Here is a 72,089-nt window from a genome sequence, read left to right on the forward strand (position 1 = left end):
CCGCTCCTCATTGGTCAAGATCTGCTGGGCCGCTTCAAGCCCCTGATAGATTACGACCGACGTAAAATCTGGTCACAGGTGCGGCAGCCTCTGCCAGCAGCACCGCTGACCAAAACTGCCAATTGTTATGCGGCAAGCCTGACAGAGCCTTCTTGTGAACCTGTTCTGAGTGTACAAAACTCACACAAGGACTCTCACCCAGCTCAAGGGGGGACCATGCCTGTTGTCTCCGAGATGCCCTCAAGAGGTCACCTTCGCAACACCAGCTCTCCCCTCGGCCAAGTTGAACATCCCACTCAGGGTGTGTAACTCTGCCACCTTACGGAACGCAACTTGGATTGCACCTCTGAGCCACGCATGACACAAATTGAGGCCGTTGTCCTCACTTTTGAAGCAAACCATTCAGCTTCACCGCGGACTTTGAACTTGAAATCGCACTTGAAATTGTCATCGAACAACCCAAACAACACAGTGGTTGCTCTTTGCAATCTGCTTGGCGCGTTGCGCCTATTTCTGAGCTAGTTGTTAACCTCCCTGCCCACCCTTGCAATACAGATGGTGCGCGCTACTGCCCTGCCATTCACTGCCCCCGCTTTCGCGCGTGCAGTACTTCTTTTGGGCCACACGTTGTCAGCCTTTGTGCTCAACAACACTTATCTGATTTCAATGAACTTGCAGTCCATTGTTTTTCTCTTGCTTTTGCTCACCGCCGCCGCGTGCCTTCCTCGTTCGCCTGTCGACGGCTCACCTGTTCATGCCAAGACATTCGCTTTTGGTGGTCACCTTTTGCTTCCTATCATGGGCTTTCTTCTTGCTCCTCCGTGGACCGCACATCTCTGCCGTTCGTGGCTCCACGTAGCCGAAGGGGGGGTCATGACATCATACGCCCATGACATGACACATAGCTGTCAAAGGGAGGTCATCACAACAGGACTGGACCAGCCAATCAGGTCCAACCTCCATGACCTCACTTCCTTGGTTACAATTGAGGGACGAACCTCGCCCATCTTTGTTGACCATCATCAGCAGGTCCAAGATACACCTGTGATTCTTCCTGTGGTTCATCCACAAGATGACTTGGAGCTTTCGGCTCCCACACATCAGGCACCTAGGGGTGCATTTGCCTTTCCAACTGATGCAGGATCCAAACGGTCCCTTTCCAAACAGTGGTTTCAGACACCCTGGCGCCTAATGGCCAACACATTTTTGCTGCTGTTGTGTATGACTGCGCTAATGACATATTTAAAATGGCTAGCGCTAAATCTAACTGCCGCAACGCCATTGAATAGCCAATTCAAGTTGCGCTTCACCCATTCGCACACCCGCACTCATACTTATGACACAATGTGCATAAACAAACATCTTAGAAAGTGTACAGTGACTCAAATGAACTTCAGCAGACTCCCCAAACGACTAAAGCGATTGGTAAGAAATGTGCTTTTAGCTACTGCTTTTATTAGCTTCTTATTTAAAATAAGAACCTTAACTGTTAAGGCTGTTAGTCCAAACACCGTTAACTTGAAAATGGCGAAACACGCGAGTCACGACCGAGATTCCTTGTGCCTAACAACGCGTAGCAAACAAATTACCAATCTACTGTCTCCCGACAAAACAACCAAAAGGACTACGCTAGTCCTCAATCTGCCTAGCATCACGCTAAGCTGAACCAAACTAACCACAAGGCTTTGTTTCTTCTCGGTGTCCCAACCAGAGCACGCTCACACGCAAGGTGTGACCGCGCTGAGACTTGACATGCTGCACTAATCTGTTTGATACATCAACAGCTCAGTTGTAAGAATGCCTTCTCGGCCTGCATGCTCCCTGAATACAGCTTTCTTTTGCCCTAGAAAGACCCAAAGTCATAGTAAGAACCGAAAGTGCCCCCTTTCAGTCACATTGACATGACATTCCTACACAGGCCTCTAGACAACTATTGGACTTCTATTTTTCACTCTCGTGTTCTTCTCCTGTTGCGTCTGTTACTTTCCCCTTCCACTCTATACACGACACGTAGTGTAGACCTAGAGGGAAAGATAACATCATAGCCAACTGCCGAGTCTAGCTTTAGCAAAGGGAGGGGAGAGGTGGGGTTTGCACCAACTTTGTACTCTGGTACCTGCATTGTTGTGCTTCACCTGTCCACCTGCCGATGCCACGTCTAGAAGTGCCGACCGAAACGTTCTGTCGAAGAACGTTTCCATCGCCAAAGGGAGGATCTGTAACGATTATCGGCCGGTTGTAACTTTTTGCAACCTCAGTTCCAAAGGAATTCCACTCCTGTGGCCTGGACATGCCACCGTGGGGGGTGGGGAGGACAAGAACATCCCCCACAAACAGCCACACATGTTCTGACTGACACACGCACACACACACAAATCAGAACAGTAAAAGCCTTCTTAGAAACTTGACTTTCTTATTTTGCAACAGAACAATGAATAATGAAATGTTGTTTGCCATTTGTGAAATGTTGACTCCATGAAATGTCATGAAAATGTTCCATTGCAGTGGCAGATTCTCCACTAAACTTTCATGTGTATGCACGTTTTAACAATGTAAGCTAGGTAACATTTCATTTGAGGTATTCAATTGTACGTGTTGCATTGATTGAATTCTGACCTTAGAATCTCAACAAACATGGGATCCAGATTCAATCTGATTAGTCTCTACCAAAACCTTCTCTAAGCTGGTAACTTTCCACTTTGGTCTCACCGGACCCCTGGTGTGGAGGCCGCCGCCCTCCCAATTTAAAAGCACGCTCCCTGCTTGCTGCTACCTCTCTCTTTTCGCTGCTCTTTGGCTCCGCTCTTTTCGCTGCTTCTCTTTCCGGGTCTCCATCGGCGTGGTTGCCAGACAAAGGGCTAGCCCAGCTAGTTTAACCTCCAGCACACGGCAACGCACAAAACCCATCGCGTGTAGCGACAGGCGCAGCGAAACACGCTGCTTTTAGTCCCTGCAAAGGCTCAACGGATGGTGCTTTTCCCAAGCACCGAGGCCTCAACCAAGAGGGCCTCTTCCCAGCCAGCAGGTTGACCCCGTGACGCTCAGTTGGCCAGCCGGACGACCTGTCTCTCCCTCTCCTGAACTGAACCTTCTCCATTCTATCTTCAAACGGGCTTGGCAAGTCTCCATCCAGGGTCCTGCTTCTCAGACCAACCCCATCTGTAAGTGCAACTGCAGGCCTTCGCCAGATTACAAATTGGTGCAAACTAGGTTGATTGTGGGTCCCATGTTGGGTTGATTTAAGAAATCCATCACCTTGGTTAAGACCGTTTCTCTTTTCTTCTTTTCTTCTCCTTTGATTATTTTTATTATTTTAGTTCTCGTTTCATTTCCTATCATAGTAGTTAGTTTTGCTTCTTTAAATTCTAAGTAGATTATCCCACCTAGGTTAGAGAATAAACGTGCACAAAACTCAACCCCTGGTTTACTGTGTGTGTGTTTCATCAATTTATAGTGACCTCTAAGCTGAACAAAGAACTCACAAAATTGTAGTAAGGGCACAACCTTCATTTTAATGACTGATTCAACGAGGTTCTCATCTGTTATCCTGATAAAATTATCAAAAAGAGATGTGGTGCTCCGCAGGCAAGCTCAACTAAATTAAATATTAAGTTTGAGTCTCCTTCAATTAATGAGCCAATTGATTATCAATTTAATAATTAACAATTATTGATTTAATAATTAATTGGACCGATTTCCCTTACAACCAATTATTCAATACATATTCCATCGTGTTAGTCATGTTTACACGATTTCGATCAAGAGCCTGTTTCACTAATGTATCCCACGGTTCTTCAACAGTTTTGTTCTCAACGGATGTGTGTAAAATGGTTTTCTTTACCTTTCTATCCAATTGTGCAAGCTGTAGTAATATCGAATCATAAGCTTTCGAAAAAGATTCCCCATCTCACAGGTACCAATCTGCGATCAGATCTAGCTGATCACGGCTCAGTCCTCCGTCCCAACAGTTGTCGAGAACGATCTTAATTCTGTTTAACACCATACACTCATGATCGTAGTCGTGTAGCACAAATTCTACGATGCGTTGGACTTCCTCGTTAGTCGTCTCACGATGGGTTATGGTTAAGATGCGGTGAATCGTCGATAGAAAACGTCCGTTACACAGTAGTTTCATGATACCTTCAAAATTTCGAGCAAGATAATACGGTTCCCGATCAAAAAATAAGCAGGGATGTCTTAATTGGCTCGGTAATTTTAAATCACATCCGGAGCAATTCTCTCTGCTATATTTATGGATAGCGCTTATCAACATATAGCTAACAGTCTGCTTAATACAATTATATCTTGCATTTATTACCCACACGTCCGGAGAGTAGTCCCAAACCAATTCACCCTCCCTCTCCTCAGGCCCGGCAGAAGCCGTCGGTAGACTGGTTAGCGAGTCGTTGTCGTCCGCGGAGGTCTCAAGAGAGGAAACGTTACTTTCCGTACCGTCCTCAATCGGGCGATCGTCGGTTTGAGGAGACCCGGGCGGCGGGTTGTTCCCCTCTTCCTCAGCAATAGGGTCTAACGTCTGTAAATATAAACGTAGGTAACGCTCCTTTTTTATTATTATTATTATTATTGATGTTATTAGGCTACATCGATTCGTCAAAAGTAGTTTACCGGGATGGATGCCGTAGACCCGAAGTCAGCAGACGATGTTGAGGGTAAGTTGCAAGCGGTCATGGGGCTGGAACTCCGGTAGGGTCCGTCGATAAAGGTTACGTTTGCCTCATCCTCTTCGACGTCCGAACGCTCAGGACTAGATGTTGTAAGATTTGGCGGCTCGCTGAAAGTCTGCATACTTCTGATGAGTCGTGGAGATGTCCAGAACGTTCTAACTCGATCCCCCGGAGGTGGTGGCACTGGTGAATCTCCTCAAAGATTATAAAACGTTCGCAATGTTAGGTTTTTTTTTCTCGAAGGGGGAGTGTTAGATGACGGCCGAGCGGTTAAATACTTTTATTAGCACGAGACCCCACAAGGGGCGTGGTTTTTACCAAAAAAAAAAAAAGGTTGGTGGCGCTAAAACAACAGATTTTTTTTAAGAAGGTAAGAAAAACATAAAACTATAAAATAGTGTCATCGATCATCTATTGTGAGAACTCAGAAACTATTGTAAAAAAAACAATATAGTACGAATAATATTTTTATCTGAATTATATCGCTGTTTTTAAAGCGTTAGACAGGTAGACGTCTTAAATAATATTATTATCAAATTAAGTAATATAGTAGCTGTTATTTCACAATCAGGGCGGTAAGTTAGCTGGCTTCTTAGCATAGAGGGTTGTGAGATCGAGTCCTGCCTCCGGCCTTGTTGGGTAGACTTTGCGTGTTCTCCCAAATTCCTAAAAAAAAAAAAAAAAAAAAAAAACCCTCGCGTAGTAGGTAAATTAAAGAGTCCCGATGTGTAAATATGCGTATAAAAAATTGTTAACCTACGCGTACCATCGGAAAGTAAGCGCGATTCGTAAGGAAAAAAATAAATCGTTCAATCAAAAGTTAAATGTCCCATAGTCAGACAAGATACACGTTTGTTCACTATATGTTTAGGTAAATTGCTGCAAAGAGCGGTTTTAAGAAAAAAAGATCCTCGCGGTAGATTGCTACGCTCTGATTAAATCTCGTAGTTTTGTGTTTTAACCCCAGGGGTGATTTAGCATAGCTAATCTTACAGACTATCATATTCAATAATATCGTATAGGCTAATTTAACAATGGGTATTTTTAAGTATTTAAAAGAGAAAAAAAAACTCACAAAGACTTGGGATCTCTTAGTTCGAATACGTCGTACAGCGATAAAACTATTTAGAGTGTTAAACGTGCTACATCTTCGCTAGCGATAAGTCTAAAGACGTTTTATTTGTCCTCGAGGGGGAAGTTAAAAAAAAAACAAAAAACAAAAAAAACAAAAAAAAACATAAAGGTTTCACGAAACAAGGCACTATCGGTAACAAAACAGAACCAAAAATAAAAAGTAAGTATCCATATATTATTTGCACAAAATACACCTGGCACCATAAAACGATGCTTGCATCCCCCTAAAAAACTAAAACGGAAACAAAACAAAAATAAAACTACATCACCCTTCTTCACGTACGCACCATGTCCCTAACATAATAAAAACATATTTCATACCCGAATACTTTCTAAAAAACTACAATCCTAAGCCTTACAGGGGTATCCGTTGAAAGAAGCCATGGTAATAATTAGAAGATATTTCATTCATACATAATCAAATAAAAAGGCTAACATCAAGACAGAAGACTCTTACAAACAACAGCTTAAAGATTTCAAAACAGTATATTTATTAGTTTTTTTTTAATATTACAAGAACGTTAGAGGGTAAAACCCTTTTTCACACAGCGCATTCGTATATACAAAACCTCATAAACTTAAACAACAACAAAAATACATAGAGACATCCGATAAAAATCGTATAGACACAAATTATAAAACGTTGCACTAGCGGTAACAAAACTAGAAACAGAAAAATAACCGTTTATACAAGTACACACAAAAATAAAAAGTAAGTATCCCTATATTATTTGCACAAAATACACCTGGCACCTTAAAACGATGCCTTCACCCACCTAAAAAACTAAAACGGAAACAAAACAAAGCAAAAATAAAACTACATCACCCTTCTTCACGTACGCACCATATCCCTAACATAATAAAAACATATTTCATACCCGAATACTTTCTAAAAAACTACTAACCTAAGGGTTACAGGGGTATCCATTGAAAGAATCCGAGCTAATAATTAGAAGATATTTCATTCATACATATTCAGATAAAAAGGCTAAAATCAAGATAGAAGACTCTTACAAACAACAGCTTAAAGATTTCAAAAAGTATGATCCCCACAATACATTGCCCCTCCTCCTCCTAAATCAGTTACTGCTTTAAAAAAAAAAAAGTTTGCGATTACAAGTCCTTTTCATAAATCAGTTTAAGAAAAACAAAAAAAACAGTATATTTATTAGTTTTTTTTTTTTTTTAAATATTACAAAAACGATAGAGGGTAAAACCCATTTTCACACAGCGCATTCGTATATACAAACCTCATAAACTTAAACAACAACAAAAATACATAGAGACATCCGATAAAAATCGTATAGACACAAATTATAGCACTTGCGGTAACAAAACTAGAAACAGAAAAATAACCGTTTATACAAGTACGCATCTGCAGAGGAGCTAAAACAACTTGCGCACTCTGCTCATGAGAGTGCCACCAACACCTTCTCTAAGCCTAATCCTTTTTTTTTTTTTTTTAAATCAGAACATTTATTAGTTTTGTAACGCATCAAAAACGTAAGAGATGGTAAAATTCTTATGTACAACGCAATCTTATATACAACAGCTCAAAAACATAAAATACATAGCCACACGTACAACAAAAACGTGAGAGAGGGTAACCTTATGATGTCAAAGACCGCCAACAGCTTGTTTTCTCAGGTTGGGTGGGGCTGGTGTTTTGTAGAGTAGAATTTCTCAGAGAGGGGAGAATGGAGGAAAACTCCAATTCGGTCATGTATTTGGTGAGGTAAGAGTATTTTAACACAGCTAAAAGCTCCAAAAATTTAATTTTTCATGTTGGTGCCCCTTTAGTATTTTATTTACAAGCTCGTAAATATTCTCAGTGGTACATTTGTAGAAAATGTATATGCCCAAAGCAGGTTTACAACTAGAACATGAGCAACGCCTCGCCGTGAGGTTCCTCTTTTGTTTTGTAGGAATTATTTGTATTTTCGTGATTTAGTGTCATTAGTATTATTATTTTGCACAGTGAATCACATTTAGGATAACATATAAGTGTGTCTTTAAATATGGTAAATGTGGAAAATTCCATTTTGAATTGCTACAGCCCTAAAATAAAAGTGTACACACCCTTCTTCATGTACAAATGCATCTATGGCGTCATAAATTCAAACCGTGGATCCTTTCTAAAAAAAACTATTAGCCAAGGGCTTACAGGAATACCCTTTGTAAGAGACTAAGGTGTTAATCTACTAATAATAAGATATTTTTGGTTAAATTGTTGCAAAGAACAGCTTTAAGATTAAGGGTTAAGTAGAGTATAACTCTTTTAACGTATCAAGAAACTCAAAGTTTCATACTTTCAATTCTCTTAGTTTTAAAAAAGAAGGTATAGAATCGCTTGTAACATTTAGGATAACATATAAGTGTGTCTTTAAATCTGGTAAATGTGGAAAATTCCATTTTGAATTGCTACAGCCCTAAAATAAAACTGTACACACCCTTCCTCATATACATAATGCATCTATGGCGTCATAAATTCAAACCGTGGATCCTTTCTAAAAAACTATTAGCCAAGGGCTTACAGGAATACCCTTTGTAAGAGACTAAGGTGTTAATCTACTAATAAGAAGAAGATGTCTTTGGTTAAATTGTTGCAAAGAACAGCTTTAAGATTAAAGATTAAGGGTTAAGTAGAGTATAAATCTTTTAACGTATCAAGAAACTCAAAGTTTCATACTTTCAATTCTCTTAGTTTTAGAAAGAAGGTATAGAATCGCTTGTGTGATAATACAAAGTATACTTCAGACTAAAGCATCAGATATAACAGTCTGTTTTACTAAGGGGAAAAAAAAAAAAAAAACACACACACGCTGTCAGACGTCTGACCAATAATGTCCACATGCAGTTCCTGCCTGAGTTTGTGATTACAGAATCTCTCCAGAAATCAGTATTTTTTAAACTAGTACAATTATTATCTTTTTTAAACACAAAAAAAAGGTAAACAAATTTTCCCGTCCCTCCCGAAACAGCGTACTCTTATACACATCATAAACATAAAATAATAAAAACATACACGTCTAAGCATACCTGTAAACATCACGTATATACAAAATGTACAAATTCTAGCATCCGTCGTCTTGTAATAGATACCATGTAAAAATAAAACGTGTCATTTGTGACCGAAACGTAAATGAGTTGAGTTTAGTTTATTATAAGGACAGTGTTCAGTAACATTAAAAAGATGGCTGCGGCAGATTTAGTACGATGCTAGTTTCGATCTGCAGTCCCCAAAATTTAAAATTAACCCCACTTAATATTTAAAGGCTACTCTAATGCCTTGCATTGTTCCATCATCCAAAATGTATAATTTACTAATTGAATACCTTTGAATAAAATTTTTAGGTTTTACAATCATTATCAACATTTTAATACCCTAATTTACTTTTGTAGACAAAATTAGACTAACTTTATTGTGTTCATCCTGCCAAAATTTCTTTATTGCATTGCTATCAAATACATCGCACAAAACATCAACCGATTAATTTCACACCTCACTCTATTTAAAATTAAAAATACAGACAAACTTATCACATTCTAATACCTACCTTCCACGTCTGTCAGTCCAAAAGATGACGCCGTTCACCATGGGAGAGGGAGTCACTCCTCTCCGCCACCCCCCGTCAAGAGGTACATTGTATACTTTTTTTAACTCTTTGACTGCCAGGCGTTATAAAAACAAAACAAAAAAATCCACAGTGCCAGCCGCTTTTGAGCATTTTAACTCATCTTTCAAGGCAAAAAGAATATTGTTTGCCTTTACTACATATACAATGTGGCTACTCAATGAAAGATCGCATTCCATTCATTGGAATTTTACGAATCATCATGAAACGTCTTTGGCAGTCAATGGTTTCTGCCAGGAACAAAAGGGGGCCACGTGCTGGACAAGTTTCTTGCTTTGAGTCAGTGGATCGGAAGAAGAGGAGAGAAGCGAGAGAGGACGAGAGAGAGATCCTCTCGTCTTTTTAAAGTCTGTGGGCGGGGCTCCAGGACGGTGCAAACCCTTCTGTTCGCTCACGCAGCAAATTATTAAAGGGATTAATAATTTGGCATTAAATTTGGTCAGTCTGGCAAATCAGTTTTCCCACACAACCCGTTTAGCACACATCGTAATTAATGCATCATAAACTAATTTGTGAGGTCGTTCTTGAGCCTAATCTGACTGAACTGAAAGATATTGATTACCTTTCATTTCTTATGGAGTACAAATGACATAGGACGTTCATACACACAAAGACAAAACATGAATCATTCTTAGTTCAGTTATCTGTCAAGAATTATCATGGTATAAATGTGTAAAATGCGGTTACTTATATGAATTGTCACTAAGGATAGTTCCAAGTTTCACCACTTGACAGTGCTGTTGCTCCATCTAGACGTTCCAGGAGGGCCCCCCTGGAAGGGCGAGACACCAGAATATCCTTTGTGATTGATAAGAGGTCATGAACATTCCTTTGATCAGTCGTTTGTGTATTCCAAATCATTGGAGCCATTTGCTCGGGCTCCGGGATGGTGGGCTTGAATACACTCCTTCGGCTGACGCATAAATTCCTTTGTCACCTGGTCAGCGGCTACAAAAGAACTTTGTTGGTGGTTGGGTGACCACCTGCAGAGCTAACCAAGCTTAGATCCTGTCTGGGCAGTGGAATATTTATGCAACTGCAGAGAATTTTCTTTAGAAGAAGCAAACATTAAAAAAAATTAGAGGGTGGACTGGGCCATAGGCCATAGTTGTTACAATATATATATATATATATATATATATATATATATATATATATATATATATATATATATATATATATATATATATATATATATATATATATATACATACATACATACATATAATAGAGGTGACAGTCGATTAAAATGTTTAATCGTAATTACTCGCATGACTTCAATAATTAACTGACGATTAATTGCACATTAATCGCAAATTTTCAAATCTAAATTTACAATAAAATGTACACTTTTTTCCCCCCTAATTTAAATCTGGTTTTATTTTTTAGTCATTGATAGAGTAATTTCTAGGGCTGTCAAATTTAAGCATTAATAGATTAATTAATCACAGAAAAATGCCGCATTAATCGCATTAATATTTTTTTCTGCCCGCACTTGAGCCTTGAACGTAACCGCGGATGGTTACATTGAAGGCTGCACCTAATGTCAATGCAGGGCATTTCCTACGCCTGTTGTTCCAAAATGAGCGGGGTAACTCCAGTTGGTGTGCTCGGTGGTAAATTTCACTTTCAAAAGCACCCCGATAGGACTTTAGATAAATCAAAAGTAATTTGCATTTAATTAATAATTGCTGAATTGCACCCAATTGATATGATGCTGTTACGTTTTGAGCAATACGCGCATGCATGCGATTGCATACATGCATTTAATCAATGTTTGCAAATGACATTCAGACAATAAAATGCGTTAATGTCAAAATATTACGGTATTTTGTATTTTATATTATGCAAGTAATATAAAAAATAAAATAAAAAAAATTAGCTGATTAATCGTGATGAATCAAAATTAAAAAGTGTGATTAATCAGATTAAAATTTTTAATCGTTTGACAGCACTAGTAATTTCATAACAATTCAATAAAAAAAAGTTTAAAAAATCATTGATAGAGTAATTTCATAACAATTCAATAAAAAAAAGGTTTAAAAACTAAAAAGTTTTAAAAAATAAAATATGTACTGTACTGTAAAACAATACCAAGTGTGACTGATTTGTTTTGGCCATTTTTCTGTCACTACAACATGGCATAGTTGCATTTGTAAGACAATGGTGACAGCTCAGTGCATTTTTCTTTTCATATTAGGAGCTGCCTATTTTTTTTACATAAAGTAACGTGAAATTATGTACATTTTTAAAACTGTAAAATACAACACAGTCCCCATCTATACATATCTAGTTTTTTATTTATTTATTTATTTCTAATGCCTCTACGGACAAATAATAGTAGTAGTATTCTAATAGCAAGACGAACTATGCTGTACATACATAGAAAATAAAATTCAAATTTGAATATTTCATATGACATAGTTAGAGGGTTGAATAAGATTATAAGTCATGAAAACAGTTTTTTTTTTTTTTTTGCATGACCAGTTTTTACACAATGGCAGTTTTCTGAATAGAACTAAATTCTTGTGATTTTGTCCAAAAATAGCTTTTCCTTTGAAGTCTCATAACTAAGTTATTTATGAATATTTTTTCAATTTCAACCACTCAAAATGTTCAGTGGCACCAGACCTATCTATACATATATAGTTATTTATTTATTTATTTATTTATTTTTAATGCCCCTATGGACAAATAATAGCAGTATTATTGTAATAGCAAGACTAACTGTGCGATACATATGCAGAAAGTAAAATTCTAATTTGAATATTTCATATGACATAGTTAGAGGGTTGAATAAGATTATAAGCTATGAAAACAGAATTTTTTTTTTTTGCATGCCCGGTTTTTACACAGTGGCAATTTTTTTAATAGAACTAAATTCTTGTGATTTTGTCCAAAAATGGCTTTTCCTTTGAAGTTTCAAAACTAAGTCATTTATGAATATTTTTTCAATTTCAACCACTCAAAATGTTCAGTGGCACGAGACCTATCTATACATATATTGTTATTTATTTATTTACTTTTAATGCCCCTATGGACAAATAATAGCAGTATTATTGAAATAGCAAGACTAAATGTGCGGTACATGTGCAGAAAGTAAAATTCTAATTTGAATATTTCATATGACATAGTTAGAGGCTTGAATAAGATTATAAGTTATGAAAACAGATTTTTTTTTTTTGCATGCCCGGTTTTTACACAATGGCAGTTTTCTGAATAGAACTATATTCTTGTGATATTGTCCAAAAATGGCTTTTCCTTTGAAGTCTCATAACTAAGTCATTTATTAATATTTTTTCAATTTCAACTACTCAAAAAGTTCATTGGCACCAGACCTATCTATACATATATAGTTATTTATTTATTTGTTTATTTTTAATGCCCCTATGGACAAATAATAGCAGTATTATTGTAATAGCAAGACTAACTGTGCGGTACATATGCAGAAAATAAAATTATAATTTGAATATTTCATATGACATAGTTAGAGGCTTGAATAATAATTATAAGTCATGAAAACAGATTTATTTATTTATTTATTTTTGCATGACCAGTTTTTACACAATGGCAGTTTTCTGAATAGAACTAGACATTAAAAAAAAAAAAAAAAAAAAAAAAAAGTCTATTTGACTGGTCTGGAGGATCAGCACCTCCAAATCCGAGACCATGGTCCTCAGTCGGAAAAGGGTGGTGTGTCCTCTCCGGGTCGGGGATGAGATCCTGCCCCAAGTGGAGGAGTTTAAGTATCTTGGGGTCTTGTTCACGAGTGAGGGCAGGATGGAGCGGGAGATCGACAGGCGGATCGGTGCAGCGTCTGCAGCGATGCGGACTCTGTATCGGTCCGTCGTGGTGAAGAAAGAGCTGAGCCAAAAGGCAAAGCTCTCGATTTACCGGTCGATCTACGTTCCGACCCTCACCTATGGTCACGAGCTGTGGGTCGTGACCGAAAGAACGAGATCCCAGATACAAGCGGCCGAAATGGGTTTCCTCCGCAGGGTGTCTGGGCTCTCACTTAGAGATAGGGTGAGAAGCTCGGTCATCCGGGAGGGGCTCAGAGTCGAGCTGCTGCTCCTCCGCGTTGAGAGGAGCCAGTTGAGGTGGCTCGGGCATCTGGTTCGGATGCCTCCTGGACGCCTCCCTGGAGAGGTGTTCCGGGCATGTCCCACCGGCGGGAGGCCCCGGGGAAGACCCAGGACACGCTGGAGAGACTATGTCTCTCGGCTGGCCTGGGAACGCCTTGGGATCCCGCCGGAGGAGCTGGTGGAAGTGGCTGGGGAGAGGGAGGTCTGGGTTTCCCTCCTAAAGCTGCTGTCCCCGCGACCCGACCTCGGATAAGCAGAAGAAGATGGATGGATGGATGGCAGTATTTCAATATTGCATTTTATTTAATTTATTTTTTTTACTATCAGTCACTCAAAATGTTCAGTGGCATCAGACCTATGCAAACCTATGTAGTTTTTATTTATTTTTTATCCTCTATATAAAATAATCGTAAAAAATACAAATAGTTGTGTGCTACAAGCCTGCAATAACATACGCACACACGCACAAGTTCACGCGATTGTCACTTCATCCACACACAGACGCAGGCCTGGTCCATCAATTCTGACCATGACAACTCATTTTAGAGCAAGTGCGGTCACTTGACAAAGACAAACATCAGCTCCGTCAGCTCAAGCAAAAATGATAAGTAGCGCTCTAAGCGCCACCTGGTGGATTATAGCATTTATGACTCTCAAGTCATATTTTTTTACTTTTCACCGTTAGTTTAGGTCCGACTGAAGGGATAATTTAGCTAATGACGACAAAACGTATCTGTATCGTTCCAGTTTTAGTAAGAACTGGTATTTCAGTAAAACACATTGTGCCCAGAATTGTCACTTTGACCACACACACACACACAAACACACCCCCCACACGCACATGAGCGTGTGCACGCGATTGTTACTGCTTCCACACACACACGCAGCCCTATTCCATCAATCCTAACCATGACAACAACTTTTGGACCAAGTATGGTCCCGTGGCAAAGACATAAGTCAGCTCAAGCAAAAATGATAATTAGCTCTTTAGCGCCACCTGGTGTATTATGGCTTTTATGACTTTCACCTCACATTTTCGGTCGTTAATAGAGCATTAAAGGCACTTTAAGTTAACGAGATAATCACGAGATAATTTTGACACCCATATTTTTTATGCAAGCAATTGTACCTTTACTCAAGTACAGAATGTCAGTATTTTTCCCATCTCCGTTTATAATGTTAAATTGGTAAAAAAAAAACAAAAAAAAAAAACATCTATTTTTAGAGTGTGCAGCATTACTGTGCAGGGAATTAAACATTCAGCGTGATATGTTTATCAGGCAGCGCATGTTGTGTGCTGAAGGGTTGGATCCCAAGGCGCAGGCACAAATAAGGTTTAAACTATTTATTCACATAACTTAACTAAACTTAAAAACAACGAGAATGCATCGAGAATCACGACACGCCAAGCCCCCATAGGCTGCAGAGAAGCACAGCGGACAGTGAGCAATAATCCGGCAAAACAGACACAATTCTCAGACCCTTAAATAGACAATCAATCTCATTGGTTGTGGCTAGACATGTGAGTACTAGTACTGACATGGAATTCTCTGATTGGCTGTCATATAGCATAAAAGATCCTTGACATCATATAGTCCAGACATCATATAGACTAAAACTCGTTGAAACTGGATGCTGTTACATCAATACCAAAACAGACACGTAACGGGTCGTGAACTCTGGTGCACGGTCATGAACTCTACTCAAACTTAACCCAGGCGTGACCCCAGACATGAGACAAGACCCAAACATTACACCTGCATGACTCGAGTCATGACAGCGCATCGATGTTCTGACATTTCCAGACAGTTATCTTTTTGAACGGTGCCGTTTCACATTACAGTCCACCATCTACATACACAACTTAATCCGTCCTTACATTTGCAACAATACCAGCCGTAGTCATGCGCTCACATTCTAGCAAATATTGTGTGTTGCGCTCCGTTTTTTCTTAAATGTTTGAACAATGTTTTTATATTTCAAGTTGCTGTCAAGTGCGCTTCTCCCATGCAGTATTGCTCCTAAATGTAATAAATGAATGAGCTACCATTCAAGCAGGTTTCCACTACATTATTATTGTGATTGACCCGAGCAGCAACTTTCTCCCACGCAGCATCCCTCTCTTTTGTAGCTGCTACAGTGTTTTGCACTTTTTCCTCAAGACGTGTTCAAATTTGCCGTACGACCGCAGTAAGATTTCCAGTTCGAGTAGTAGTAAAAAAAAAAAAAAAAAAAAAAAAAAAAAAAAAAGGTTTCTCTCTGAGTGCTCCAACTTCCCCCATGACTCATAAACACCAAAAAACAGTGCCTGTTCTATTTAATTCCCCTCATTTCTAACTGTTTAATGCAGGGGTGTCAAACTCATGTTAGCTCAGGGGCCGCATGGAGGAAAATATATTACCAAGTGGGCCGCATCGGTAAAATAACGGTATATAACTTAAAAACGATTGCCGTCAATTATACGCAGATTTTCACGATTTATGGGCCAGCCCTAAATTACGGAGCTCAACTGTCATCATATTGTTCAAAAATAATAATAATACAAATGCAAATGGTACGCGGCAACACTGAGTTCTGGACGTGTTAAATCACGTTTTGCATATACAGTGATACCTCGGCTGACGAACGCTTTAGCTCACGAACTTTTCGCCTCACGAACATTAAATTCGCGAGAATTTAGTCTCTGCTGACGAACTACTTTTCGGCGGACGAACCAAACCACGCGGTCGAACAGCACCACGGTGGCGGCCACGAGAAGCTGACGCACGCTCACGGCGTCCCTGTTCGTCACCCCCTTTCTTTTAGTGCGGACGTGGTTTGTGTTTGATAGACATTTTGAGTGTACTTTTGCTATTATGGGACCGAAAAAGACCCCACCACAGGCTAGTGTTAAGCCGAATGCTTACCAGCGAGGGACGGCGATTCGGCGGCGCGTTTGCATTGTAGTCAATGGAGTTCGCGCCACTAAAAAAAGCGAAAGTGCCATCACGTACCTCAAAAAAGGAGAAAATCGTGCCACGGCTGTTTAGTCCCAGGAAAGAGGTGAAAGTAGTTGGCGGTGCTCACTTTTTGTTGACTCGCTAAAATGCTCCACTTCCTTGTTCACCAAGGGACACACCTCCTCCGCTCCGGTGAGCACGAAAGTGCGAATGAGCGACAACCGTTCCATAAACACTCTACGCGGTGAAACGCTCGCGAATGAAGTAAGTCTACCATTGCTACTATCCTTAAGAACTACCATCACAAAGTAAAATAAAACGACTTTATTATACAGTACAATTCATTTCTTTAATTACAATACAATAGCACATTTATTATACATAAAATAAGGTATATTTTTGTGTAGTTTTAAGGCTTATTTAGTAGAAAATTATGTTTTATAGGGACCTGGGAACGGATTATTCTCATTTTAATGGTTTCTTATGGGAAATAAATGTTCGGAAGAAGAACTTTTCGGCTTACACACACTCTCTGGGAACCAATTAAGTTCGTGAGCCGAGGTATCACTGTATATTGTTCCCAGAATGCATTGCGTGGTACAGTTAGTGACATTATAAGGACGCTAATCGTTGTCATATCTATGTGTGTTTCCAGGAATTGAATTTGTGTCGTATTTAACACGTTTGTCGGTCTATGATAAAAAATAAATAATAATAATAATAATAATAATTAAACAAACCATTATTTTGAGTTGTATGTAAAATAATGACATCCAGGACGATTCCCCCGTACAAGTTGCATTGCTCATCTGAGGACTGCTTGTGAAATTACAAATTTTATATATTTTGATTGTGGCCGGCTGATTAATTAATCCGACATTGGATTTTTTTTTTTTTTTTTAGCTTTATAAAATCATCTCGCGGGCCGTATTAAACCCCTTATGTTTGACACCCCTGGTTTAAAGTGTCTCCGAAGGAGAGTGAGGCATTTTTTTATTTCATTAAAAAATAATAATAATAATTGAATCTCTCTGATGCGTGGGGTTCCGTTCCCTTCCCCACCATTTCACATTCCTAGCCTGTTTATGTTCCACGTTGAAAATAGGTCATCCTGGTGAATTATTATTATTGGCGCAATATTGATCACTTGTAACACAGTGTGCTTGCGATGGATGGCTGGTTTGATAGAATGGATAGAGCCTCACATAAACAGTTACATTTGATAATTTATTCGTTTCTTGAAGTCTTAATGCTTCACAGCATTTTTGAAGATTCTTGCGCTGTAAAGACACTTATCTTCTGTAATGCATAGGTAATCACATGTGTGTCACCTCTCAATACTTGCGCTCCTTGACAGGCCAATCGGCTGTCCACTCAAAATGTGGAAAACCTGCATTTTACCTGGTGTTTTTTGGCCCCCCATTTTCACTCGCTTTCATTCATCAAGAGCCTGTGATTGACGTCTGGGGGACTGCCTGACACTGATGGTTGTGTGAGGGCATCATTTCCACAAGTAAAATATCAAAACAGTCAGATCTACCAAGCATGCGCAAACAAACTCACATAGCCATGCCTCAGATTCTTTTTTATCCCTGAGTTTTCCCTTTGTCAAATTGATATTGGAAGGCTCGTGCAATAAAGAAAGAATTTGAATTCACATTTGGACAAGACTATGGTCCTCTCCACTTACTGTAAGTGGTTTGGTGGTGCCTCAAGACAGAAAATGGATATATACTTACCACAGTAGTAGCGATAAAACTAATAATAATAATAATAATAATAATAACAACAACAACAATGATATTTAATTTAATTTAATTTAAAAACGATGTTTAAATTAATCTCCGGTTCGAGTCCAGGCTCGGACCTTCCTGGGTGGAGTTTGCATGTTCTCCCCGTGCCCGCGTGGGTCTTCTCCGGGTACTCCGGTCTCCTCCCACATTCCAAAGACATGCATGGCAGGTTAATTGGGTGCTCCGAATTGTCCCTCGGTGTGCGTGTGAGTGTGGATGGTTGTTCGTCTCTGTGTGCCCTGCGATTGGTTGGCAACCAGTCCAGGGTGTCCCCCGCCTACTGCCCAGAGCCAGCTGAGATAGGCGCCGGCAGCCCCCGCGACCCTTGTGAGGAATAAGCGGTCAAGAAAATGGATGGATGGATGTTTAAATTAAATGGAATTAAGATTTTAAGAATTGTGATAAATATTAAAAAAACAGGATGACTCATACACACTACGTTATTAGTTTATTTATGTATTGAATTTATTTATTATGTGACTGCTGCGGAGCAAAGCAGTAGTGGTGCTACTGCTTGCGAAGCAAAGCAGGCACATATTACTATCCTAAAAAACGGCCCCTGCGTTTATTATAGCGGAATTTTTCAGAAATAATGCGGCCCGAACCATTGAACATACCGGCACAAGTGAGGTATCAAAAGATGCGGCGCAATCTGACTAGGCGGGGAACCTTTTTTTTTTTTTTTTCTTGGAATTCCGAGTCACCATGGCGACGCAATTCATTACAATCCAATCCAAAAAACTGCCAAAAAGTCCCATAGGATGAATGGAGAAGGAGGGAAAAAGAGCCACAAATTAAACACCTTTTTCCAAGCTACGCTGCGCACACATGCATTTACCGAAGTTAAGTTAAAGTTAGCATGCTAATGTTAATGCTACGTTAGCATGCTACAGCTAGCTTAACATGCTAATGCTAATAAACTAATGCTAGCTTAGAATGCTAATGTTAAGTTAGCAAGCTAATGCCAAGCCAGCATGCTACCACTAATGTTAAGTCAGCATGCTACCGCTAATGTTAAATCAGCATGCTTATGCTAGCTTAGCATGCTAATGCTAAGTTAGCATATTAATGCTAATGCTAATTTAGCATGCTAATGCTAACTTAATATGCCAATGCTAGCTTAACATGCTAATGTTAAGTTAGCATGCTAATGCTAATGTTAATTTATCATGCTATTGTTAATGCTAAGTTAGCTTAGCATGCTAATGCTAGCTTGCTGACTGATTGAGAGATAAAGTACACCAACATTTGGCAAACTGTTCAGTGCATTCAGCTTTCCACCTTGCAAGAGTCAGCAGTCACATCCAAAATTTCCGCGGAAAAGTTTCTAGTTTATTATTTATTTTAACCAGGCCTATCTTAAAGTAGGCCCACGATATGTTTTGTATTAGGTAAAGTCAAGGTGTGTTTAGTGGAGCCTGTTGTAGTCAGTTACAGCAGTATAACAATATAGGCATAAGCAATAAAAAAATGCAGAAGTTGCTTTTAACCTTCAGCCAAGTATTAATTGCCAGTTCTGCTATTTTATGTTTGTTAATGGCACTTTTTTCGGTCACGTTATTTTTATTTTTTTTGGCCTATATAGTAATTGGTATAAAAAGGTATATACACAAATATATGTTCTTACATTTTAGTTTACCTGTGTTCCAAAAGGAAACACTCATTATTTTAACACGTTTAACACGTCCTGTGATTTTAATGTCATCGTACTTATGACTACATTATTGGTTTTCTCTATACAAGTTACAGCAATCTGTAATTTCGACCAAAAAATTGAGTCTGTTTACATCATTTTATGTCATGTTTTGCATTTTACAAAAAATAGCTGTCAAGTAAACAAGCCTTTTTTGTTTTTCTGTTTACATTTTTATGATGTCATAATTTTACAGCATTTCGCTGTCAATTTTACAGTGTACCGGACACCCGGAACAACCCTCAATAATAATAATAATAATAATAATAATAATAATAATAATAATAATAATAATAATGATAATAACGATAATAATAACAATAATAATAACAATAATAATAATAATAATAATAATAATGATAATAATAATAATAACGACAAAAACAACAACAACAACAATAATAATAATAATAATAATAATAATAATAATAATAAAGAGGAACAAAAACACCCGTAGAGTTTCAATTTTAATATGGTGTATTAAACAATATACTCTTCAAGCCAAAATGAACAGTTCTTCAAATCAATACATATTAACCGTGTATTATGATTTTTGCACCGAATATCTTCCTAGCGGATATGACTTAGTAAAGCCTCGTTGTTTTTACCTGCTGGCTGTGCATGTGCTTGTTGTTTTTCTCCTCCTGATTCGTCTCATTTTTAAATTAATTTGCATTATTGTTGTGTTGCCTGTTTTTGTTCAAGGGTGGAAGGGTTGTAGGAGCCTGTTTCGGATACATGCGCACATGCACGCACCCCGACAAGTCCAATACTTATAGGCGGCAACCTCTTGCCAGTGACAGAAAAGACAAATTAACGGGACATCATATTGCTCTTTCAAATGGGGTTTTACTCCATCGCATTTCAGCAGAAAAGAGATTTGCTATGGCACTATGTTGGGGGAATAAAATACTCAGTCACTGTAGGTCACAATCTATCTCCTCATATAGCTCCTCAATTTCCTTCATTTCCGCAATTCTGATATGGATAGAAGCTATTGCATCAAGACGTTAACTGAAAGGACTACATCACTTGAAACCCGCCTACCTTGAGGATAATCGACCCTTGCCACTGACCACAACCTGCGCTGGACGCCCCATCCGCCCGACCGATAATCTAAAGCCTGGTTCACACGGCAGGAGAATTGGCCCGATTTTAGCCCCGAATTTCCCCTCCCGACAATTGTAAGGACGCGCCGAGACGCAAGCGATAATCTTCACAGATAATCCTGCCGTGTATATTGTCATCACACACAGAGCCTCCCGATATCGGCGCTCGGAAGGACCCCCGACTTGAAATCGGGCATATCCAACAAGTTGGATTTTTTTGGCCTGATTTCGCTCCGCGCAGCAGATTGACAGTGACGTGCAGCCAATCAGAAAAGCGAGCCAGCGAGGAAGCCGGTGGGGAATCCAAAATCAAAACAGTCATGGCGCAGCAGAAAGTCCGTGCTCGCGCTATTACACTCTTTTTATTTTTTTTACTTATTTGTATTTTTTTTTAATACACGCACACACATTCTCCACAAATAAACGTGGTCTCCGGGTGGGACGCCAACCCGCGCCGCCAGTACCGAGCCGAGGTCAAGCGATGTCTCGCCAGTGCCCATTTACGCTCCCTTAAACAACACCTTTTCTTTTTATGCCGCTTTTTCGACTGAAAACCAGAATCGACTCATGTTGACGACTCGGAAGCCACGTTTAATCTTGAGAGGTTTTGCGAGACTTCCTGTCACATTCTTGAATGAACTCGGCTCGTGTGGAGTGTGTTGATTGTGCAGTGTGGCCGCACACCACACATGGTAGGTTCAAAACTGGAACTCCCGTGATTTTTTCTCTTCACGTGTGGTGTCTGTCAAAGATTGGAAATCGGCCGACAATTTTAAAATCTTGCCGTGTGAACCAGGCTTAAGCAGTGATACTCACTATTTTTTTACACAAGCGCCATATTAGCAAAGCAAAGTCAAGGCGCGAGCCACTTTAGAGACAATATATCAAATCACCATGCAAACAAGCTGGAACACTGACAGGAGCACCTGGTGTCGCCATTGACAGTTACCTCCTTTTTGAAAGCAACATTAATTAAAATGAAAGGAGACGGTTTTGACTGTGTTCTCATATGGTTCTAACGCCTAGTTCACATGGCAGGAGAATTGGCCCGATGTTAGCCCCGAATTTCCCCTCCCGACAATCGTAAGGACGCGCCGAGACGCAAGCGATAATCTTCACAGATAATCCTGCCGTGTGTGTTGTCACCACACACGGCGCCTCCCGATATCGGTGCTCGGAAGGACCCCCGACTTGAAATCGGGCATATCCAACATGTTGGATTTTTTGGCCCGACTTCGCCAGCGAGCCAGCGAGGAAGCCGGGGAATCCAAAATCAAAACAGTCATGACGCAGCAGAAAGTCTGTGCTCGCGCTATTACACTCTTTTTATTTTTTTTAATTATTTCTTTCTTTTTTCTTTTTTTTTTTTAAATACACGCACGCACATTCTCCAAAAATAAACGTGGTCTCCGCCAACCCGCGCCGCCAGCACTGAGCTGAGGACAAGCGATGTCTCGCCAGTGCCCATTTACACTCCATTATTAAACAACACCTTTTTTTATGCCGCTTTTTCGGCTGAAAACCAGGATCGACTCATGTTGACGACTCGGAAGCCACGTTTAATCTCAAGAGGTTTTGCGAGACTTCCTGTCACATTCTTGAATGAACTCGGCTCTTGTGGGGTGTGTTGATTGTGCAATGTGGCTGCACACAACAACGGTACGTTCAAAACTGGAACTCCCGTGATTTTTTTTTTTGAAGATTGGAAATCGGCCGACAATTTTAAAATCTTGCCATGTGAACCAGGCTTAAATTGCCATTAGGCATGGGCCGTTATTACATTGTGAATGTATGATAACACTGAACAAAAATATTAACATTACAAATCTAAAATGTCCTTTTTTGAAATATTTGGGTAAATAAAAAGTGTTGTTTTTTTAAACAAAATATAGAATACTTGGTATATTAACAACCTGTTAAGTTTAAATAGGTAAATAAATAATAAATAAATAAATGTTTACAATCTTCTGTTTAAATCCTTCTTAGCAAGTCACAGTATTCCATCAACGGTAAGCTCTTTATAGAACAGACCCAAGCTACTTGTGTTGTCACTGTCGTACTTATACTTGTATGTTTTTTTTTTTTTTTTAATGGGATACTTCACTTATTTAGCCTATTATAGCAATAAAAAGTTAATATTTTGTCTATAATTAATTTGATACTTTCATTATTTTTCATGTGCAATTAGTACCTTTAAAAACACATTTTGCAACTTGCTGTCGACTGAAAATGACATCACAAGGGCTCAGATAACCAATCACAGCTCACCTGTTTTCTAGGTTTGGACATGTGACATTTACAAGCTGAGCTGTGATTGGTTACCTGAGCCCTTGTGATGTAATTTTCAGTCGACAGCAAGTTGCAAAATGCGTTTTTAAAGGTACTAATTGTACATGAAAAATAATTCAAATCTAAACTTTATTATAGGCAAAATATCAATGTTTGACTGCCAAAAATGGCTAAATAAGTAAATTATCCCTTTAAGGACAATGAAAACTGAGGGCGGCATGGTGGGTGAGTGGTTAGCATGTCTGCCTCCCAGTACTGAGGATGCAGGTTTGAGTCCAGGCTTCAGCCTTCCTGTGTGGCGTTTGCATCTTCTCCCCGTGCATGCGTGAGTCTTCTCTGGGTACTCCGGCCTCCTCCCACATTCCAAAGACCTGCTTGGCAGGTTAATTGAACGCTCTGTGTTGTGGTTGTTGCCTTGTCTGTTCCCTCACTCTCCCTCTGTCAGCCAGGGCAGCGCAGGAAGCAAAGCTGGGGAGCAGGGCTCGTTTACAGCCACACCTGTATGCAATCAGTCGGCTTCTTAAGCCCAACTCGCTTCTCCTGGCACATAATGGTTGGTTGGTCTCATGGTTGCTTTACACAGCTCTGCTCTCCAGCAGTTTTCCAGCCTCTAGTGTCTTACTCTAGTTTTAAGTGAGTTTTTTTTTTTCCCTCGTAGTGATTGTGTGTTGTCTTTTCTTAGTTGAATTTTTTCCCCACAAGGCGAACTTTTGTTCCCTGTGTACAATAAACTTGTAATCAATTCTGCACCTGGGTCCTTGCCAGCTGATCTCCCCGCAACAGAATCGAATCATCTGGCCAAAAATGGACCCAGCAGTATCAGAAGGCCTCAAATGAGCGCTCTCCAGCCAGGCAGCCAAGGTGAGCCAGCACAAATTCTCTTTGCTTCAGATCATGGACCATATACAACAGCTCACAGCAAATGTGGCGCAATTGGGTGGCCAACTCAAGGCAATGAAGGACCAGCAAGGGTCACCAGCAGCGCACCCCTCTTGCCAGCCCCCAGCCGACCCGGCTGTCAGCCCAGCAACCCAACCCAGAGAACCGTACCTCCCAATACCTGGCAGGTATTCAGCAGACTTGGGGACATGTAGCCAGTTTCTACACCAGTGTGCATTAGTCTTCAATCAGCAACTTAGCACTTAGCACGATCAATCAAAGATCGCTTTTGTAATGAGCTTACTCACAGGACAGGCAGCCGCTTGGTCCCTTGCCATCACAAACCAACAGTCAGAGATCCTCACTTATTATGCATTATTTTCCCAAGAAATGAAACATGTTTTCGACCACCCAGTTCAAGGCAGACAGGCCGTGGGACACTTGTTAGACCTGCAGCAGGGAAGCGGTTCGGTTTCACAACATGCAATTACTTTGCGCATCTTGGCAGCGGACAACGGGTGGCAGAACTCAGAACTTCAGGCCATATTCCAGAAAGGGTTGTCCAGTGAGATAAAGGACGAACTTGCACTTAGAGAGGACAGCCCTTCCTTAAATCATCTCATAGATTTAGCCATCCGACTAGACAATAGAATGAGAGAAAGGGGCAGAGAAAGGCAAGAAAACAAAGAACTTCTCATGAACGATCGACCTGCCCCTCTGGACTCACCATGGGCCCTTCACAGTACCAACCATAACTCCGTCGAGCAGCACCCAGGGTCACACCATCCTCCATCAGACGAGCCCATGCAGATAGAACGGTCACGTCTGACTCCAGCCGAAAGACGACGGAGGTACCGGAAGCTCTGCCTCTACTGTGGTGGGAAAGGGCACTTCATCAGACCTGTCCAGAGGTGCCAAAAGGCCAGGCTCACCTGTGTGCTCCAGCTTACAGCAGGAGCACACTGGTGAGCCGTATCTCCACACCCTCCGCCTCCCGCTTCCAAGTGAAAGGTACAATCCATGCTCCTCAGTGCTCCACTCCGGTTCAGGTCTTGGTTGACGCTGCTGCAGATGATAATTTCATCGACACTGACTTTGTTAGACAACATAAGCTCTCAGTTTTCGAGATATCCACACCAAAGGATGTTTATGCGGTCGATGGTAGATTGCTAGAGACAGTTACTCATAAGACTGAGCCGCTCAAGTTTACTCTCTCCACTAACCATCATGAGACTATCGGACTGTTTGTGATAAGCTCGCCTTCAACTCCAGTGATCTTGGGCACCCCATGGTTGAAACAACACAACCCTCATACTGACTGGACAACATCCACCATCCGGAGCGGGAGCACGTACTGCCACGCTCGTTGTTAGCCGTTCCAGCCCGGGCCTCCAGCACAGCTCCTTCGCCTGTGGACATTGACCTGTCTAGGATACCCCCTGAATACCACAATCTAACGGAGGTATTTAGCAAATCATCTGCAAACACTCTGCCACCTCACAGGCCTTATGACATATGTGCAATTGATCTCTACCCGGGAGCTCCTGTCCCCTCCAGGCGTTTGTACCACCTCTCCAAACCCGAGGCAATGGAGAGGTACATAACAGACTTGGTGGCAGCAGGGCTGATTCGCCCTTTATCCTCTCCGGTGGGGGTGACCTTCTTTGTCGAGAAGAAGTATGTCTCTCTACGTCCGTGCATAGACTACACAGGGTTGAATGACATAACTCTAAAAAACAAGTACCCCCTCCCATTGATAGACTCTGCATTCAGCCCCCTGCAGGAAACTGTGATCTTCACAAAGCTGGACTTGAGAAATGCCTACCATCTGGTCCGGATCCGCGAAGGGGATGAGTGGAAGACAGCTTTCAATACGCACCTACGACATTTCCAATACCTAGTAATGCCTTTTGGGTTGACCAATGCTCCGGCCATTTTCTAAGCGCTTGTAAATGATGATCTTAGGGATCTCTTGAACAGGGTTGTTTTTGTTTATCTGAATGATATACTGATCTTTTCTCACTCCGCTGTGTAGCATGTTAGCCATGTATGCAATGTTTTACACAGACTTCTAGAAAGCAAACTATATCTGAAAGTTGAGAAATGCAACTTTCATGTGGATTCAGTGAATTTCTTTGGTTACTTAGTTGAAAGCCAAAGTGGAAGCCGTTGAAAACTGGCCGGCCCCTTCCACTCGCAAGGAACTGCAATGTTTTCTTGGGTTTGCTCATTTCTATAGGCGATTCTTTTCTTTTTTTTCTTTTTTTTTTTCTTTTTTTTCTAAAAAAGAGCTCAGAATTGTTCATTCGGTAGTCTTACCGATTCAACGTCTTATCATCATTGTTCTTTTTTTTTTGTGTGTGTGTGTATTAGGGGTGGGACAAAAAACCGATTCGACCGAACCATCGGTCGTCAAGGGGAGCTAAACGGCCGTATCGGTAGCAGACTTGTCAACCGATACAAAATCCGCCGGGAATCCTTAGATACGTTGCTTGTAAAGCTGTGGACCGGATATCGCGTTGCTGTGAATCGGTTGCGAGTGAGGCTTTATGGTTTTCATAACAATAGCAAGAGTTCTGCGCCGTGCTCTACTTGTTTTGTTTACATTTCAGTAGCATCACTATTCAAGCTACTTCCGTGTTTACAGAGAGCTAGCAAAGTTGCGCTCAGAGACGCTTCATTCCCCGGATGTTGTAAACATAATGCATAGACGTTACGCACCTTTTTTTTTGGGGGGGGGGGGGGGGGGGGGCCTACCGTCAACGCCGGGCTCGCGACACGGCACGCGCGCAGTCGCGCACAACGAGTGACAACATGCAAATGGAGACAGTTAGCAGAAGCCGGTGCCGTACATCTCGGTATTTCCCATGGCTATCGAGTCCTCTCGGTGCACTTGTATGTCCCGGGCCAGCGTTGGTACTGCGCGCGAGCCAAAATGAATAACTCCCGTGACGATCCAATGCATGGATTCAAACGACACAGGTATGCCCCACAGCCAACACACCAGCTAAGCTAAAAGTACACTGCAAGTATCTCATTTCTCAGTTTGTGGCTCCCTATCAATGTACACAACTAGCATGAGCAGCAGGGAACTGAGACGTGCCCGCAATTACGTCATCAAACTCAAAATGAACGACAGCCCAAAAAACAAAACAAACAGTGGTCATCATCGTGTCTCAGATTAAAAAAACAAAAAAGATGTCATACATGAACCAAAAATGAATGTGATGGCAAAAGAAAAACAAAAATTGTTAAAAACAAAAATTGTTGATAAAAAGGTTAGGGCACTTTTGGAAATATTTTTGGATATATTAAGTTGTTAAAATGTGTTTGATAGATTTATTGTTCCATAAGGTGGCTTCATATTTCTTTTGGCTGGACGGTAGGTTTATTTCATGTCTTAAATTTATGTTTCTGAAATACTTCACAATGTGGACATATTCTGTTTAATTGTGTTGGTGTCTTTTTAAAGGTTAAATATTTATATTTCAAATTGAACTATCAGCCTTTTGTTTTCCTGATCCTGATTTTTAATTAAAAAAACAAAACAAAAAACAATTATAACTGTCAATAACAACCAATAAATATTTAAACTGATACATTTTTCAGTCATATCGCCCAGCCCTTTGTTCCGGTCCATTTAAATAATTGATTCAATATATAAAAATATAGAAGACATTGTTGTTGTTCTTTTTTTAACACATTTGTAGATACTGTAAAAATTTGTGGTGTTTTAAGATTAATGTTTACAAGCAAAAAATGTCACTATAAGTTTTGAATATTGAAATTAATCGTATCGAATCGAAAATTGTATCGTTCCCAAACTTAATCGAACCGTATCGAACCGTTCTGTTCTGAAAGATAATCGTTTTTCAATCGAATCGCAACTTGTGTATCGAGATACATATCGAATCGGCCTCATGTCAGAGATTCCCACCCCTAGTGTGTATGTGTGCGTGCGTTTGCGTGCGTTTGCGTGTGTTTGCGTGTGTGCGTTTGCATGCGTGCGTGCGCGTGCGTGTGCGTGTAAATACGTATAAATTTATACTCATTAATTCACCTAAAACCTTATAAATATCCCATTATCCTTCGCCTTAACCAGGTACTTCAGAATCTTGCCAGAGTCGTGAGGTTCAAATGGTCAGGAGACCAGAGAAAAGGTCAGAAAAAAAAATAAAGAGAAAAGAAAGATAAATCAAAGTGAAATCCAGCACCGACCAAACACTTCCTGCCATCCCCATGGTTACAAAATCAAAGTCTTACGCCCACCCCGGAAGCCTCTAAATTCCAACAGATTAGCGAGATCTCAAGAGACCAGAGGAAAAACTAAAGAGAGGAAGGAGGGAAGGATCGATGAGGCAGAGTGAGATCCATAGAAGCCAGTACATCCAATCCATCAAAGTGAAATCCAGCACCAACCAAACCCCTCCTGCGTGGTTACAAAACCAGAGTCTTATGCCAACCCCAGAAACCTCAAACTTCCAATAAATTGAGATCTCAAGTGACCAGAGGAAAAACTAAAGAGAGGAAGGAGGGAAGGATAGATAAAGCAAAGTGAGATCCACAGACACCAGCACCCACTGATTCAAGGGGCTGTGGGAGGGAGAGGCAAATTCTGTTTGAGTTTCAGTAGATGCTGGTGCGATGGATCTGGCATGCATAAGGACCACCACCAAAGAAAGAAGCCGTCAATTCTATAGGCGATTCATTCGCGACTATAGCCGTATTGCAGCTCCACTGTCTCAACTCACTTCCACTAAAGTGAGCTTTTTTTGGTCTGAGGAAACTCAGTCTGCTTTTCAAGGTTTGAGAGGCATGTTTACAAACACTCCTGTGCTTATTCACCCAGATCCAGAGCAGCAGTTTGTGGTCGAGGTTGATGCCTCGGACTCCGGGGTCGGGGCTGTCCTCTCCCAATGCCTGCCTGCGGACAGAAAACTCCATCCCTGTGCCTATTTCTCCCGCCGCCTGACCCCCGCAGAACGAAACTATGATGTGGGGAACCGAGAGCTACTGGCGGTAGTGTTGGCGCTGCAAGAATGGTGACACTGGTTGGAGGGGGCAGTGCAGCCTTTCATCATCTGGAAAGATCACAAGAACTTTTCATACCTCCGCACTGCCCGGCGACTGAACTCGCGACAGGCCCGCTGGGCGCTTTTCCTGGGTCGCTTCTGGTTCACCCTCACCTATCGCCCCGGCTCGAGGAATGTCAAGCCGGACGCTCTATCTCGACAGTTCCCCATGCAGGGGGTAACACCCCCGATGAGCCCATCCGACCTCCTGGCTGTATGGTAGGGGCATTGAGATGGCAAGTGGAGCAGGAGGTACAAGAGGCTCTCCAGGGCCTGCCGACACCTGATGGGTGTCCCCCTGGCCAATTGTTCGTTTCCGAGAAAGTCAGATCGTGAGTGCTCACTTCACAAGTCATCACATCGTCCACCAGCGGGCCTCCTTCAACTCCTACCCATTCCATCACGCCCCTGGTCGCATATTGCAGTAGACTTTGTTACCGGCCTCCCACCATCAGAAGAACATGACGCCATACTAACCATAGTAGACCGTTTTTTTTTGTCCAAGTCAGTTCATTTTGTCCCTCTCTCCAAGTTACTCTCTGCCTTGGAAACGGCTAACTTCTTGATTACTCATGTGTTCAAACTGCACGGCATTCCCCAAGACAGATGCCCACAATTCATATCGTGAGTTTGGAAAGCAGTCTGTCGGGCACTGGGAGCCACTGTCAGCCTCACATCCGGTTACCATCCCCAATCCAACGGCCAGGTCAAACAGGCCAACCAGGACCTGGAGACTGCGCTGCGTTGTGTGGCCTCCCGACTTCCGTCCTCCTGGGCTACTCACCTCCCATAAGTCGAATATGCACACAATTCCCTAGTCAGCTCTGCCACCGGTATGTCACCGTTTATGGTCAACTTTGGTTTCCAAACCCCCCTGTTCCCAAATCAGGAGTCGGACACCGCGGTGCCAGCCGTCAGAGCCCAGTTCCGTCAGTCAGGAGAGTATGGCGGGAAACTAGAGCTGCTCTTGGTCAGACGGCAGAACGTAACAGACGACTGGCGGACAGTAACCGAACCCCATCCCCCGACTACAAGGTGGGACAAGTGTGGCTCTCAACACGTGACCTTCCCCTACAAACAGATTCCCGGAAGATGTCCCCGAAATTCATTGGTCCTTAACCGTTGGTCAAGATCATCAACCCCAGTGCCGTCCGCCTCAGCCTTCCCTCCTCGCTCAAGGTCCACCCAGTGTTTGACGTTTCCCCTCCTCAAACCTGTGACCGAGAGCCCGCTCAAGCCCCCAGCACCATCACCGCCTGCTCCGTGTCTCATCGGAGGTCATCCCGCATACACAGTGAACGGGATTCTGGAGGTCTGCAGGCGAGGCAGTCGTCAATATCAATACTTGGTCGACTGGGAGGGGTCCGGTCCCGAGGAGTGTTCCTGGTTATCCCGCTCCCTCATCCTGGACCTACAGCTGCTGCGGGATTTCTATGCACTGTACCCGGGTGGGCTTGGTCGGATGCCAGGGGGTGTCATATACACGAACATCTTACCAGCTAGAAATGCACGAAGCGCCTCTCGCTGTTCAACATTCAACAAGGAAACAGTAATTCTGCAAGAACAGAATTAAATGTAGCGTCCATTCGTCCGTGTTTGGTTTGTTTGTTCGCGTCGGCACTGGCTTCCTGGTTTCGTCACAGTGGCATGTCCCACCTCAAACACAATGTCCCTCTGTGATTGGTCCGAAACACCAGCGGTTTGGATCGGTGGAAATCAACGGGCTCCTACAAGGCTTGGTACAAGATGTATTCTATGGAGTTTGTGAACTCACAAACACAGCGACAATTCATCTTGCAAGAGCAAGGTTAACCTATTTGTATCTTAGCCCCGCCCTCCACCACCATTCTTCACTGCTCTTTCTTCTCCGTGCAAGAACTCGTTTGAGAATGAGGGAAAAATAAATAAATTGAAGGCAATTAACTTCAGAGAGGCCGCTCGTTCAAATCGGCAATCGGCCCATGCCTAGAACTTGCCAGTCGAACCGCCAATTAAAGCTAGAAATACTGCATTTAGCTCACTAGCCGAGCAATGAGTATGACATGTCCGTCGAACTTCGTCGACCAAGGACTCTTTAACAGGAGTACTTGTAGTGGCAAACACGATTTGTGTTTCAGATATCTGAAAGCACAAACTAGTGAGCCAATCCTTGCCTCTTTAAAATCCTCATTCGGACCTCTTTTACGCCTGCCTTTCCTGTATATAAAATGATGGTCTGAGTGCGCTCCGGGACTGCTGAGCCTTTTATGTCCACTTTTTTCTGCATATAAATGATCTGTGGGCAAATAAACATGCTCCAGCTCTGACTCGCTCGTTCTGTCTTCCTACAATTTCAGTGGCAAAATATGGACTATCCAAAACACTTGGCAGCTCTGAAGATGACAAACTTTCACTTGTGTCACTGCATTTAATTTTAAGTTCGCTGTCAGTATAACACAACGATCAAATTACGAGGCATGGTTTATTACATCATACTAAATGAGAAACTTGCTGATAGCTCTTCATCGTCAGATTCAGAGTGAAGAGTGAATACGACTGCTTAATCCAATTATGTTAAGAGATTGTCAGTTTATGGCTTGAGAAATTCACAAAAATATCTCATAGTGCTGTCATTATTAATTTTTTGAACTGATTAATCTATCGATTATTCAATCGATTAATCAACTAATTTGATTCATTTTAATTTTGCATTAAAGTGTTTAAAAAACAAATTCCCCCTGATTACTCTTTATTAACCAGTGATTAGTCTTTACTTCAAATTTGTATAGTGTTTTTTTTTCTTTTTTCTTTTTTTTTTTAAAGGGTGGGGATTTATGTTTTACTATGCTACCGGTTCGGTCATTGTTTTCCAAAGTAAAAAGTTACAGATGTTTGCAAATGTCTTATTTTGATTTGATTTATCTTGAAGTAGCAAATGAAGGATGACAGAAATCAGTGAAAAATTACTGTTGATATGCTGAAATCAGAGGATTTGAACAATTTCAAAACATTGGCTCCAACGATTACTTGATTATGAAAATAATTGTCGATTCATTTGATAATAGATTACTTGCCTATTAATCGATTAACTTTGACAGCTCTAGTATCTAATTTTTACAATGCCTTTTCATCACGTTTCTACCAAAGTAATCAGATTATTTGTAATTGTACTCTGTCCTAAAATGTTTTTAGGGTGATTCCATCTCATGTCTCATGTGAAGAACTAAGTTATTGAGTAATAACTTTTAAAATGTCATAACATGTATCGTCATCCTTACATCTCTACATCTATCAAGCGAGTGATCAGTTTCAGTTTCTCCCAGTACCCCTCAGAGCTGTATCGTCTCCTGGAAATGGAATGCAAGACAATGGACTATATGCACAAATCACTTCCGCATTCCCCGGATGAACGCACCCAACCTTCAGCGGAACACATTTTTGATGGGATGTAAAACTCTAATCCTAAATCCTTGCTTTAATAATATATCAGAATTCTAGAATTACTAATTTGATCTCCCAGAGCATATATATATATATATATATATATATATATATATATATATATATATATATATATATATATATATTCAATGTAAATTATGTATTGTAGCTCCTCTACGGGTTCAAACAATATCTTACGGCCCCCATCCCTCCAGTCAGACGGTATATAGGTGAGTGTTGACTCTTCAGATGGAACCTGCCGGCTAACTGTTCACAACATGCAAGATTTTCATTGTTCCATTTCTATTTATTTTATGATTTTATTTTATTTTTGATACGTTATTAGATAAGAATAGTTTATTAGTACATTAACATGATAGAACAGGGAGTAGGACTAGATCAATTATTGCACTTCTTCCGAATCCTTTTGAACATGTAATTTATGATATTAAAGGATCATTGTGCAGTTTGTCACTTTTTTTTTTTACTCACGACTGCCACTTCTGGCCCAAAGTGTAACTGCAGAGGAAAACAGTCAGGGCTCTTTGTACTCGTTTGGGCATTAGTGGAGCATTAGCATTACCCTTTTAAACGGCACAATGCACCGTTAATGAAATGTTTTATGTCGTGAAATTTTTATTTTAACTTCAACTTGTATTCTGTAAGGTTTTAATATGTTCAATAAACCAAGAACAACAACTCTCTGCTCTGTTAGCCTCCTCTTCGGCCAAATTTCTTCGCCGACATTGTCAATATTTTGAAGCAGATATAATGCCTCTGCTGTTTAGTTCTTTTTTTTTTTCCATATCAGCCCATGGTGACATGCTGAAACGTGCTTGCTATGGAAATCCGACAGCGTTGTCAGCGGTGTAAGAATAATGACTCATACAAATATTTTCATGTTTTTAATACAATAAAATGGCAGGATGAGAATAATATACGTACAGTCACATGAAAAATAAAAATGCCAGAAAGGCAGAACCAGATAATTTTGTAAACAGAGTAACAACACGCTGTTGTGTATTGTTACTAATGTACGGTGGCCCTGAAGTGCAAAACGCAAAAACAAAAAAACTGACAACTGCAAATCAAAAAACACAAAAACAAAAACAAAACACCACAGCAAATAAAAAATAACACCGACAAAAGGGTTGTGTTGTTCCGGTTTTTGTGTTTGTGTTGTTTGATTTGTAATTGTGATTACTTTTTGTTGTTTTGTTTACTATTTTGTGTTTGTGTTTTTTGATTTGTGTTGGTGGTAACCGTTTTGTTGTTTTGTTTAGTGTTTTGTGTTTGTGTTTCTTGATTTGTGTTTGTGGTAACCTTTTTGTTGTTTTTTTCCAGTTTCTGTGTTTGTTTATTGATTTGTGCTTGCGATTGCTTTTTTTTTTTTACCAGCAATATATTTATTGACATTTTTCAAATTAAAAAAAAAGAAACAACAGCTTTCAACAACTTACAAAAAAATAAAAAAATAAAAATAATTCTCATGACATAGAAATTGTACAAGCTAGCTCAGAGTATTGTCCAACATCAAGATTGCCCTTGATTGTATCTTAGAAAACTAACATTGCATACATAAAAAGGGGCACAACAAATGACAAATACTGAGTACAAAATTACATGAAAACAAACAAACCCCACCCCAAAAAAATAAAATAAAAATACACATACACACACATACAGGTCTAACTTGTCATCTTCAGCCCAAGTTACTTAACGATTATGTCAAATCGAGAAGAACAAACTCAAATTCACAGTACAGTACACAACCAGTTTCATGCATATTACATACATTAAATTTCAACAGAAAAAGTATTTATTTAATGGACTGCAGAGGACCACCAAAAAAATCACACCTCATTAGGCTCATTGGCATGCCTGAGATCCACACTCTCCAGATAGTGCATAAATGGGCCCCAAATACTTTGAAACAATGACAGTTTCCCTTTAATAATGTAGGTTATTTTCTCCATGGGTAAAGTTGTGGACAGTTCCTTAATCCAGTCGATGAACTTTGGTTTACTTGTCCTCCTCCATGAGAGTGCTATGACTCTTTTTGCAAGCAAAAAACATAAATCCAAAGCAGTTAGTATTTTCCCAGACATCTGATGGTCATCAGGATATAATCCTAAAACAAACACCTTAGGTTCAAGAACTAGTTTCACATTGAATATGCTTTCTAAGGCTTGTTTGACCTCTTGCCAAAAGTGTTGAACTTTATCACATTTCCATACACAGTGAAAGAATGTCCCCTTTTCCGCCCCACACCTGAAACACCAATCAGGGATGGCACCATTATACTTATTAAGCTTTGCGATTGCTTTTTGTTGTTTTGTTTCATAGTTTGTGTTTGTGTTTTTTGATTTGTGCTTGCGATTACCTTTTTGTCGGTGTTATTTTTGATTTGCTGTGGTGTTTTGTTTTTGTGTTTTTTGATTTGCAGTTGTCAGTTGTTGTTTTTTGTCTCTTTTTGCGTTTTGCACTTCAGGACCACCGTACCTAATGTAACGGCTAGGCGGCACTGTGGTATGTTGTTGACATGTAGGTTGAGAGCAAACAGTTCAGTAAAGACATCACTGAAGCTAAGTTGCTGTCTGCCTCTTTTTATACAGCACTACACAAAGAGCTGTTAACCCCTACTATAACAAAGCCAACACAAAGTAAAGGATCACAACATACATCAGTTTAACTTCAAAATACAGCTCTGGCTCTACTGTTAACAAACGGCGCCCTTGTGTGATCGAGTTATCCCTGCCAATGTTAACAAGTTACAACAAACTGTCTCCAGTGGTTAGCGTTAGCATAAGAGGGGAGAAAACAAGGCAGAGTTAAACCTGTCTATCTGCGCACACAGCAATGATTGCTCGATGTACTGTCGTCTCGCCTCTTCTTTGATGCCTTGACAAATGCACGCAACCACACTCATAAGAAATAAATTACGAAAATATACACCAAAACGCTGACAACTGGTGAGGTTCTCTGAAGGAAAACAAATGGAGATGGCAACAACTGGAAAAGGCGGAACACATCACAGCTGTTTGTGCAAAGAGTCCATAGCACAAACAAGCCTCACACTATTGATGTTATTGTCCAAAAGTAGGGATGTAACGATAAGGGCAATATCATGATATCGTGATATTAAAACTGCCACAATATCGTCGTTGTCATGTTCACAATATTTGAAAGGAACACATCTGTTAAAAAAAAAAGTCAGGTTGATTTTCATTTGTTCAGTTCTAGCACCCTCTAGTGGCTAGTTTATTAGTGCAATTTAATTTTCATTTGGGATGTTTTGGCATATGTTTAAAATCTATGCTAATTGTCAGATGAAGGGGAACCGAATTTGCTTGTGAAGCGATCAATGTGTGCTCGCGTTACCAAGTAAGTGCCTCAATATTGTTGTTAGAGATTGTAGGTGGTTTATATTCATTGCTGTTATGTACAAAAGTACAATCTTGTGCTTTTTTTAGTATGAGCTCTTTTTAGGGCCCGAGCAGCGGCGGCGGCGGTGCCGCTGCGAGGCCCTATTGTTTTTCAAGGAATTCTTATTATTCTTTTTCTTTGTTATTATTCTTTTCCGCAAACAATCACATTTTTGAGACACTAAACGTGAACGAAAACTCACCAAACTTTACACACACGTCAGGCCTGGCGAAAAATTTTATATTTTAAAGTCGCCATAGGTGATAACAGAAAAATGGCTCCATAGCGCCACCTACATAGGTTAAACGGTGCAATGACCCTGACCCGCTACGATTGTCCGACGGCTATGAAAATTGTGTGGCACCTGTATCACATCCCGATGAACAAAAACCTCTTTGATGTGTGTACCCTATACTAAAGTAGACAGAAAGTGAGGTATGATCATTTGAATGTCCAATTTTGGCCCAGTTTTGCACATTTACATGGATCATACTATTGCCCGCTTCTCCTACACGGTTAACCCGATTGACTTTAAACTTGGGCTGTACCATCTCAACACCTGGGACAACATCATGGTAAAAAATCAAAAAATTTTGACCTACTATATGACGGGGGTGAGGCATCAAATTTAGAGTTTCAAAACTCTTACTAAACGTAGTATTGCCGGTTGTACGTTTAACCTAGAGCTACGAAAATTGGTACACATATGTAACAGACTATGATCTACAAAAAAGTCTGTTGGTGCCATATGCTAAACCCAACAGGAAGTCCGCCAGAGAAGGGGCATCAAATTTTGCGTTTCAAAATTCTTACTTAAAGAAGCATTCCCGGCTGTACGTTTCACCTAGAGTTACCAAAATTTGAAGACATATGTAACAGCCCTCAAGGTACAAAAAACTCTTTTTGAACCATATGCTAAACCTAACAGGAAGTCCGCCATTTTTATTTAATTTGGAACGTGTTGCCATTTTTTTGGCCGCTTCATAGGGGTCTTATTTTAACGAACTACTCCTACAGAGTTTATCCGATCATCTTCAAACTTGGTGTGATTCATCTTAAGATGTTGAAGATGAAAAGTTATTGAAAGCTTTTTATTTCATCGCACGCTGTTGCCGTGGCATGCACTTGTTTGCAAAGGAAAAAAATTCTTCTTAAGGAAGAATTCCCAGATACGAAAATTTGTAGACATATGTAACAGCCCACAATGTACAAAAAAGTCTCTTGGTGCTATGTGCTAAACCCAACAGGAAGTCCCCCATTTTGTGCTAAAAAAAAACCCCTCCTCTTTAACGAAGCATTCACGGTTGTACGTTTCACCTAGAGCTATGATAATTTGGAGGCATACATAAGAGCCCACGATGTACAAAAAAAGTCTCTTGGAACCATATGCTAAACCAAACAGGAAGTCTGACATTTTGATTTACTTTGGTATTTGTAGCCACTTTTTGGGGCCTTTTATAGGGGTCATATTTTCTGCAAAACTTATCACATCGTCTTCATTCTTTGGCATGTTTCATCTTAAGATATTTAAGATGAAAAGTTATTGAATTTTTTTATTTTGTCACACGCCTTTGCTGTAGCGATGCATTGTTTGCAAAGAATTTTTTTTTTAGAGAGTCTAAACATGGGCAAAAACTCACAAAATTTTGCACACAGATCAGATCTCTCACGAACATGAATATTTTATAATTTGTTGTGCAATTTGTAATAAATGGCTCAATAGCGCCTTCTAGATATTTTTATGAAGTATATCCGATTATATGGTTCAGCTAGATGTGTGAATATTGGGAGGCATACCTATCAGCCAAATACTTCCAAAAATTATTCTATAGCCATGTGCCAATCCATTTTGATTTTATTTTAATTGTGCATCATTTTTGGCCTTCCATGAAACTTTGCAAACACAAAGCATGTCAAAAACATTTACAATTTAGACGGTTTCCTATGAAACAGTACCCCAACATGCCAGTACCCCGACATGCAAATACCCCAACGTGGCCCAGGTTGCGAGGGCCCTTTATAGCTGCTCGCAGCTCTAGTTTTTTTTTTTTTATTGACAATTTTGTGATCGATTTTTTAAATATCGCCAACCCCCACTATATCGTGATAATTATCGTATCGTGACCTTCATATCGTGATAATATCGTATCGTGATGTTTGGATATCATTACATCCCGATCCAAAAGTGAAACCAAACACACAAATTTACAGTATCTTATCATATTTGAGCAGAATTAACCCCAAGGGTTCCTTTTCCGATTCAATAGGAGCCCGGAGTTTGAATTACAAATGAGTTTTGCTTCGGATTTGGGGATAATCATCTTGGCTATTGCCACTAGGGGGGGGGGGGAGAAAGAGAGAGAGTCAGAGTGAGTGATCTGCACTTGAACTGCGGCCCTCGGCCCTAATTAACAACTTCTGCAAATGCAAGTCAGCTGGCAATAATTACATAATTGAAGTGATTTAGCATGATTTCTGCAGCTACCATCATAAATCTTGTGCTGTCCAAGTATATACGTTTAACATGAACTTTTCCAAAGTAAGTTAATAGATTACTCTTATACACACTACACTACACACTATCCGTATATTTTTAACTTAGACCTGCGAAATAACAAAGGGCATAGGAGGGACGTCAGCTCTGTCCAAATGCTCAATGAGCTGTTTTAGCATGAAGAGCCAACACCTTCAGTTACTCCATTTATGAAACTTCCCCTATTTGAACTAAAAATAAATTTTCTTACAAAAATAAAGAAAATGTTAAGTTCAATAAAGCACATTGGAGATGTTTAAAAGATCTTCTGGTAACCACTCTGGTAACAAGCAATGAAATCCTGATAGAGACCATTTGTTTTGTTTTGTTTTTCCTATGGGCCATTTCGTTAAAGTCAAATGGTAATTTTCATGCTGACAGCACCACAGCCACCAGCAGATGAGCAATTAAGCAGTTAAGCTTATTTCACAAAGAACACCGCTAAGTGTATCGTTGAATTAACTCAACTAGTTTCAATGAGTCTTTGCCGTGATATTTTGACACTTTCAAGCATGATTAATAGTGGATTTTTTTCCAAAATTATTTAGACACCAAATAATTTGATACAACGAGGGGCTATTACCACATCCCATAATAGACATGTTACAATGATGAAAGCTTTAATTTGTTTTTAAGAACACGTATAGAGGTTACAAAAGCCACTTTACTCCCCATAATCAATCATTTGTCACTTAGCAGAAGTGTCATAAGGGAAATGCAAATATGCCAGCTTAAATGCATGTGTCCCGACAGCTGGTTTTTCATGGCTCTTTGAATCTCTGCTTACTCTTTTCACGGCGAAGAAAATTACAAGTAGTCATTTGGCAGAAGATTTGTCCTCTGTGAATGACGAAAGGGGTTTGACAGTAGGCGTAACGCAGCACCACTTTCACACCGGCTGCAAATAATTACAGACGGACATCATGAAATGTCTCATGGCTGGAATTATATATGCAACATAGTCTTTTGACAGAAGCCTTTGAGAAAATATTCATTCAAATTTTGTATGAATGTTTGAACTATTGGATTTGCTTTCCCAAAGTAGAAATAGATAACTTAGTATGTTAAAATTCATGTTAAGCCAGTGGAAAATGCCTTGCATTTATTATGAGCCAGTGTTGGGAAAAAGCAACTAAAGTAACTAGCAAATAAACGAGTAGTGTCATGAATAATTTTCAAATATTGAGGAATAATATTAGAATTGTCCCTAGGTGTGATTGTGAGTGTGGATGGTTATTTGTCTCTGTGTGCCCTGCGATTGGCTGGCAACCAGCTCAGGGTGTACCCCGCCTACTGCCCGAAGCCAGCTGGGATGGGCTCCAGCACCCCCGTGACCCTTGTGAGGAGTAAGCGGCTAAGAAAATGGATGGATGGATGGATGGATGAGTCATAATATTACATTTCCTTTTTTTTTATTTTGATTTTTTTTCAAAAGTACTCCTTGCTATTTTCATTCTGACTCGATACAGTCCCACTGTCACTGAGCTGAACCCAAGCTACTTGCACAGAAATCAACGATATTGAGGAATCATATGTTCGGCATGTTCGGCAATATCGTGATATCGTGATATTAAAACTGCCACGATATCGTCGTCGTCATGTTCACGATATTTAAGAGCTACACATCTGTTAAAAAAAAAAAAAAGTCAGGTTGATTTCCATTTGTGCAGTTCTAGCACCCTCTGGTGGCTATTTTTTTAAGTGCAGTTTAATTTTCACAAGGCATGTTATCGCCCTTTTTGTTTAAAATCGACGCTAACGGTCAGATGATGGGGATTGTAATATGCTCATGCAGCGAGTCGATATGTCGAGGAACTTAATGTGGGCTTGCATTAGTGAATATAGGGGTGTTCAAAAAAATCGATTCGGCAATATATCGCGCAATTCTCGAATCAATATACTTCCATTTTTAATGGAAAAATATTCAACAAAACGTCTTACTTCGGGTTAGGGTTTACACCTTAAGCATGGAAGAATGTTAATGGAACATTAAGCATTCATATTTTATTTCAATGCTGTTCTAACATGAAACAGATTACAACCTGTATAAGACTGAAGTTTCAGATAAATAAATAATACATTTTCATATAAATCTTACACTACAAGTTTACTGATTAGTATTTTCTAAATTTGAATTAAAAAAAATTGCAACAATCGACTTTTAAATTCGTATCGGGATTAATCGGTAACGAATCGTGACCTGTGAATCGTGATACAAATCAAATTGTCAGGTACTAGGCAATTCACACCCCTAAGCGAGTAAGTGCCTCAATATGAAGTGTTATTAGCTCATTTGGTCCCAATAATGTATAAATACGTTGTTTTTTTTATTATGTTCTAAGTGTCCCAAAGATGTATTCATACGTTTTTTTGTTTAGTTTTTTTTAATGCTAGAACATACAGAAGGCTTTGATGCAGCCTCTCAACTGCAAAGAACGGTTGCAGAAATGGTAGTTATTACACAAACGGCCAGCAGATGGCAGCAGAGCAAAGGAGATCAACCAGGGCCATGTAAAAAAAAAAGCTCAATTACTTACCATCCATCCATCCATTTTCTTGACCGCTTATTCCTCACAAGGTTCGCGGGGGGTGCTGGCGCCTATCTCAGCTGGCTCTGGGCAGTAGGCGGGGGACACCCTGGACTAGTTGCCAGCCAATCGCAGGGCACACAGAGACGAACAACCATCCACACTCACAAGCACACCTAGGGACAATTCAGAGCACCCAATTAACCTGCCATGCATGTCTTTGGAATGTGGGAGGAGACCGGAGTACCCGGAGAAGACCCACGCTGGCACGGGGAGAACATGCAAACTCCACCCAGGAAGGCCGGAGCCTGGACTCGAACCGGAGTCCTCAGAACTGGGAGGCGACGTGCTAACCAGTCAACCGCCCTTCAATTACTTACTATTTTAAATAATTTGTGAAAACAGATGAATCTTAGCTCTCTTCTAATGCTAATTGCTGCAAAACGGAAACAGATAGAAACATACTTTTTTTTTCCTGATGAAAGAACAGACTTTAATCTTTCTTTTGAAAGGCTCCATGCCGTTATAGAAATCTAACACAATATTCTGTGGGCCTTGCAAAATCAGTCAAAATCCAGTAAAACAGCCGGGAGCGAACGGGATTGCTTCTGTGAAAATGGCTGGGAGTGAAAGAGGTAGCGATTGAAGGTAGTCTATATTGCTGTTATGTACATAAGCACAATATTGTTATTTATTTTATTTTTTAGTACGAGTTCTGATATTTTTTTTTTACAGTATTGTGACCTTTTTTAAATATCGCCAACCTCCCCACAATATCGTGATAATTATATCGTGATATCGTATCTATATTAGGATATCGTTACATCCCTAATTTTAACATTCCACATTCAAATGTTAGGTTCATTGAAGACTAATTGCAGTTTTTCTGTGAATCTTGTGAAGGGTTTGTAAGTTTCAACATCTAGACGTCTTTTATCCCTTTAACACGTCAAACCAACTAAGGATATAACAATAAGGGCAATATCGTGATATTAAAACTGCCACAATATTGTCGTCATGTTCGTTCACAATATTTGAAAGGAACACATCTGTTAATAAAGTCAGGTTGATTTTCATTTGTTCAGTTCTAGCACCCTCTAGTGGCTAGTTTATTAGTGCAGTTTAATTTTCATGAGGGATGTTTTGGCCTTCTATGTTTAAAATATATGCTAATTGTCAGATGAAGTGGAACCTAATTTGCTTGTGAAGTGATCAATGTGTGCTTGCATTAGCAAGTGCCTCAATATTATTAGAGATTGTAGCTGGTTTATATGCATTGCTGTTATGTACAAAAGCACAATATTGTGCTATTTTTTTTTTTTTTTTTACAATATTATCTTTTTTAAATATCGCACCCGCCCAATTTCGTGATAACATCGTATCGTGATGTTTGGATATCGTTACATCCCTAAAACCAACACAGCGGACTCTCTTTGAGGAGTCCTTGTGTGTAAGTTTCTTCTAACCACCTGTGACAGAAGATTCGATGTACCGTCATCAACCGCTGAACTTTTCCACATCAAACCACTGTACTGCCGTAGATGTTTCTCTCCCCCGCAGGCCCCCACCTGTCCATTGCGCTGTTTTGCAATCTTCGGCTGATTGAGGAACCGACGAAGTGCCTGCTAGCAGGTCTTGCTAGCTAGCCTGGCCTCTGTTGCCTGCCTGATCCTCCCGCCAGCTAGCTTGTCGGGTCTGCTATTTCTGGCCCGCTCCGACACCGTCGCTTGCCGGAACCTCCCGCTGACGTTAGCCAGATCCTTTTGACGCACCAGCCGCACCCAAGGACCAGCCGCCGCTGACTATTTTGATAAAAAAATAAAATAAAATAAAATAAGGCGATAACTTAGAGACAAGACTAAGAGCACCACGCTCCATGGCTGCCTTAAAGTTGAATTTAGAAAAACATAATTGGTCTGAGGTTTATTCAAACATATATTGCATACAGTTACAGTCCACCATGATTTCTTTTATACAAAAAACATTGTCCATAAATTAAAATTACAAGAAAGTATAAAGGTCCAAATAAGGCATACATGACGAAGGGGATAGAGAATGCATGTAAAAAGAAAAATATTTTAAACAAAAGATTTATTAAATTGAGAACTATGGAAGCTGAAACAAAGTATAAGACCTCTAAAAATAAACTATTGAATATTATACAAACAAGAAAGAAAGATCATTACCATGAGAAGATCATTATTAGAGCAGAATAAAAGCAATACACAAGAAATATGGAAAATACTATCATGTAATTAAAAATAGCTCTAAAAAAATAAATTATCCAGAATATTTTATAAAAGACAAAAATAATGTAATTGATAAAATTTCAGACATAGCTAATGATTTTAATGAATAATTAGTTACGTTGGCAGTAACTTGGCAAATGAAATCCCTGAGCCAAGAAACAAATATGAAATAGATAAGTACATTGTAAATAATTCATCCACTATGTTCCTTAATGCTGTTAATGATACATAAATATTAAATGTTGTGAAAACGTTAAAAAATAAAAAGTCCACTGACTGTTTCAACATTGATATGACATTAGTAAAAAGTATTATCGAATATATTGTGCAACCGTTATATGCAATTTGTCGTTCAAAACATGTATATTTCCAACAAAAATGAAAATAACAAAAGTCATTCCTATTCATAAAAGTGGAGAAAGACACACATGCACTGATTATAGACCAATATGACTGCTTCCACAGTTTTCAAAAATTCTAGAAAAATTATTTTCATACAGACTGGGCAATTTTATTGAGAAACATAAGCTGTTAAGTGAAAATCCAAATGGGTTTAGAGAAAAACGGACCACCTCAATGGCAGTCATGGAACTCATAGAAGCAATATCTACTAACAGATAATTAAAATAAATCATTTGATACCATAGAGCGTACCATATTAATGAATAAATTTGAGCGATATGGTATAAATGGGTGAAAAGTTATTTGGAAAATAGATATCAGGATTTGCAGTTTAACAATATACAATCAAAACACTTGAAGATTACTCATGGAGTTCCCCAAGGCCCTAAACTATTTATACTGTACATAAATGATATCTAGAAAGGGTGTATGAAAATAAATTTCTTGTAGTAGTTATTGATGATAAATTATGCTGGAAGTCACACAGAGAAAATGTTAAAAGGAAAATGTCAAAAATCATTGGGATACTCTCTAAAACGAAAGTTGTCCTGAATAAGAAATCATTATACACATTATATTGTTCATTATTATTACCATATTTGACTTATTGTGTGGAAATCTGGGGAAACGCATATAAAACAAATACCGACGCCGTTTTTAAACTCTTTGACTGCCAAAGACGTTTTATAATGATTACTAAAATTCCAATGAATGGAATGCGATCTTTCATTTAGCAGCCACATTGTATATGTAGTAAAGGCAAATATTCTTTTTGCCTTGAAAGACGAGTTAAAATGCTCAAAAGCTGCTGGCACTGTGGATTTATTTGTTTGGTTTTTATAACGTGTGGCAGTCAAAGAGTTAAATTGCAAAAACGAGCCATAAGTTATTAATCGATCAAAATATTGAGAACCGACACATTCACTATTTATTAAATTACGATGAAGTTTTATGACTTAGTTGAGTTTAAAATAGCACAAATAATGTACAAAGTACACAACAATCTACTCTGCCACAGTTTTAAGATGCTATTTGAAATTAAAGTTTTTATGACATAAGGGGTATAAGTGTCTACAAAAAAATCAAAACAAGAACAGTTATTAAGCAAAGGTGTGTTTCTATAAGAGGTGTTAATTTGTGGAATAATTTTGGTACTGACTTGAGAAGATGCCAGTCACTTGCTGAGTTAAAAAAAAATGTTTAAAAGCTAAGTTCAAGAGCACTATTTAAATCAGACATGAGCTAGTAAAACCGCAGAAATGTATTTTTTTTTCCATTGTACCATTATTTGTGTAATGAAAATTGTATATGTGAGTATGAGGATCTATTATTATTGTGTATGCCTATGAATTTCATGGACATACACTATTGGCAAATGTACGTGTATGTCAAAGTGCAGTTGTATACACGGGCAGGATTACACATTTTTCTTTTAGTGAAAGCATTCCCACATATGTTGTTTCTAACCTTTATTATTAGGGCCCGAGCAACTACAGCTGCGAGATACCTTTTTTTTTTTTTCTTTTTCTTTAAAGAGCTCAGAATTGTTCATTCGGTAGTCTTACCGATTCAACGTCTTGTCATCATTGCTCTTTTTTTTTTATTATTTTTTTTGTGTATGTGTGCGTGCGTTTGCGTGCGTGCGTTTGCGTGCGTGCGTGCGTTTGCGTGTGTGCGTTTGCGTACGTTTGCGTGCGTGCGCGTGCGTGCGTGTGCGTGCGTGCAAATACGTATAAATTTATACTCATTCATTCACCTAAAACCTTATAAATATCCCATTACCCTTCGCCTTAACCAGGTACTTCAGAATCTTGCCAGAGTCGTGAGGTTTAAATGGTCAGGAGACCAGAGAAAAGGTCAGAAAAAAAAGAAATAAAGAGAAAAGAAAGGTAAATCAAAGTGAAATCCAGCACCGACCAAACACTTCCTGCCTTCCCCATGATTACAAAATCAAAGTCTTACGCCAACCCCGGAAGCCTCTAAATTCCAGCAAATTTAGCGAGATCTCAAGAGCCCAGAGGAAAAACTAAAGAGAGGAAGGAGGGAAGGATCGATAAGGCAGAGTGAGATCCATAGAAGCCAGTACATCCAATCCATCAAAGTGAAGTCCAGCACCAACAAGACCCCTCCTGCGTGGTTACAAAACCAGAGTCTTATGCCAACCCCAGAAACCTCATACTTCTAATAAATTAAGATCTCAAGTGACCAGAGGAAAAACTAAAGAGAGGAAGGAGGGAAGGATAGATAAAGCAAAGTGAGAACCACAGACACCAGCACCAACTGATTCAAGGGGCTGTGGGAGGGAGAGGGTACTTCTGTTGAGTTTCAGTAGATGCTGGTGCGACGGATCTGGCATGCATAAGGACCACCACCAAAGAAAGAAGCCGTCAACCGCGGTCCAGCAAAGCAAGCACCCCCCCCCCGGAATCCCCAGGCCGCGGCAGCACCAAGGCCACCCCCAAGCCACCCGAGCGGACACCGGTCGGCGAGCCGACCCAGACACCCGGAACCCCCCCGCCCCAGCCCCGGCCCACACCCCCGAGCCCAAGGCCGCAGAACGAGGCCCAGCGGGCCCCCACAGCGCCCCACCGGTCCCCAGCCCCCATCCCCCCACGACCCCCCCGCACCCCACCCAAACCCGCCATCCACCACGACCCAGGCCCCACCACCCCCGACCCCCAAACCCCCGAACACACCCCGACCCCCAGCACCCAACCCCCCACCCACCCATACCTCCACCCCCCCCAAACAAGCCGCCCCCCCCCGACGGCCGCCCCCCCCCCCCCCCCGCGAACCCGGCCCCCCGCGAGAACCCCCCACCCCCCCCCGGAAACCGGCACCGGGCAGCAGCGCAGAGAGGGAAGATGTGCCCACCCCACCTCCAGCCGCGCGAGATTTGCACAGCGGCGGGAGGGGGGAAGCAGAGGAGGAAGCACCAGGGGGGAAGGCGGAACACCAGAACACCGAGCCCGGTGGGGAGAGGCCCCGGTCGTCACGCCAGAGTACTAGTGACACCTAACCCTGTTACTGAGTCCGCCAGCTCGCCGACTGGCGAGCTCTACCCTTACACCGTGAATGTGGCCCCACCCAGTGTATATACAAGTGTGTGCGTGTGGTGCATTAAAATTGGGAGCAGGTGAGTCGGAGCAGAGGGAAAAAATTTCCCCTACTCCGACACACCCGTATCCCCCCCCAAAAAAATGAATATGTATATGTGTGGTGCATTAAAAAAGGGAATGGAGGGACAAAGTGGTGGGGCAGGGACACAAATGGGGGGGACCACAGCGCTGCCAGGCACTGCAGTCCATCCCCTCTGATGGCTCCCCGCCCCAACTCACCCCTCCCCTTGGACGTGAGGTGCATTAAAATTGGAGGGGAGTTGAAGGGTGAAGACGGTGTTTCCACCCTTCCCCACCCCACCAAGAAATGTGTTGTGTGCCCTATGTGTATATTTACAAAGTGTATAGTGCAAGCTAGTGAAGTGAGTAAGAGGAGCGACCAGCGGGGCCTCACCCAACCCGGCGGGTGTAGGTGGCACGCCCGCCCCCCAGCACCCCCACCCCCACCCGCCCCCCACCTCATCCACCCGTCACCACAATGGGCGGACAGCCAGCGCAGCAGGGCTACCGGACAGCCCACCGGCCACCGGAGCCCGCCCGGGGCGCCAGGAGTTATACCGGAGTGGGGCAGGCCCCAAACCCTCGCCCGGCCCCCGGAGCCCGACGCCCGGGCCGGGGAGGGAGCCCCAGGCCCAGGGAGAGGGAGGGGGAGGGGCCGCAGGGCAGACAGGGAAGGGGGGGGGAAGCGGGGAGAAGACGACAAGAAGGCGAAAGGGCGGCTGCAGGGCAGGAGGTGGGGGGGGGGGGGGGGGGGGGGGAGGAGGAGGGAGGGCGACAAGGGAAAAGGGACCGGGAGGCAGAGGAGGATGGGCGGGAGGAGGCGAGGAGGGAGAGGCGACGGGGGGGAGGAAGGGGGAGGGCGACAAGGGAAAAGGGACCGGGAGGCAGAGGAGGATGGGCGGGAGGAGGCGAGGAGGGAGAGGCGACGGGGGGGAGGAAGGGGGAGGGGAGAGGGAACCACGGGGCACACCGGAGGCCCACCCACCCCGAACCGCGCCGCCGGGCACGGAGCAGCGGACCGCGCCGGGACGGCACCGCCCCGGGCACCAGGGGAAGCACCCCAACACCGCACCCCACAGGGGGCCCAGGGAGCGGCCAAGACGCAACCGCCACCGAGCAGACAACGGGGAGCAGAACCACCCCCGCCCGACCACAGGGGACGGTGTCAAGAAAATTGACTAATTAGCATGCAGTAACACCAAGTGTTGATGCTTAGTGCCCACTAGAAATAGATCTTAAGGAGTTATTGAGTATAGTGTCGTATAGTGTGGTATGCTCGAGCCCACTAGCAGCAACTAGGTTCCTGACTATATAAAAATAAAAACAATCAGATACAAAATACCAAATACAGAAGCAGCGAAAACAGAAGTTGTAACGATGTGGTGGCTCTCGTTAACAGGCAGAATCTTGGCAGGATTAAGTTGCCAAATTGAGATTAAAATATTCTATGTACATAGCCCATATTTGTTTAAATCTTGATACTTGATTTTTATTTAAGGCAGAGATTTTTTCCATTGAGATAAAATTTATTAGTAAGTTTAACCAGTGGTCGATATTTAGAGATTGTTTATTTTTCCAATTGACAAGGATTATTTTTTTAGCAATAGTAAGGGCTATAAATATAGATTGAGATTGTTTACATGGTAGCTCAGTTATTGTTAAGTTACCTAGTAAACACAATCTTGGAGATAAAGGAAGCCTACAGTCTAATATATCAGCGAGCTTTTCCAAGATTTTAGTCCAGAAATGCAGCACTGGAGTACATGACCATAAAGCATGAAGATAAGTATCGGCAGTGTTTTGTGAGCACTGGAGACAAATGTCGGAGTCAGAGAGTCCCATTTTTTTCATCATATATTGTGTAATATATGTTCTATGAAGTATCTTATATTGGATAAGTTGCAAATTTGTCTGTTTGGTCATTTTAAATACATTTTCACAGATTTGGGTCCAAAAGTCTGGTTCCGGAACTATAGACAAGTCTTTTTCCCATTTTAAAGTCGGTAAATACGTTTTATTTGTGTATAAAAATAACTTATATATTTTTGATATTTTCTTTATTGTTGTTGGAGAAAGCTTTATAATATCTTTAGCTAAGACAGGCAGTTGGAGCGTATCCTGAAGTGTTGGGATTTGTTTCTTAACCATATTTTTAACTTGCAGATAATGTAAGAAATTTCCCTTTTTTATTTCATATTTCTGGACCAAGTTTGTATACGATATAAACTTATTATCTGAGAAAAGATGATGAAGGTGTGTAATTCCTTTCTGCTCCCATAGGCTTAAATGGAACGACTGATTATTAAGTTGAAAGTCGGGGTTATGCCAAATGGGAGAGAGCCCACAGGGCGCCAATTGGGAGTTTGTAATTTCTAATGCCTTCCACCAGGCAGTCAGGGTGGCGGCTATCATTGGGTTTTTAAAACAATTATGTCGTCTTATTGATTTTGTAATAAAGAGTAAATCTGACAGTCTAAGATTATTACAATCCTTCTGCTCCAATTCCAACCAACAGTTAGTATCTCTGTTGGGTTGTGTCCATAGCACAAGATATTGTAGTTGATTAGCTAAATAATAGTACATAAAGTTTGGTGCCTCTAAACCTCCTTTAGATTTACTTTCCTGAAGAGTAGATAGACTAATTTTGGCTTTTTTTTTATTCCAATAGAATTTTATGATAGCAGAGTCCAGCGATTGGAACCAGTTAGACGTAGGTTTAAATGGAATCATTGAAAATAAATAATTAATCTTTGGTAAAACTTTCATTTTTATAGTAGCTATCCGTCCTATTAACGAGATCGGAAGATTATTCCAGCGCTCCAGGTCACTACGGATACTATCCAATAATGGTGAAAAATGTAAAGAAGTTAATTCAGTTAACTTTGGTGAAATTTTAACACCTAAGTATTTTAAATTACCTGTAGGAAAGGAGTAGTGTGGATCCTGACTTGTAGGATTCCATGAATTTTCTGTAATAGGTAATAATGTTGATTTTGTCCAGTTAATAGAGTAATCTGATAAGTGAGAGAATTTAGTTATTAATTTAAATGCTTCCCCTAGCGAGATAGCAGGTTCTTCTAAATAGAGTAATATATCATCGGCATATAGATTAATTTTATGTTCTATTGTCCCGGAGTGGATTCCTTGGATCCGTCTATCCTGACGTATAGCTAATGCAAGCGGCTCAATAAATATAGCAAATAATAAAGGAGAAATTGGGCACCCTTGTCTTGTTCCCCTTTGTAAAGTAAAACTCTGTGATGTAATCCCATTAGTAGTAACTGTAGCTTTAGGAGAATCATATAATATTGAGACCCATTGAATGAATGACTCCCCGAAGCCGAATTTATTTAAGACAGCAAAGAGGAAGGACCAGTTAACTTTATCGAATGCTTTTTCTGCATCCAGCGAAATAACAACTGCCTTTTTATCATACCGCTGTGACATACTAATCAAGTTAGAGTCTCCTAATATTATTAGTAGAATGACGACCTTTAATAAAACCTGTTTGATCACTATGAATAATTGTCGAGATTACCGTCTCTAATCGAGATGCCAAGGCCTTAGCGATAATTTTAATATCGGTATTAATTAGTGATATCGGTCGGTAACTTGACGGGAGGGTAGGGTCTTTTTCTGGCTTTAATAAAAGTTTAATTGCTGCTATATTCATATCTTGACGTATATCACCTTTACTTTTAATTTCAGTTACTACTCTTAGAAATAATGGAGCAAACATTAACCAGAAATGTTTATAAAATATAGCCGGAAAGCCGTCTGGACCAGGTGCTCTGCCATTAGGCATACTGTCTAAAGCACGATACAACTCATCTATAGTAAGCGGGGTATCGAGAATATCTTTATGTTCAATAGATAACTGAGGTATATTTAAGCTGTTTAGGAATTCCTCAATATATTCAGGGTTAGGTCTATTAATTTCTGTGTATAGATTTCGATAATAGTTATAAAAAATATGGTTAATTTCTTCTGGTGATTGTGTGCATTCACCATTTATATCTTTAATAGCCGTTATAAGAGATTTTTCCCGATTCTGTTGAAGTTGATTTGCCAGGAATTTACCTGATTTATTATGTTCAAAATTATTATATCTCAACTGTTGTATTATAAACTCTGTCTTTTTAGATAACATGTTATCTAACTGTATTTTTATATTCTGTAGTTCTATCCATATTTGATTATTTGGGTTTAATACATATTCATCCGTTAGTTGTTTAATTTTATCTTCCAGGTATTTTTCTAATTTTTGATCCTGTTTCTTTTTATAAGTTGAATATGATATAATTTTCCCTCTAATTACCGCTTTCCCTGCTTCCCAGAGAAGAGATGGAGATATATTTGGAGAGTCATTTATTTCCAAAAAATCTGCCCACTCCCTTCTAATAATTTTATCAAACTCTACGTCTTTCAGTAATGAGATGTTAAAACGCCATATCGGGGGAGGTTTAAAGGTAGAGTCAATTTGTAGAGTGAGGGAGATTACTATCGCGGCAACACATCATCAGTAGGGTAAAACTAACCTGTCTCACGACGGTCTAACCCCAGCTCACGTTCCCTATTAGTGGGTGAACAATCCAACGCTTGGTGAATTCTGCTTCACAATGATAGGAAGAGCCGACATCGAAGGATCAAAAAGCGACGTCGCTATGAACGCGAGCAGGATTACACATTTTTCTTTTAGTGAAAGCATTCCCACATATGTTGTTTCTAACCTTTATTATTAGGGCCCGAGCAACTACAGCTGCGAGATACCTATTGTTTTTTGTTCGAATTATTATTATTATTATTATTATTATTATTATTATATTATTATTATTAATAATAATAACAATAATAATAATATTATTATTATTATTATTAGGCCCCGAGCAGCGACCGCTGCAACCAACTTTTTTCAGCTCACTGTCCCACTTACTGATGTTCTTTTACTAAAATCCAGCTTCAACTTGCGTGGAAGACGGGGGGGACTGAAGGTACTGTCAAACTGCTGGCTGTGTCCTTACCTGTTGGCTTTATCGCATTTTATCGCGCTGTGCTGTGATAAGTGTTTCCTCAAATTGGATGTGGAGTTTTTAGCCAGCGCAAAGTTTACAATGCATAGAGGTTTTTGTCATCTTGACTGGACAAAAATGCGAAGTAATGGGTGTATTTCCAATGAGCAGATGCACCCATTTGTGGAGGTCCTCCTGCTTCTTCCATTGTTTACATCGTGACGAGGTAGATATTGTCTATTGTTTTGGCCAGGCTCCTCGCGCTCACCGCTCACACATTGGGCGTTGGGTCTTCCACTGAGAAAACGTGATATGTGATGTGACGTCTCTCCCAAATGCAAGAGATTTTTCTCCTCAAAATTATTTTCAAAATGGACAACAAAATTCTGCCTTCTACATACATTACGAGGTAATAAAAAATAGTAACGTACAGCCACTTACGAAAGTAACTTAATTCAGATTACTGGTTTGGAAAGATGAACGCGTTAGATTGCTCATTATTGGAAAAAAAGTAATCAGATTAAAATAACGCGTTACTTAGTAACAATCTATGCATTGTTCCTATTAGTTGTTTTGTTTTTTTCCGGTGGCCCAGTGCACTGGCCCTCCTGGCGGCCCGACAAGAGAGCACATGTGGGTGGTGGGTCATCCAGCGTGGACCAAATGTGATTGGATTAGCAATGTTAAGTGACCAGATCACATTACCCCCCACCACCATAACCCCCTCAGCCCCCAACGCTCACGCACACAAGTGAATAGTTTCTTTTGTTTTTTGTTTTTGGGGGGGGGGGTTTCTCGGTGACCCGGTGCAGCGGCTCTCCAGACCGGCGGCCCACCGGGGATTTCCCCGGTACCCCCATACGTCAGAAAACCTATAATATAGCCATACCTATACTAGCCAATAGTATATTTTTCATATTTTTTGTATTTTATATATTGAGAAAATATTTTAGTATTGAAGAGTGAGACACTGATAGCTATAATGCAGCTTGTGCTTTCTTTAATATTTGTCTTTTGAATGTTTGATCATATGTGTACACTGGATTATTAACATTCCAGCCAGGTGGCGGGCTTCGTGAAATCTAACTTACAAACTTCTCCACAGTGACTCAAAACCCTTTTCTCTTGTCCTCAGTCCCGCTTCTGACACCACGTGGCGTTAACTTACGCTCAAGGATTCCATATATTGATATCCATATATTCCATGTATATGTATATATATATATATATATATATATATATATATATATATATATATATATATATATATATATATATATATATATATATATATATATATATATATATATATATATATATATATGTATAAGTGTTCCCTCCCACCCCTAGCTGGCTTAGTTGACACATCAGTATGCTGCCGCACAAACACAGACCTGATTGGGACCATGAGTGTTCCAGTGCATTTTAAATGACTTGACAGGCTTCAGGGTTAAGATGCTCTGAATCAGATTTGAATTACAACCGCTAAATGCCCCTGTCAAAGTTAATTACGGCTGACATTGGCCATGTGTGTTCGGCTGAGTCGTTCTTATAGCTGCGGTGTAGCCGAGTTAAACAAAGAAATGCTCTGATTGCAACACCTGGGGAATTGTCACTGTATAACAAGTTTGAAAGGGGGAGATTTCTCATCATAAAATAGTAAGAGATTGTGTATGGTCAATTTTGGCAAGTCTGAAAATTGTTACTTTTCCCAGTCCATTTTTCATAAACTCAGATTTACTAAACTGGTGTAGGTAAAGGAGCTTTACGTCATTCAGTTGCTACACATACTAGTACCACAATAAATTGTTTGGTGGCATTCTTACACAGTTAAAAAAAAAAATAATGAAATAAACATGAAAAAAAATTCACAAGCTTGTGCATTTTAAAAATTGTCAGTGTTGATATTGTGCCCGTGTTCATAATCCCTTTTCCAATCTCAATTTACAATTTAAATGAAAAAGTTTCACCCCCCTGACCTTCGTGCATTACTCATCTTCAAATCAGACATGATACCCAATCCTAGTAAGAAGTGATTTTAATTAGGATGTTTTAAATGAATAGTTTCTTTATGAAAATATGTACAGGCTTGATTACATTTTATTATACAATAGCAAAATATTGGAAAAACATAATGAACATTTTAATGTGCATTTCTTTGAGTTTTTTGTTTTGGACTTTAAGTACATTTAGCTTTATAACATTTGCCCAGTGCACAATTACGTAACCTATATAAATATATGTGTTAGCGTGTTCTAAAAAAGAAGTAACATTTGTTACTCAAATAATAATCACATATAGTCTTCTCAAACTTCCTGTAAAATGTTCCTGTAAAATATTGGTAGTGTGAGCCCAGGCTGAGTAGTAGCCTGAGTAGTAGCCTGTATATGTATGTCCTGTATCATATTACTATTACAATATTTATGTTCTTACCTCATTTCTGCACAAATGCTTTATTGTGTACGCTGCAATATCAGTGTGAAGTGAGAGTGATACAATGACCAAGAGCTCTGACGTAATTCAAGTCTAAAAACAGGTCCAGCAACACCTCGTTACTCCTACTTAGACCCTACTTTTGCCTTTGCCCCCTCAACTCCTCAAGGTGCTCATGTCATAATGTAAACACGACCCCCATTTTACACAACCATGGTGACAGAATGGAGCAGGCTCCCAGTGACCTGCGTAGTTTCCTCCCCTCCTACTTAACAATGGTGTGCATTACATACAGCCAGTGCAAATTAGGTTACTGTCTAATATCCACAAAGCTGGGGCCTGCAGGTCTCTAGCCAGTCCTTATGAAGTATTAAAAAAATAAAATAAATAAAAAAACAGTAACCCGGTCATTACTATTAGGAGAAGGATTAGAGCGGCGGCACAGTGGATGACTGGTTAGCACGGCCGCCTCCCAGTACTGAGGACACAAGTTCGAGTCCAGGCTTTTGACCTTCCTGGGTGGAGTTTGCATGTTCTCCCCGTGCTTGTGTGGATCTTCTCCAGGTACTCCGGTCTCCTCCCACATTACAAAGACATGCATGGCAGGTTAATTGGGTGCTCTGAATTGCCCCTAGGTGTGTTTGTGAGTGTGGATGGTTGTTCGTCTCTGTGTGCCCTGTGATTGGTTGGCAACCAGTTCAGGGTGTACCCCGCCTACTGCCTGAAGCCGGATGGGATAGGCTCCAGCACCCCCGCGACTCTTGGGAGGAACAAGCGGTTAAGAAAATGGATGGATGGATGGATGGATGGATGGATGGATGAGAGCCGGGGTGTCCAAACTTTTTCATTTGAGGGCCACATACAGAAAATCAGAAGGACACAAGGGCCACATAATGTTATGAAGAGAAATTGTGTTTAGTCCTAAAAATTGTACAAATAATTTATTTGTGCTTTTGCATATTTAAAAAAATGCTACAGTGTATAAACCAATTTATTTGTAATATGGCAGTAGGGTTATGATGCTTTTGGATTTCTTTCATTTTAGTTAGTTTTTTAGTTTTCAGGGTGATTCTGTTAGTTTTTATTAGTTTAGTTCTTTAAAAAAAAATGCTTAGTTTTAGTTTAGTTTGTTAGTTTCAGTATTCATATTAGTTTTTTTTTAATGTGTATTACTTGTGCGCAATAATAAAATATAATAAAAATAATAATAATAAAAAAACACCATGGGAGCAACTTCATCTGAAGGTGCTTTTCTATTGGCTGCTGCTAGATGACGTCACGTCTGTGTGACAATTTCAAACGTCCTTATTCCGGTTTATATCAAAATAAATCTACTAAAGATCACATTTAAATCATCCCCAATGGTTCATTCATTAAATTAATTACCAAAGACTAAAACGAAGGACATTTTTGCTATAATTATAGTTAGTTTTAGTTAGTTTTGTAAACATAAAATGTAGTTTCATTTAATTTTCGTTTTTAAAAAACATTTTCGTTTTTATTTTATTTCGGTAACAATATTGTTTTTTGAATTTTAGTTTTTGTTTTATACTAGTTTTAGTTAACTAAAATAAACTGTAATGACACATGTTTTTTGATACCCTCCCTTCTTACTTTGACCATCTCCAAACATTTTTGTTTATTTTATTTTATTTTATTTGAACTGAGTCAAATGCCATTTTTAGCATGTCGCGGGCCACTCAAAAATGGATGGTGGGCCGCAAATGGCCCCCAGGCCATAGTTTGGACACAACGGGTTAGAACATGAGTTTGCTGATTTGGTGGTTACAGCTTCACAAAACATTGCCAGGAGAGAAAGGAAAACCAAAAAACACAGAGAGTGGGATTGAGGTGTACAAGATAGGTGAATAGGTCGGGTTATTGAGAATGGCTTAGCAAAATCGTTTTTCAAAACTTGAATGGGTGGAGGTATGGTGGTGAGGGGTTTGTGGTGATCGAAGCATTGTGGAAAAACCTTTCCATCTGAGAGCACTTCATGAAAGGCCCTCCCAGTGCTGCTTGGAGAAGGCATTATACTCAGCTCAAAAGGTCGAACGCAAAAAGACCTCAGCCAATTCCAACCCAGAGTGGAGTTTTGATTTAGTCTGTTCATGCCTCATCATCGGCCAGTGGGTCTCATGTTACATTGCTGGTGGCCACTAACGGTCAAATTAGCTCTGGTGCAATTCTGGGACGTTAAACAAGCACTATGAGCATAGAATAATTACTTTCAAACAATTCACTTTTCATTTTTCTTTTCAGTAGGACCCAAATTGTTCCTTTTACTTTATGTGAGCCGTTTCTGAATACTAAAGAGGCAAATGCACTTTAGAGAATTGGAAAGTTTAGATCACAACAATAACTAACCACATATTCCAAAAGTTTTGTTCACATGAAAAATGTGACTAACAAAAAGTCCTACAGTCTAAATTTAGTGTTTACAGAGGTCTTGAAATAAAAGATGAATGTTGATCTCTTGTCTCATATTCATTTTTTCCTTTACCAAACAATTTGTTACGGTACAGAAAAAAATAAAGTCACTGGCTTAACTGCACCAAAACTTAAGTAGGGAAGCATTTTGTCAGCACAGAATTTGATGGATGATCAATTCAGAGTATATCCAGCCGCTGTCAAAGTCAAGAGGAATAGACTTACGCTTTCCTGTGACACTGAATAGGTTTTATGGCAGGGATGTCAAACATATGGCCCGCAGGCTGGATCAGGCCCGCAAAGGGGTTTAATCTGGCCCACGAGATGATTTTGTAAAGTAAAAAAAAAAAGAAAACATAATGTTGGACTAATAAATCAACCGGCCACAATCAAAGCATATAAATTTGTAATTTCACAAGCAGTCTTCAGATGAGCAATGTAACTTGTATGGGGAATCGTCGTCCTGGATGTCATTATTTTACACACAACTTAAACTACGGTTTGTTTAATTATTCTTATTTTTTTGTAATCATACACCAACATAAACGTGTTAAATGGCACAAATTCAATTACTGGTAACACAAATACATATGACAAGGATTAACGTCCTGATAACATCATTAACTGTGCCACGCAATGCATTCTGGGAACAATATATATGCAAAGCAGGTCGAGTTAACACGTCCGGAACGTATACCGGTAAAGTGTTGCCGCGTTCCATTTGCATTCATGTTATTTTTCAGAACAATATGATTATAGTTGAGCTCCATAATTTAGGGCTGGTCCACAAAAATCTGCCTATAAATGACGGCAATTGTTTTTAAGTTATATACCGTTATTTTCCTTGATGCGGTCCACTTGATAATATATTTTCCTCCATGCGGCCCCTGAGCTAACATGAGTTTGACACCCCTGTTTTATGGGATAGAAAATGAATGTATGGAAGGAGCGCATGTTAAATTTCTGATTACAGAAGCTACAGTCGAGGCCATCTGTCAAAGCCTCACTCGAATCAGCAACCAATATAATACAAGTTTAAGAGAGGTAAGGACGACTATAATAATACTGTAACATTATACGTACCCTTCTTATTTTTATGCATGTGTCATATTGGGCTTCGTCCTAAAAATAGGAATTTAGGGCACTGCACCACAGCATTTTTGTCTGGCTCATGAAAGTAGAGATCAAATGAAATCTAGATCTCATCTCTCTACTCAAAATGCCACATTTATTAAGATGGAAAATGTATGAGACATGGCTATCAGATTATCATCAACTAGCTGTGGATCCCCTGATTTTGGTATTAAACCTCCGCTTCAAAGCGGCTAATTAAGCTAAGTCCTGATTTCATGGTCACAGCTGTATGTTATTACCAATCACAACAGCTTTTCGTAAAATTCTATGATTCCCCTGTTCGAGGAGATGTGGCTTATTGCTGGAGAGACGCTTACAGACCTTTCTGGATGAATAACTGCATCATATCTACATTTCATTACAATTGCATGTTGGGCCTGACAACTCTTACCGCAATTTCTCAAGCATGTGACACTCTTGCAGAGGTGGGTAGAGTAGCCAAAAATTGCACTCATGTAAGAGTAGCATTACTTCAAAATATTATTACTCAAGTAAAAGTAAAAAGTATTCGTTAAGAATACTCAAGTACTGAGTAACTGCTTGAACATTGTCTGATTTATTTTTTAAAAACAATGTAATCAGACAGACAAAAACATTCATTCTGTTGGGGTGAACCCTCTGTTGACACAAAAAATATCAGGCTATGAGTTTACAGGTGAGTAAGCCATTGAAATCACACATTCAGTTCAATTTACAAAGTTAAATTAAGTTAACTATATTAGAGTAGGATGATTAATGTATTAAATCTGAGTGTACACCTGAAAATATTGTGGTCACTAAATTTCTGTAAATACCCATCAGCAGAACAATTAGAAACTTGTACATTTTAGCCTGAATCTTGTATGTTTCCATATGCTATCATTGCTACATTGAATAAGACGTTGATATGTTTTCTGACCAGGTTCTGGCATTACATGGAGTCAAGTGTTTATCTGTTCCCAAAACTTCTTTACAGTTAATAATTTGTGAAACTTAGCGGCTACTGCCAACTCATGCCTCCATATAACGTGTCGTCCTCTGTTTCGTTTATGGTAACAGTTAGTGCTTGCAAAAGAGTCGATGAGAAAAGGTCCTTTACAACACTTAAGACAAATACCTGCCGAAATACAGCAAAAAGGGAATTTTAGGTCAAACTTACCGCGACATGTTAACTCAGATTCGATGTGGAATTTTTATATGCCAAAATGTCCGTTTGTTTCGGCAGACACATAAGACACCACATTAGAAAGCTGTTACTCCGCACGTGTAGGGTAAACATGCTACAGCTAGCCAATGACAATCGGGATTGGGAGGGAGGATGGGGGGGAGACGCGCGCTCTGGAAACCTGCATTAGCCAAATCTACTTCCGGGTTAGATATTAGTGCACTTTCGTCGGCCGGCGCTGACCCAATGACCACCAAACGCCAAACCTCGATCCAGGATGACATAATTGACATCGCTGGGAATCCTGAGTCCACTGTCCACTAAACAACGTTTACAAGTGAGTGGCAAACTTTTGTTTTGATTACTCAAGCCACACAGCACAGACGAATTGTAGCCATACACAGTATGCGGTTAACAGACCCACGAAGTCACACATACACAACAACAACTTTGGAGCATACAATTGTTTATCACTAAAGCACAATTGCAGTACAATGTAAGTTGAATTCTCTTTTTTTTATTGCCAAGTTTGTTAATGTTAATGACTGTCACTAAGTTCTAATAAAAAAAACAGCACTTTACACATCCTTTTGGATTGATATTTTGCTTAGTTTTTCACTGAACCCAGATGTCGTTTCTCTATATTATCGAAATATCTCAACTCAAGCTTATTTATAAAGCACTTTAAAACATCCATTGCTGCATACAAAGTGCTGTGCATGTGAACCCAGCACTTTCTTTCTGGTGACAGGTCTGGCTCTTTAGTTAAGAAAATGAAAACGCTAGTATGCTGTCCTGGATCAAAGCTTTAAAAAAAAAAAAGAAGTAAATAAATAAATATCACGGTCAGACTCTCAGGTGGATGCGCAGGCTGATACAGCACGGACACACGAAATAAACTAAACTAGGCTGCTCATGCTTGTAACAACTATGGCCTCTAGGCCCACTCCACCCTCTAACTTTTTTTTTAAAAGTTTGCTTCTTCTAAAGCAAATTCTCTGCAGCCGCATAAATATTCCACTGCCCAGGCAGGATCTAAACTTGGTTAGCTCTGCAAGTGGTCACCCAACCACCAACAAAACTTTTTTGAAGCCGCTGATCAGGTGACAAAGGAATTTATGCGTCTGCCGAAGGAGTGTATTCAAGCCCGTCATCTTGGAGCCCGAACAAATGGCTCCAATGATTTGGAATACACAAATGACCGATCAAAGGAATGTTCATGACTTCTTATCAATCACAAAGGATATTCTGGCGTCTCACCCTTCCTGGAACGTCTAGATGGAGCAACAGCACCGTCAAGTGGTGAAACTTGGAACTTATCCTTAGTGACAATTCCCATAAGTAACCGCATTTTACACATTTATACCATGATAATTCTTGACAGACAACTGAACTACGAATGATTCATGTTATATCTTTGTGTGTATGAACATCCTATTTCATTTGTACTCCATAAAGAATGAAAGATAATCAATATCTCTCAGTTCAGTCAGATTAGACAAGTAGAAGTTACCTCACAAGTTAGTTTATGATGCATTAATTACGATGTGCGTTAAACGGGTTGTGTGGGAAAACTGATTTGCCAGACTGACCAAATTTAATGCCAAATTATTAATCTCTTTAATAATTTTTTTTTAAAAGTCTGCCCGAGCGAGCAGAAGGGTGTGCCACCACCCACTGAAGCCCCGCCCAAAGACTTTAAAACAGGGGTGTCAAACATAAGGCCCGCGGGCCGGATCAGGCCCGCAAAGGGGTTTAATCTGGCCCCTGAGATGATTTTGTAAAGTTAAAAAAAAACAAAATTGTAATGTCGGACAAATTAATCAGCCAGCCACAATCAAAACATATAAAATTTATAATTTCACAAGCAGTCCTCAGATGACCGTACATGAGATGTACGGGGGAATCGTCCTGGATGTCATTATTTTGCACACAACTTAAAGTTACGATTCATTTCATTATTATTATTATTTTTTTTTTTTTTTAATCATAGACAAAGACCGACATAAACGTGTTAAATACAACACAAATTCAATTACTGGTAACACAAATAGATATAACAATGATTAGCATCGGCACCTTATAACGGCATTAACGGTGCCATGCAATGCATTCTGGGAACAATATATATACAAACCAGGTCGATTTAACACGTCCAGAACGTATACCGGCAAAGTGTTGCTGCGTTCCATTTGCATTTGTGTTATTTTTCGGAACAATATGATTACAGTTGAGCTCCGTAATTTAGGGCTGGTCCAAAAATTTGCGTATAAAAGACGGTAATTGTTTTTAAATTATATACCGTTATTTTACCGATGCGGCCCACTTGGGAATATATTTTCCTCCATGCGACCCCTGAGCTAACATGAGTTTGACACCCCTGCTTTAAAAGGACGAGGAGACCCTCGCTCATCCTCTTGCCTCTTCCTGCTCTTCCGCCTCTTGTCTCTTGCTTCCAAGTCTCTCCCAAAAACTCGCTTCCACGACCTGCAAGTGTCCCAGCCTGCTCGAACTCTTTGTTCCAAGAAACTTGCCAACCACGTGGCCCTTTTCTTTTCTGGCAGCAACCGTTGCCGAGAGCGGACCCTCGCTCCTCGCCGAGTCGCCGACCAATCAAGGGACGAGCCGCGCAACTACGTCAGGCCCCTGAGCGGCTTCCCCGTGCTCACCTGTGGAATAAACCTTTTTTTTTTTTTTTCTTGCCTTTTTGGAACGAACATTGACTATTTTTCCCCCCTTTTTTTCCAAGACCTTTCTGCTCATTCGACGCAAACGATGCTCGTAAGTCTGCATTTGATTCCCAAATTGGTACCACTGCGTGCAACTTACGTTTGAAACATATCACAGATCTGGCAGGTCAAATTTCTCTTTTCCTTGTTTCCTCATTCATTCGCATTCCTTCCTTATTTTCATTCGCTTTATTTTGTTTCCTTTCTTCTGACGGTAGAATAGTTAGATAGGCAGTGTTTTGATTCTGTAGTGTAGCAATCGTGAATAAATGCATGTTTTATGAACTCTATTCCGCCTAAGTCATCTGTGTTTCCGAGTGGATTATTATTCTTTTGTTAGTACAACTAACCACTGAATATCGAGTGTGGCGACTTTAGATTATAAATGACTGATGAAAGAAGGATTTTGGTCGTTGTTTGCTCCTGTTAACCCAAAGCAAAACCAACGTGGTGCCCCAGAGGTTATCGAGGTAAATATAATTTACCTCTGTAACGTCCAGATTATTAATTCGTCCAAAAGACGACCCAATTATCGCTACATGCTGTAGCAAAAAGTGAAGCCGGCGGCGGCCATCTTGCGTTGACACACTTACAGTAAGTTCACTTTTTTGCAGCATACTTTTTCTTCCTCTGCAGCGAAAATATCACTGTGTGACGTACGGTTGTACCAAGTGTAACGATGATCGGCCGGTTGTAACTTTTTGCAACCTCAGTTCCAAAGGAAGTCCACTCCTGTGTCCTGGACATGCCACCGTGGGGGGTGGGGAGGACAAGAACATCCCCCACAAACAGCCACACATGTTTTGACTGACACGCGCACGTGAATTTGATGGCCCAGTATCAGCAATGAGCTTTCTTGCTACCTGGTCAGTGAAACAAGGCCGAAAGGAATCACCCAGCCTGTATTATAGTCGCCTGCGCAAGGCATCGTTTGGGCATCGTAACGAACCCAACATGGAAGAACAGGTAGAATTCAAAACACTCTTTCTGAACAACCTCCACCCAAACACAAGCCGCCTCTTGGGCGTGACAACTTGTCCTCGCACGCTAAGTAGCCTAGAGCTACGTGAACTTGCATCCAAGGCCTTTGTGTTTTTACGCGAAAACGCTGCTAAATCAATGGAATCCTCTATTTACCATGTTGCAGGTGATTCAGACGAAGTCGAACGACAGTCCGAATCACAGCAAAGCGACGATGACATCGCCGCTTCCCCATCAAATCCTGCACAATGGCCTCAAAATGGTTCTCATCAGAAGCACCAGTACGGCCACAGTGCACCTGCGCGGTTAAGTCATAGCTCCAGCCGTGGTTGTGAACGGGAGAAACCCTTTGCAAAAACAAAACCTCGCAAAAAGAAACCTCCCCGCACAAATAGTCCTCAGGAGCCCCCATCCACATCAGGTGACTCCTCAATTGACAGCAACATCTGGACAAAAGTTCTTGATGGGCTGCGCAAATTGTCCAACGACAGTCAGCCGACAGCCATCAATGTGGCAGAGGTGTCTGACAACACTGTTCTTGCAGTCCAGCTGGATCCAGCAACTTCTTTGCCTTCTGCCAGTACACCTGTTACCGAGTCGAATCAACCATTCAAACAACTCTTAGGTAACCTCAAGATTAAAGGTGCATCGCGTAAGTTCTATTTGAGGACGACACTTGAACAAACATTAGACTATGACGCTTTGGTTGATCCTGGCGCTGACATTACAGTAATGTCCAACACGCTCTCAACCAACTTCCAGCCATGCTGAAGAACAGTGGCCGGATGCTCCGCCTCAACCACTGCTCATTGGAGATCGGTGCATTTGCACTGACTAACACCCATCTGGACTCCATGGCAACGTTACACTGGACGATTGGACCACACAAATTGGTCCACCCTGTGTACGTGTCTGCTGTGGAATCAGTCCCGCTCCTCATTGGTCAAGATCTGCTGGGCCGCTTCAAGCCCCTGATAGATTACGACCGACGCAAAATCTGGTCACAGGTGCGGCAGCCTCTGCCTGCAGCACCGCTGACCAAAACTGCCAATTGTTATGTGATAAGCCTAACAGAGACTTCTTGTGAACCTGTTCTGAGTGTACAAAACTCACACCAGGACTCTCACCCAGCTCAAGGGGGGACCATGCCTGTTGTCCCCGAGATGCCCTCAAGAGGTCACCTTCGCAACACCAGCTCTCCCCTCGGCCAAGTTGAACATCCCACTCAGGGTGTGCAACTCTGCCACCTTACGGAACGCGACTTGGATTGCACCTCTGAGCTACGCATGACACAAATTGAGGCCGTTGTCCTCACTTTTGAAGCAAACCATTCAGCTTCACCGCGGACTTTGAACTTGAAATCGCACTTGAAATTGTCATCGAACAACCCAAACAACACAGTGGTTGTTCTTTGCAATCTGCTTGGCGCGTTGTGCCTATTTCTGAGCAAGTTGTTACCCACCCTGCCCACCCTTGCAATGCAGATGGTGCGCGCCACTGCCCTTCCATTCACTGCCCCCGCTTTCACGCCTGCAGTACTTCTTTTGGGCCACACGTTGTCAGCCTTTGTGCTCAACAACACTTATCTGATTTCAATGAACTTGCAGTCCATTGTTCTTCTCTTGCTTTTGCTCATTGTTTGGCTCACCGCCGCCGCGTGCCTTCCTCGTTCGCCTGTCGACGGCTCACCTGTTCATGCCAAGACACGTAGCTCTCCACGTAGCCGAAGGGGGGGTCATGACATCATACGCCCATGACATGACACATAGCTGTCAAAGGGAGGTCATCACAACAGGACTGGACCAGCCAATCAGGTCCAACCTCCATGACCTCGCAAGGTGTGACCGCGCTGAGACTTGACATGCTGCACTAATCTGTTTGATACATCAACAGCTCAGTTGTGAGAACGTCTTCTCGGCCTGCATGCTCCCTTAATACAGCTTTCTTTTGCCCTAGAAAGACCCAAAGTCATAGTAAGAACCGAAAGTGCCCCCTTTCAGTCACATTGACATGACATTCCTACACAGGCCTCTAGACAACTATTGGACTTCTATTTTTCACTCTCGTGTTCTTCTCCTGTTGCGTGTTGCTTTCCCCTTCCACTCTATACACGACACGTAGTGTAGACCTAGAGGGAAAGATAACATCATAGCCAACTGCCGAGTCTAGCTTTAGCAAAGGGAGGGGAGGGGTGGGTTTGCACCAACTTTGTACTCTGGTAACTGCATTGTTGTGCTTCACCTGTCCACCTGCCGATGCCACGTCTAGGAGTGCCGACCGAAACGTTCTGTCGTGGGTCCCATGTTGGTTTGATTTAAGAAATCCATCACCTTGGTTAAGACCGTTTCTCTTTTCTTCTTTTCTTCTCCTTTGATTATTTTTATTATTTTAGTTCTCGTTTCATTTCCTATCATAGTAGTTAGTTTTGCTTCTTTAAATTCTAAGTAGATTATCCCACCTAGGTTAGAGAATAAACGTGCACAAAACTCAAAACCTGGTTTACTGTGTGTGTGTTTCATCAATTTATAGTGACCTCTAAGCTGAACAAAGAACTCACAAAATTGTAGTAAGGGCACAACCTTCATTTTAATGACTGATTCAACGAGGTTCTCATCTGTTATCCTGATAAAATTATCAAAAAGAGATGTGGTGCTCCGCAGGCAAGCTCAACTTAATTTAAATATTAAGTTTGAGTCTCCTTCAATTAATGAGCCAATTGATTATTAATTTAATAATTAACAATTATTGATTTAATAATTTATTGGACCGATTTCCCTAGTATACACAAGTATAAAATAAGTGTGTGAGATGCTCTAAATGCAGATCTCATTAGTAAGAATGTGGATATAAATTTTCTCTTATAAGGTATTGAGTGCTACTCATATTGGTCTGCATGATCAGAACCAGTTATCAGAACCATCAACAATGAAATGAAAGCAAAGCACACAAGAAAAAAGAATTCTTGTGAAATGTAAACCTAACTTCTGCAAGTCCCGATTCATGATACTGAGGTAATATTCTGAATGGTTGATGTAAATAATTAAGTTCGTTCTTTGCTAGGCTCTCATTATTCCATACAGTGATTTATTGTACTAAAATTATTACATTATTAATTTTTAACTGCAACTGCAGTTTTAAAATTCCAGAGACGTGAAGATACCGTATACCGTATGGAGTCTCTAGATGTTCAAATATATTTAAGTACATATTAAGCACAGTTTATTAAGAATGTATAAAATTTACAAAAAATAATTCAGCACTGTTTAACTTGAATGAACTTGCACGCACACACGCAGATACTGTATTCATGCAATTACAGTACTTTTATCAACATAACATTATAATATGAACATAGTGCAAATTTGTATTACAGTATGACTAAAGGTCCTGTCTCAGTGCAAAACTCTCCTTGTCGTTTCATTTTCCACACACCCTATCAAAAATTAATTTAATTAATAATAATGTTAATAAATCGTCCACTTCTACAGGACTGTCTCAGAAAATTAGAATATTGGGATACAGTCCTTTATTTTCTGTAATGCAATAAAATAAACAAAAATGCCATACATTCTGGATTCATTACAAATCAACTGAAATATTGCAAGCCTTTTATTATTTTAATATTGCTGATTATGGCTTACAGCCGGTACTCAGGAGACTGCTCCTCATCACAGGTGATTCTCCTTCTCCAGACTCCTAGTGAGGTGGATTATAATGCTTTGTCATAAGTAGCGCCAGCCACTGTTCAGGAGGGGCATAACAACTAGTAGGCGTCTGATTGAAAAAAAATGCTGGCAGCCTGCACGGCCAGGCCTGCGACGTCACTGCGCCGGTGCCGCGATATGTCAATCATTTGGCGTCTGCTGGGTCCAATGACATTTCAGCAGGGGCATGTGCCACCCCGGCCCCCCCTCTGACTCCGCCATTGTGCGCCAGACAACTAAAGTGGCCTCCATGGTCCATTGGACACAACATGTACAATTGGTTAGTTACTGTAGTTTTGCAAGACATGTACTTTACTCTGCTAACACTAGCTCCTACCTGCTGCATTAAATTCAAATATTACACACCAGAAGCTAAAACTCTGGGAATTAATCAAGTGTTACACAAGGCAACGATGCGATAAGAGTTTATAAATACTGTACTTGTTAGCAAAGGCTACTTGTGACCAAAACGAATCATCGGGCCCACAAATATTGTCTGTGTCATCCTGCCCCTTACCATGCCATCATATAAATTACATTGTTAATATTTTTAGATTCTTGAGCGTAAAAGAAGATGGTAAATAAGGCACCATCTCGAGTCGAAGCCAACTGCTTTTGCAATGCTAGCGAACATGTTAACATCTAGTTTACGTTAAGCTTCGTCAATGCTAATGCTACCTACGCATGACTTTCAAGAGCTATATCAGCGATATGAATGACAATACTACACTATTTTAGGAACGAAAAATAGTTTACTGTACTTAAATGATCGCTGATCGATTCACCACGTTTTTTTCTTACTTTAGCTCAAAGAGCAACGGCCGGTAAAATCACCAAGGGAGAATATCACCGTTACCCATTATGCCTTGTGAAATGATTTGCAATTACGATTGGTCCAGGAAACGCTGACAAGAACGCCCAAATGGCCGTTTCTGTTGAATGGCAGAAACACCCCAGTCGCAGGACCTTTTTCCATATCTTGGTGTCCCTCATATATCTAAAAACCTTCATAGATTTTGCTTAAATGTACAACTGGGGCTGCTTTGTTAAAAAAAAAATTCTAGGGGGTGGTACAAATCACAATACATGATAAAATATTGCTCATTTTGCCAGGCCAGATGTGTGTGCCAAGTTTCATGAGTTTCTGTGCATGTTTAGGCCCTCAAAATTGCCGTTGTCTTCTTGGGGAACAGTGCATAGCCACGGCCACAGTGATTCATGAAAACTCATAAATTTTGTGTTGTGACATCATAAAGGCCGAATCCCTCATCTGAGCAAATTTGAGGTAGGTACAGTTAGCGTGGTTGGAGAAAAATGTTGAAGAAAAATCAGAAGAAGAAAAAATTGCCAGTAGGTGGCGCTATCAGTAAGATGAAATATAAGTTTGTAGATGTCTTAAGGGCTGGACTCTCATCAAATGTGTGAAATTTTGATAAGATAGAATTATCTGGGTAAAATTAAAGCAGCTTTTATTGCCACGCCCTTTGGCAAAAAGTTACAATATTCGGTGTGGGGCAGGATCAACAAATTAAGGCTTTTCTGACCAATTTTCAACTGGATCCCTTCAACGAGCTTGGCACAGAAGCTAAAAACGCAAAGTATGACATTTCTTGTCACCACTAGGTGGCGCTATATGTATAACCAAATTTTATCATCTCTTTTTCAGGCCGTGACTATAAAGATGCATATGAAGTTTGGGATTTTTTGGAGCTTGTACATGCCATCTTTTGTCTGGTTTGTCTCACCTTGTCTCGTCATCGTTAACCTCGTCCACCTGTGTGTGTCTCCTCTGCCCCTATGTGTTACCAATTAGTGCCCTCTGCCTGCTGTGTTACCCAGGTGTGTCTTGTTGCTGTCTCGTTAGTGTGATGTACATATTTAGTCTGTGTTGTGTGTGTGTGCCCTCCGTGTGGGAGTATTGTCCCTGTTAGGTTGCCTGGTGTTCCGGTCTGTTTTGTCCCGTTAAGTTCTGTCTTGTGTGATTACTCCTCAAAAAGTAATGGGGTGTATGCCACAGAAGAGGCGGGACGTGATTTTGCACATCAGTTTATTTCCGGTCCGGGTTGCGAACGCGCAACCCAGGGGAACAAAGTCGTAAGCACAAGTATTTTTGACGCATCCCACACGTCGCAAACCGAACCGGAAACAAACTGTGGTGCAGTCCCGCCTCTTCCGTGGCATATACCCCATTGTCAAAATTAAAGGGATACTTCACTTATTTAGCTATTTTTGGCAGTCAAACCTTAATATTTTGCCTGTAATAAATTTGATATTTTCATTATTTTTCACGTACAATTCGTACCTTCAAAAACACATTTTGCAACTTGCTGTTGACGGAAAATGACATCACAAGGGCTCAGGTAACCAATCACAGTTCACCTGTTTTCTAGGTTTGGTCATGTGACATTCACAAGCTGAGCTGTGATTGGTTACCTGAGCCCTTGTGATGTCATTTGCAATCGACATCAAGTTGCAAAGTGTATTTTTAAAGGTACTAATTGTACATGAAAAATAATGAAAATATCAAATGTATTATATTCAAAATATTAATGTTTGACTGCCAAAATGGCTAAATAAGTAAAGTATCCCTTTAAAAAGTGTTGTCAAAAAGAAAAAAAGCTGAAATACACCATTCAGCACGAAAGTGAACACAACAGTCATCCTACCTGTCATCGGTCCGGATACCGGCAATTTGTAATCCCCAAACAGACATAATCTTTAATTTTGGGATTTCTTTCTTAATGAATCGGTTTCTACTTTTAATTCAAGTGACCACGTTCACACACTAAACCATGTCCAATGAGGGACGAACTCGTGCGTGCTGTGGGGGCCCGCTGGGCCTCGTTCTGCGGCCTTGGGCTCGGGGGTGTGGGCCGGGGCTGGGGCGGGGGTGTTCCGGGCGTCTGGGTCGGCTCGCCGACCGGTGTCCGCTCGGGTGGCTTGGGGGTGGCCTTGGTGCTGCCGCGGCCTGGGGATTTCGGGGGGGGGTGCTCGCTTTGCTGGACCGCGGTTGACGGCTTCTTTCTTTGGTGGTGGTCCTTATGCATGCCAGATCCGTCGCACCAGCATCTACTGAAACTCAACAGAAATAGCCTCTCCCTCCCACAGCCCCTTGAATCAGTTGGTGCTGGTGTCTGTGGTTCTCACTTTGCTCTATCTATCCTTCCTTCCTTCCTCTCTTTAGTTTTTCCTCTGGTCACTTGAGATCTTAATTTATTAGAAGTATGAGGTTTCTGGGGTTGGCATAAGACTCTGGTTTTGTAACCACGTAGGAGGGGTCTTGTTGGTGCTGGACTTCACTTTGATGGATTGGATGTACTGGCTTCTATGGATCTCTCTCTGCCTTATCGATCCTTCCCTCCTTCCTCTCTTTAGTTTTTCCTCTGGTCTCTTGAGATCTCGCCAAATTTGCTGGAATTTAGAGGCTTCCGGGGTTGGCGTAAGACTTTGATTTTGTAATCATGGGGAAGGCAGGAAGTGTTTGGTCGGTGCTGGATTTCACTTTGATTTTCCTTTCTTTTCTCTTTATTTCTTTTTTTTCTGACCTTTTCTCTGGTCTCCTGACCATTTAAACCTCACGACTCTGGCAAGATTCTGAAGTACCTGGTTAAGGCGAAGGGTAATGGGATATTTATAAGGCTTTAGGTGAATGAATGAGTATAAATTTACACGTATTTGCACGCACGCACGCACGCAAACGCACGCAAACGCACACACGCAAACGCACGCACGCACGCAAACGCACGCACACATACACACACACAAAAAAAAAAAAAAAAAAAAAAGAGCAATGATGACAAGACGTTGAATCGGTAAGACTACCGAATGAACAATTCTGAGCTCTTATAAAAAAAAAAGAAAAAAAAAAGAAAAAAAAATAGAAAGTGGACTCCTTATTAATGATATAAGTGATCACCTCCCGATTTTTGCAATTTTTTATGATTATTTTGATAAAAAAATGAAGCCGATTACTTACACATTTGAAACTAGAGCAAGAACAACACGCTCCATGGCTGCCTTTAAGCTGGATTTAGAGAAACACAACTGGTCTGAGGTTTATTCAAATAACGATCCTGATATTGCATATAGTGAATTTCAGTCAACCATTATTTCTTTATATAATAAACATTGTCCATCAATTAAGATTACAAGAAAGTATAAAGGTCCAAATAAGACATGGATGATGAAGGGGATACAGAATGCATGTAAAAAAAAAAATAATTTATATAAAAGATTTATTAAATTGAGAACTGTGGAAGCTGAAACAAAGTATAAGATCTATAAAAATAAATTAGCAAATATTATTTGAATAAGAAAGAAAGACTATTACTATGAATTATTAGAACAGAATAAAAGCAATACACAAGAAATATGGAAAACACTAAATCATGTAATTAAAAAAAGTTCTAAAAAAACAAATTTTCCACAATATTTTATAAAAGATAACGATATGGTAATTGATGAAATTTCTGACATAGCTAATAATTTTAATGAATATTTAGTTAACGTGGGCAGCAACTTGGCAAATAAAATCCCAGAGCCAAGAAACAAACATGAAATAGATAAGAACATCGTAAATAATTCATCCACTATGTTCCTTAATGGTGTTAATGATATTGAAGTATTAAATGTTGTGAAAACATTAAAAAATAAAAAGTCTACTGACTGTCTTAACATTGATATGACATTAGTAAAAAGTATTATAAAATATATTGTACAACCTTTTACATATATTTGTAATTTATCATTTAAAACTGGTATATTTCCATCAAAAATGAAGATAGCCAAAGTCATTCCTGTTCATAAAAGTGGAGAAAGACACACGTTTAATAACTACAGACCAATATCATTGTTGCCACAGTTCTCAAAAATTCTAGAAAAATTATTTTCATATAGATTTGATAATTTTATTGAGAAACATAAGCTCTTAAGTGAAACCCAATATGGGTTTAGAGAAAAACGGACCACCTCAATGGCAGTCATGGAGCTTGTAGAAGCAATATCTACCGGAATAGATAATAAAAAATTTACTGTTGGGATTTTTATGGATTTAAAAAAAGCTTTTGATACTATAGATCATTCTATATTAATGAATAAATTAAAGAAATATGGAATAAGAGGTTTAGCTTATAAGTGGATGAAAAGTTATTTGGAAAATAGATATCAGTATGTGCAGTTTAATAATGTACAATCAGAACACATGAAGATCACTCATGGAGTTCCCCAAGGGCCTGTGCTCGGCCCTAAATTATTTATACTGTATATAAATGATATTTGCTGTGTCTCAAAAACATTGAAAAGTGTCTTATTTGCTGATGATACAACTTTCTATTGTTCAGGAGAAAACCTGAAGCAGCTTCTGACTACTGTGGAGTATGAATTGAATATATTAAAAAAATGGTTTGATGTAAATAAATTATCATTGAATTTAAATAAAACCAAGTTCATAGTTTTTGGCACTAGACAAATCACTCATCAAGTCAAAATTATGGTGAATTCAATTGAAATAGAAAGGGTGAATGAAAATAAATTCCT

Source organism: Festucalex cinctus, chromosome 12 (assembly GCF_051991245.1).
Source record: "Festucalex cinctus isolate MCC-2025b chromosome 12, RoL_Fcin_1.0, whole genome shotgun sequence".
NCBI classification, from domain to species: domain Eukaryota; kingdom Metazoa; phylum Chordata; class Actinopteri; order Syngnathiformes; family Syngnathidae; genus Festucalex; species Festucalex cinctus.